Source organism: Nicotiana tabacum, chromosome 20, assembly GCF_000715075.1.
Source record: "Nicotiana tabacum cultivar K326 chromosome 20, ASM71507v2, whole genome shotgun sequence".
NCBI classification, from domain to species: Eukaryota; Viridiplantae; Streptophyta; class Magnoliopsida; order Solanales; family Solanaceae; genus Nicotiana; species Nicotiana tabacum.
In genome coordinates, this window is record NC_134099.1 from 54,643,045 (window position 1) to 54,715,133 (window position 72,089).

Here is a 72,089-nt window from a genome sequence, read left to right on the forward strand (position 1 = left end):
TATTACTATGTTCTTGAGTGTTTTTACTATTTTCCTTCTACTGAGCTCTGTTTAAGTTTCTTCTAAAAGATCTTCTTAAGCACGCTTCTTCTACTGTTCTTATCAGTCTTTTCTCATTATACTTCGAATTAGTTTCTTCACTCTGTTTTCTTTGAACCCTTCTACTGTGTTTGCATGTTACTCATGAGTTCTGTTGCTGAAAGAAGCATGTTGGAAGTTTCAGTTCTTTTCTGAAACCTCTAAACATGTTTCGATTCAATTGCTTGCCCTCTCATCTCTGCTTTGTGGTTTGCTTGAACTAGGGTTTTATTTCAAAAAAGCCCCTAATTCTTTCAGACTAACTTCGAGTCTCTGAACTGAGTTTGGACATCTTTGTTTTCATACAATTCTGGCTTTTTACTAAACTCTTCTACACTGGATCTTCTACTGATTTTACAATGACACCACAGTCTTTTTCATGCTTAACATGTTTGTATGCTCCTTATATATGATGAATTTTCCTCTAAAATGGTTTTCAAATTTGCAACTAGTTCAAACTTCCTTCTGAATATGGCTTAATTGATTTCTTTCCATTGTTTGCTGATTTTCTTTGTGATTCGACCTAAGTTAAAACCCTTCTTCATCTTTCTGACTCGGTTCATTCATGCAAAATCTCAGACCCTTTTGATTTACTGGTTGTTAATTGACTTTCTTACCTTATTTGCACAAATCGTGTACTTTAAAACCCTGTCCTGAAATAACTTTTATGTACTTGCCCCTAACTGCATGCTTTGCACAAAGTGTTTATTCAATTTCTTTCCTTAAATGGCTTTTACCCGTTTGAATCAGAATCCCTTAATTAAAGGAAATCTTGTGTAATTGATTGACAATCAGTTCCTCAACTATTTTCTTACCTTATTTCTGCCTGATTTTACACTATAAAAGGCACGACCCTCTTCACAAACTAGACAATTCACAATCTCTTCTGAATTCTTACTTACACATAATAGTACTCTCTCTTCTTATCTGCACCGTGGCTCCATACCCCCTTATATGTCTTGTGTTACAGTTTAAAATATGGCAATATATTAGTTATTGTCTGTGGATTGAACTTGATCCCTTAGGGGATCCTAACCTCTAAACAATGTGTTCCAGTAGGCTTATGGGTGTGCCAGCATCTCCCATTGTTGGGTTATGCCCACTAACTTGCCTTTTACCTCTTGCAACTTCCCATTCCCTATATCCCTATGTGTACTGTTTCTCTTCCCCTTTCCCCCTTTCAGAATTCTGCACTTGCACACTCTCTTAGTTCCTAAGTTCTACCCCCTCTTGTGAGCCTTGCCTTGGGACCTTGAGTTCCCTCTGAACTTGGACACTTGAGGGATGGCCCTTCCACATTGCACTATGTCTTCATCTATAATGCATTTTGGGTGTAAGCACTGCCCGGAACTTTGACAAACCCCAAATGGGAGAAAGGCTTTCAAATGTGATCTCTTGGAGTTGGTTTACTTCATACTTAAGAGAGGAAGTCTGAATCAGGCTCTCCTTGGTTGTATTTTTAATTTCTGATGTATTTTTCTTTACTTCACTCTTTCTGGGCTGTAATAACTTTGTAATAAAACTCTCGGGGATGTCTAGTTAAAAGGGAGGGGTAACTATGTATGCAAAAGGGGTAGATAACCTGCCTATAGGAATTTCTGAATTTCAGCATTCTCATATGTAGATAACCTGCCTATAGGAATTTTCTTAATTCCTGCATTCTCATATGTAGATAACCTGCCTATAGGAATTTTCTGAATTTCTGCATTCTCACATGTAGATAACCTGACTATAGGAATTTTTTTAATTTTTTTGATTCTCATATAGCTACCATGTCTATAGGAATTTCTGCACTTCCATATAGATACTATGTCTATAATCATTCGAAATCTGATTTCTGCATATGCATGTAGAAAACATGCCTATAGGATTTCTGCATTTTTTACTATGTATATAAAGGTGTTCTAAAGTGAACAAACGCATAGAAAGCATGCCTATATGAGCTTTAATTTGAATCGCCTCACTCGCTTATAAGTCTAAAACCAGTAACAATGACGCATGCTCTTATGCTAAAACTTGCCTTTCCTTCTTCAGTATGTAATCAATTCACTTCATTGTTTCTGAAATCAGTAGACATCATGCCTATAGGTCTTCGTCCAACACTTGGGCAACCCGTAGGATAACTTATAAACTAAATCAGATTTTATATGCTATAACCAGCAGGCAGGCTTGATTCGGGCTTCTTATCTAAACTATGTAATAAGTTAGTCTGCCTCGATCCTTTAAGTTTAATTAGACCCTAAACAATATGTGTAAGTCATGCTAACTACTTGTTTTTTACTGCTTAAAGGATGTCTGTTTAAGCCTTTTCATTTGTTTATATGCTTTCCCATACTTGCCATATATGTTTTGTTTGTCGCCCTAGTATTTTTACCTTTTGAAACCACCAATAAGCCCAATTTCTCCACCCTTTAGGATTAGTAGTCCCAAGCACCTCCGAGGCTGATAGGACTGGGGTGGGTAATAACATGCAATAAGTAAACGAGACCATTCTATGCTTTAATACCTTAACGGGTTGGAAGGGTAGATATGGATATGATGATCACGCGATAATATCACGCGTAACCCCTCGTCGAGGAGCGATTATCGGGCATTATGTGGGGTGATCCATATTATTAATAAACCTAGGATCCCCCTCCTCCCCTTTTGTTTATTTCTCTTTTAAACTGTTTCGTTAAAGAAAAAATCAACTTCTTTTTTTTTACTTTGCTTATTTATACCCCTTATGTGAAAAATCCCCTATTATATGAAGTCTTACTTGCCTACGTGTTATTTGTACCTAAAGTCACAACAATGGTCTGGCCGGAAACCACACTAGTGGATCCTGAGGGTTGCCTAACACCTTCCCCTTGGGATAATTTCAAGTCCTTACCCAATCTCTGGTTGTTCAAATCAAACCCCTTTTAGTGTCCTAATGCACTTAAATCATTAGTTGGTGACTCTTCAATCTAAAACCCAAATTCCCAAAAGGGAACGAGTTGTCCTCCCAAATGTCATAAATCCGTTTTTAAGTTCAATTAGATCTTGGATTAGCCTAAGTTCTTATATGTTTGATACTTTAGGTTCAATTGCATTATTTCGTTCTCTGTTTGTTTGTTTGTTTTTGATTTGATTTTGAATATTTGCTAGCCTTGTTAATGTTTGCCATGGTTTGTATGTCTTTAGACATTTGTAGGGGGTTAATTGAACTAACAAAAAACTTAAGGGGGGTCATTAGAAAGGTATGAAATACGAATTGCAGATAAGGCCAATAAAAGAAGGGTCTAGAATAGGGGCAGCTGGCCTCATTTGGTTAACAAAAATGATGAAGCTAATGAGGGGCAGTCAGCTGTCCAAGTTTGTTGAAAAGATTCCTTTATGGTTGAAGGGAATAATTCCCTGATTCGGTTTTTAGCACATGGAATATTAGATGCTTATAAATAGAGCCCTTCCCGCACTCCTTAGATAGACTTTCAGACCTTAAAAAAGAGACTGAAAAAGGTTCAGCATTATTTTTATTGATAGCTGGTTCCGTTTCCTCGAATTTTCCTGAGCAAAACTTAAAAAGAAAAAAAACTGTCCCTAGACTTCTGGCTTCTGATTCGGAATATGGAGTAAATTTGAGGTTGTTGTTCATTAATATTGCTGCTACTGGCCTTCTGTTCTTGTTCATTTCTGCTGACTCAGGGTTTCTTTTCTTATGTTTTCTGTATCCATGTATCTTCATGAGCCTTGAAATGCAAAAGTGAGCTATAATATGTTTGCTTGGAATAGAAAACTACATATCTTCTTTTTGTTTAATGCCTTCTATTTTTTTTTTGTAGCTTCTTTCCAGTTGTTTAAGCCTGTTTAAAACTGATGATGTACTCTATAATTTAGTCACAATGTTTAGGTGTTTGAAAGAAATGGTTTTAGTTGTTTCATGTGTGGCTGGACAGTTTGCTATGCCTAAAAGTTGTAATATTTGGGACTGTGTTAAAACTGTTGACTGCATGCTGTCCATATGTGTTTGAATGGCTAAATATCCTCAGTTAGGTCATTTTGAGGTTTAATATTATTAGCATGATTGCATATTTATATCTAGGATAATACATGAATGAGTTCATATTAATATGCAGTATGTGTTCATATTGAATCATGTTATGTTTATCTAGAGTCAGAGATTTTATCATACCTCTCGAATTAGTGATTGCATGTGTAAGTTAATGTGGCTTATGAATAAGGAGGGTTTTGAATCTTTTATTATTAACGGTAATGGCATGCTAACAGTTAGACTTAAGATATGCCTCTGATTTTGTTGAAATTCTCAAGCAATCTGGGTTACAGTTGATTTAGAAAAAGTTGAGTCTCAATTAGGCCTGACATTGGCCCAAATGAGATAGCCCAGTCAAGTTTCGAGCTGGGGCATTTCTACCATGACATAGTTTTTCGTTTTGGACTTGATTCAGAGCCCCAATCGATTTTGATAATTTATTTTATTAAGTTTACTTCTAATATAACCAAAACAGGTTTTAAACATTGAAAACTTGTCTTTTAAGAAATGGGCCTGGTATTGGCCGAATTGAAATGGCCAAATTAACTAGGCCATCTGCCCCCCGCCCCCAATTTGTCCTCTTCCTTGGGCTTAATTTTGAGCTCAGTTCTCACCAGCCCCATTTACCTTTCGCGATTTCCCTTAGATAGCGCATTGCGCCTACCACTGGCCCGGCCCTTCCAAATTAATTAAAAGTTTATTATCTAACGCCTATTTGCAATCAGTAGCTGTACATTAAATTCCAAACATAGTTTTAAATATGAATACCTGCAGTTCGCTTTAATTTGAGTACAAACCTTTGAAATAAATTGAGGCATGCCATTCATAAATGAATCCCAATATATGGCCCTCATATTAATGCAATAACTAGAGTAGAAAATACTTTGAACATTCGTAGTTTGCTTTAGGCGCGGTTATAATAAATTATCATAGCTACGGGTATGATTCCCGTGACGTAGTTATGGTATATAATTTCCAAATCCGGGGGTACATTTATGTGACCCGGCCATAACAACTAATAATGTTAATAATTAAATATGTTGTATATCGTGGGTACGGTTCCCGTGGCACGATTCACAATACGTACCAAACAAACAAGTGTGCGACAATAGTAACTTATTCCAGAATAATTCCATAGATAATTAAAAGCGGTCAAAGGTTAAAATGCACAATAAGTATAAAATATGTAATTAATCAGATAATTAGGCCAATAATGATAGTTGAGCGACCGTGCTAAAACCACGATACCCGGGAAGGCCTAACACCTTCTCCCGGGTTAACAGAATTCCATACCCTGATTTCTGTGTTCGCGGACTGTAAAGCAGAGTCAAATTTCATCGATTCGGGATTTTAAACTGGTGACTTGGGATACCATAAATTATTCCAAGTGGCAACTCTGAATTTGAATAAGTAATCCTGTTTTGGTTTTATCACTTTAATTGAAAAAACTCCTCTATACCCCTTCTGGGGTAGAAAAAGGAGGTGTGACAGCTCTGGCGACTCTGCTAGGTAACGAACCTAGAATTTTGGTTCAGGGTTCAAGAATTCGAGTTTAGGATAACTGTTATATTTGGCTTTTATTTGTTATCTTGATTTTTATTACATGTTTGGGCCTACTACGCTAAATGCCGCTTGTTACCGCTTTGATATTATTTGAACTATATATAAACTGTTGTGAAACCCTTCTCTTCTCATATTCTAGGAAGTGCACACTGGCGTGACTTCTTTTCTGTTAGTGTCATACCCTGATTTAGAAAAAGATTCGGACAAGTTACAAATCCGGATGACCTTTTGGTTCCTGGTACGTAGCCCCCTGGCTCGAGTTGTTTGCTCGGGTACACCAAGTCTAGAACAATACACCTAGGTTTTAAACCTAGAATAACTCAGCCTCATGCCGGATCCCTAGTAGGAACGCTTGTTTGCATCATGTGCATTTGACTTTGGGGACTCAACATAGGGGTTGGGTCCATCTTGGACAGGTGTGCCCAAAAATAAAAAGACCACCCTGATGCATTTTTTAAATGCTACCTGTGCATTCATTTGTTTCAGCTTGCATTTTGATCGGCTTCTGGATTAGGTAGATAAAAATAAAAAGAAAAACCAAGTTTAGGGTATGAGACAGAATTTCATCCATTTCCCAAAATATGATATCTAAAATATCTCGAAACTCTGTCGAAATTCTTGAAAAAGAAAGGAGAAAATGATCACGCCCAACTATGCCCTCTAAAAAGGACTCTGCGGACTTTTCAAATATAACCCGAGTATTACACCCAGGGTCGAATCCACAGAGAGTTAACCTATCAATCACAATCTTTAGACCCACTAAACTCTTGAGAACCAATTTCCCAAACTTTTGAATCACAGTTGAAGGTTTCTTTACTAACTAAGATTGCAAGTAAATAACAAGCTGTAAACTAAAATGCTAAGGTTGTAAACAATGATGAGAAAAAGCTAAGGTAAAGATTTCCCCTATTGATGGAATCCCTTCTGTTTATGCTTCATACAAATTTCCCAACACACCTCTATCAATCATGAACACTTTTCTTAACGTAAATCTCTCCCGAGTAATCACAGAAATATACTATTGCACTCTCCCGAGATATACTAGCTAGCTTTAATTAACACAGTTCACTTAAGATTGCACCCAAGGCTTCGTTATCCCTAATTCCGCCTTTAAACCCGCAGTTATAGATTCCTCTTATACTTTAGGAGTGGTGTTATTCAACAATAACCTAAATATGCACTCTCTTCCGAGTTATGCACACTAAATAGGCACAACTAATTGAGGATCCTGTCAATTAACTACAACAAGAACATAGTTGAATAAATAAAGATTGAAACTAGCAATTTGTATTCGCATAAACAAGAAGTTCATCCCCCAATAGGTTCCATCAAAACCTTAGACAAGGGATTTATCTACTCATGGCTATGGGTAAACAAACTAAGATAAGATTCATCATAAACTAGCAATCAAAATCAAAGAAAAGAAGAAAGATGTTTTGGGTGATCTCTCACAATTGTTTTTCTTGCCAAGATACTCTAAAATTCAATACATGCCTCTCTTGGGCGGATCCTAGTGTTTAATATAGGGTTTTGGGCTACAAGATCCCATGTTTTGCACTTTAGTCCTTGAAGTTCTCTGCCTCCGCCGCGGTTCTGCTGCGGTCGCGGTCAAACCACGGCCAAACTTGCTCTCTGATTCTCACTTTGTCTGCAGCCCTCTTCTACCGCGGTTCTGTCGCGGTCACGGTGGAACCGCGGCAGTACTCTTTCAGTTCTGACTTGAGCTGTTTCGCGTGGTTTACTTGACGGATTTTTACGATCAGCCTCTTTTTTACCATATTTGATCCCAAAAGTACTCCATAGCCTTCTCTGGTCATATATAATCTGCAAAGCATGAAAACTACTAATAAGAGCATTTTGTTATCACTTTTATCATCCAAACTATACAAGAAGGTGGTTGTTTAGGGCCTAATTATAGTTAAATTCATCTATTATCAACACCCCACACTTAAACCTTTGCTCGTCCTCGAGAAAGTTACACCACACTTCCAGGCCTAATCGTTCGATGCATTACCTAATTTTTATGCCACACCCGCCACTATGAAGGAACAACCTAAGCAGTGCAACAGTCATGCCTCAGATGAAGACTCTAACACCATGACACCCTCATGCTTACTCTAGTTACTCTAATAGAGGTGACAACTCACTTTTTCTTCCTAAGTCACATGCCCTCACATCATAATTCTGAGAGAAGTTCCACACACATAAAATTCAAGCAACAAGGATCTAAAGATAGGCAGAATTCACTCACTCTCAACAAAGAACATTCACATGCCACACAGACACACCATAAGCTTGCCCCTAGTGTAGTACTCTACTACTCGAACTATTCAGTCAAATATCAAGAGGTATTTATTTGGTTGTAATGTAGGCTAAGGGACGGGTAGGATATATTTGGATATAGTGACTAGCCTCCCTAAGCACTTTTAATACACACTTCCTTTTATTTCAATTTCCATGCTCAGCCCACTCGTTCTTCCACATTTCAGTTCATAGGTGATCCCCACTTTTCTTTAGGTGCAACTTTTTTTTTTACTTTGACAAATCCATTGCACCATTCAAGTATTTCTTTCCTGATTCCCTTTTTTTCTACTTCATTACCACCGCACACTTTGACTTTTGTATGTTCTTTAGCAATTCAAGTGCTTCTAGGAGGTACAGGGTCAAACAATCAAACTATTCAACCACAGGGATATAGGTCATTATAGGGTTATCAAAGAACAGACTTCAGGCTCAAAGGGGTTAACTTTGACAATATATACAGGTGGATTCACAAATATACAGGCTACACAAAGAAATTCCTCAATCATCTCTATAACTAAACAACTTCTATTTCGCTTTGCAAACACACAGGGCAAGTTCTAGGTATCACATGCAAGCATAGAATACAGGTAATAGCTCACACACACTTGGCATGTAACTCATTCCGAATCAGTTTATCAACACACTCATACGAGCTTCAAGTAAGACAGGATGTGCAAAATTAAGGCATAGATTTACGAGTCTACAAATGAGCCTAGACGTCACACCCTCATGTTCATTTTTGTTATTCTCAAGTGTGTACATCTAGGGTTGCATTCTAGCCTTCACCCATTTTGGTCCTAAAACTACAAAAGAAAAATCTACCTAACCCGGTTCAATAAAATCCCTGGAAAAGAACCGTAGTCAAAAGAAAAACTAAGGGAAAATTACTACACTACCTAGTTTTATTTTTTAAAACTATATGGACTACTTCCCTCAAGAGTACTGTCCAAGTGGTCCGTCCTCAGGAAGAGTCCTCTAAATTGTTTTTATTTTTTATTTTTTTTTAAATCCGACTTTGACCCTCAAGAGACCCGTCGACAATCGCCGTCGTTGGGCCAAGTCGGTTACTTCTATTATGAGTACAGTCAATTATACACCACAACACCAATCAAATATTACAACATACACCATGTCTATATACACTACAATACATTACCCGAGCAAGTCTCCCACCCCACACTTAAAAATTATGGCATGTCCCTATGTCATATCAAAAATAACGAGCAGAAGGGTAAGAAGACTTCCCTGAGCCTCAATCAGAGTCGAAGACGGTGCTGGGGTCCACATGGCAAGCACTCCCCAAAGCACGGAACCAAGACATGAACCGGCTCTCAGACCTGGCTTGCCGCTGAGACATGGCATCCATACGTGTGTGTAGGCCCTCCACAGAGGTGCAAAGATCCGCGACCTTGTCCTCCATAGTACGCAACATATGCTGGGTGGACTGTGATCTGGATAAGCCTGCCCCAGCATGGGGGCGCCGAGAGGGTCCGGCACTATCATAGGATCTCTTGGATGGTTCCACGGGAATCGGGTCATCCTCCTCTTCATAGATCTGAATGGTGGTGCTGGTACTCCTGCCCACTATGATGCTTGAAGCTTTGAAAGCTACTTTAGGGGGCAACTCTCCATTCAGTAGGATGGGTGGGGATATTCTTCAGTAGGCACAATGTAGTCACCAGGGAGGGGAAGTAGAATCCCTTTGACCTCAGCGGGGATCGTATGATCATTTCATCACCAATAAGTCTTGCCGAATCAAATTCTTTCTTTGTGACGAAGCACCACGTTAAGAGGGCTCTTTGGAAGTTCATGTCAGTCGTGTTGCCGGAGGGCAAGAACCGGCTACAAATGACAGTGAGCCAACACTTAACCAAATGGGTGAATGAATTGGAGTTCAGGGTGATATGGTCATGTATCCAGATTGGTTGCCCCCCTGTGCAGAGTGCATCAGTCATAATATCCCAAGTGACTCCTGGTGCGTCCTGGTAATAGTCAACGTCACCAGTAAACCGGGGCAGCCGCAACACCTGTTGAATAGTGTCAACTGAGGCATCTACCAATTTGCCCCGCACAGTCACCTCCCGCAACGTATGTGATGGGCAGTTCGCGTAGAACTCCCTTACAAGCATCCTGCTCATCGTTTTAGGTTCATCAAATAAGAACTCCATTTCCCTCCACCGGATTTACTCATACATCTCCTCCTTTTTTGCACGGAGGGCCGCCCTGTCAATCGGAATTTCAGGGATGAAGCTCTTTGAAGCCTTGGCATGAAAGTCGTCCACTGCCAATTCTGATTCAAACCTTGAGGCATCATATGTATGTTGTTGGGACGTGCCTGCTGATCTCTTTTGCTTATTACGAGCCATATGACCTACAAAGAATACAAGAGAACCATCAAAGATATCCTACATGGGCCAGCCGGATAGTTACTCAGCCTTCACTACCCGATGACATCAACTAATAACCCCCATTTATTCCATTCATACACTATGCCAAACCTCCAACTAATGAGGTGTTCCAAGTTACAACCTCCACAATGGCCCCACAACTTTCTTACAAATCCCGGCAAACAACACCCCACACTTACTCCCTCAAGTGATTCACGTTAAATATAACACCACCAGTCACCAAATACAACACCACCACAACCTAGGATAGACACAATATGCCTCAAAATAGCACCACCAGCCCCAAATTTTCGGCCAAAAAGGGCCCTCCACCAAACTACACCGCAAAAATTATTTCTAGGCCTCCAAATCATCTAACCAACCCCCACAATCGAAGTATAAGAAAAACCCAACCATTTAAGCACCAAACAAACCACAAGAAGCAAATACAATAATAAAAACAGAGAAGAAACAAAAGTTGAAAGAAAATCTATACTACTCCCACATAGGGTTTAACTAAGCTAGTTTAGACTAGATTACACTAACTAGAAGAGTACATAGAATAAAAAAAAGTAGAGAACACTTACTTGATAAAGGTTGGAAGGTGTGGGTGGTGGTGAGAGGAGGTGTGGAGAAGATGACAATGGCTGTTTTTTTTGTGTGTGTTGGGGGTGAGGGAGGGATTTGAGTGAGAAAGAGAAGAGAGGATTTGGGTTTTCTTTTGGGGGAGTCATTTTTGATTCTGAATGGGGAGGAGAAATAATTTTTTTGGGTGGGTGAAGGATTAGGTGAATTAGAAAAGGGGGGGGGGGGTGGGGGTGAATAAATAATAATAAAAAAATTCGCATACCTGGGCCCGACGGGATCTACCGCGTTCGCAGTAGAATCACGGTCACGGAGTTCAGAGAGGGGTTCCCACCGCGGTTTGACCGCGGTCGCGGTAGACGAAGTTCAGAGAGGGTCTCTGACCGCGGTTTGACCGCGGTCGCGGTGGAACTGTGGTCTAATTATTATTTATTTATTTATTTATTTATATAATGTGTTACACTTACAACAATTTCGTGGGTTGCCTCCCACGCAACGCCTGATTTAACGTTGCGGCACGATGCAGGATGAGCGCATTTAAGGATCGCTCGAGCTCTGTGGGTCAGTCAGGTGCAGCTCAGACACTTTCTTTTTCTCACTCATGCCCACATATGGCTTCAATCTCTGACCATTGACTCTGAATGTATGAGAGTCATTCTCTGTGGCAATCTCAACAGCTCCTGAAGGGAAAACATCAACTACTCGAAATGGTCCAGACCATCGTGACTTAAGTTTACCTGGGAACCGACGTAGTCTTGAGTTGTATAGCAGTACCATGTCCCTGGGTTTGAAATTTCTCTCAACAATGTTCTGGTCGTGCAACCTCTTCATTCTCTCCTTGTACAATTTTGTGCTCTCAAAAGCAAGATATCTGAACTCCTCGAGCTGATGCAATTCAGTGACTCTTGACGTGCCCGTAGCTTCCATGTCTAAGTTCAGCTGTTTCAATGCCCACCACGCTTTATGTTCAAGTTCCACTGGCAGGTGGCAGACCTTCCCAAACACCAACTTGTATGGTGACATACCAATTGGAGTTTTGAAGGCAGTTCTGTAAGCCTAGAGAGCATCATCTAGCTTCCTCGCCCAATCAGTTCTTGTGGCTTTTACAGTTTTGGTTAACACACTCTTGATTTCTCTGTTGGAAACTTCAACCTGTCCACTAGTCTGCGTGTTGTAAGGAGTAGCCACCTTGTGGCACACATCGTACTTAGCAAGCAACTTTTCAGAGGCCCTGTTGCAGAAATGAGTGCCTCCATCACTGATAATTGCTCGTGGTGTCCCAAAACGGGTGAATATGTTTTTCTTTAGAAATCCCACCACCACTTTTGCATCATTGGTGGGTAATTAGGCAGCTTCCACCCATTTGGACACATAGTCTACAACAACAATAATGTACTTATTGCCATAAGAGCTGACGAAGGGACCCGTGAAGTCAATCCCCCAGACGTCAAACAGTTCCACCTCTTGAATTGGGTGCATGGGCATCTCGTGGCATCGGGAAATGTTCCCGGTCCGCTGACATTCATTGCAGCCCTTCTCCCATAGTTGCGCATCTTTAAACACTGTCGGCCAGAAGAATCCAGCCTCTAGCACCTTTGCCGCTATCCTAACCCCTCCAAAGTGTCCATCATACTCCGATGCGTGACAAGCCTGCAAAACAGAAAATTGCTCTATCTCGGGGACGCATCTCCGGATCATATTATCAAGGCGTATTCTAAACAGATAAGGTTTATCCCAGTAATACTGGCGACTTTCACGAAAAAATCATTTTCTTTGGACCGATGAAAGGTCGTGAGGCACTATACCACTGGCCAGGTAATTAGCAAAGTCTGCATACCATGGCGCTTCCTGATGAGTGGTGGCGAGAAGCTGCTTGTCTGGAAAAGTTTCCAGTATTTCGTCAATCTCAACCACATTTTCATCTCCCTCAAGTCGTGAAAGATGATCAACGACTTGATTCTCAGTGCCCTTACGGTCACGAATCTCAAGATCGAACTCTTGCAATAGTAACACCCAATGAATCAGGCGTGGCTTAGATTTTTTCTTTTCTATTAAGTACCTGAGAGATGCATGGTCAGTATATACAATAACCTTGGACCCTATCAGGTAGGATCGGAAGTTGTCAAACGCGAACACTACAACCAACATCTCCTTTTCAGTCACAGTGTAGTTCAACTGGGCTCCGCTCAGCGTTCTACTAGCATAGTAGATTGGGTACATCAGTTTGTCTTTCCGCTGGCCCAGCTCTGCTCCCAATCCATAGTCACTGGCATCACATATTAGTTCGAACGGTTGCTCCCAGTTGGGGGCAACAATGATGGGTGCTGTGACCAGTCTCTTTTTTAACTCCTCAAATGCTACCCTGCAATCATCAGAAAACAAAAACGGGTGATCTTTTTCTAACAACTTACAGATGGGGTTGGCAATTTTGGAGAAGTTTTTTATGAACCTCCGGTAAAAACCGGCATGTCCAAGGAAGCTTCTGATGGTTTTGACTGAAGTTGGTGGAGGCAGCTTTGCTATTACATCAACTTTCGCGCGATCCACCTCTATTCCCTTACTTGACACTCGGTGCCCCAAGACTATGCTTTCTTGTACCATGAAATGGCACTTCTCCCAGTTCAGAACCAAGTTAGTCTCGATGCACCGTTTCAGCACACGCGTCAGATTTATCAGGAACTCATCAAATGAATTCCCCACCACTGAGAAGTCATCCATGAACACCTCCATTATGTCCTTAACCATGTCAGTGAATATGGCCATCATGCACCGTTGGAATGTGGTAGGTGCATTGCATAGGCCAAATGGCATCCGTCTAAAGGCATAAATGCCATACGGGCAGGTGAAAGAGGTATTCTCTCTGTCCTCCGGTGCAATAGAGATCTGATTGTACCCTGAGTACCCATCCAGAAAATAGAAGTGTGACCTCCCTACCAATCTGTCCAACATCTGATCAATGAAGGGAAGTGGAAAGTGGTCTTTCCGGGTGGCTAGATTCAACTTTCGATAGTCCATACACATTCTCCAACCTGTGACGGTTCTTGTTGAGATTAATTCATTGTTGTCATTTGTCACAACCGTCATGCCACCCTTTTTAGGAACACATTGCACTGGGCTCAGCCAGCTGCTGTTAGAGATTGGGAAAATAATTCCCGCATCCAACCACTTTATCACCTCCTTCTTCACCACTTCCTTCATGTTGGGGTTCATCCTTCTCTGATGTTCCCTGGAAGGTTTGTGCCCCTCTTCCTTTAGAATCTTATGTATGCAGTGGCGGGGCTGATCCCCCTGATGTCTGCCATGGTCCACCCTATGACAGTTTTGTACTCCTTTAGTACCTGTAAATGTTTTTGAACCTACACATCTAACAAACTAGATGAGATAATAACAGGTAATGTGGAGTCAGGTCCCAAAAATTTTATACCTGAGGTGGGCTGGCAATGGCTTTAACTCCAGCTTTGGTGGTTCTTCAATGGATGACTTGGTTGGAGGAGTTTCTCTCTTTTCTAAGTGCAAGGGCTCCCACTCTATATTTCTCTCCCGGAACTCTCTTCCTTCCATTGCCAACACCCATTCCGCCAAATCCTCACCATTCACTTCATCTAAGTTCATCAAACATGCAGCAAGGGGGTCCTCAATTGTCAACACCTCATCATCAGACTCTACAATAACATCCACGGCATCAATAAGAGAGCAATTGGCAAACTCGCTTGGTCGCCTCATAGACTTCTGCACATTGAACGTTATTTCCTCATCATTAAGTCTCATTTTGAGCTCCCCAGTCTCACAGTCAATCAGAGCTCTCCCCGTGGCCAAGAATGTTCTTCCTAAGATTATAGGAATCTCTTTATCCACTTTGCAATCCAATATCACAAAATCTGCAGGGAACACAAATTTCCCCACCTGAATCAGCACATCATCAAGGATACCGAATGGACGCTTCACAGTCCTGTCGGCCAGCTGCAGCAACATGGAGGTGGGTCTAGCTCTTCCAATGCCCAACATCTTATAGATAGCCAGGGTCATGAGATTAATGCTGGCCCCTAAATCACAGAGTGCCTTAGGAAAGGCGAAATTCCCAATAGTGCATGGAATTGTAAAGCTACCTGGGTCAGACAGCTTTTCAGCAATAGGTCTCGTCACCACTGCACTACAGGTCTAAGTAAGTGTAACCGTAGCCAAGTCTTGAAAATCAAATTTCCGGGACATCAAGTCCTTCATCATTTTTGCGTACCCAGGAATCTTTTTTAAAGCTTCAATAAGTGGAATATTTACCTGGATTTATTTGAGCATTTCAAAGAACTTTTTATACTGCTCCTCCTTTTGATGCTTGGCCAGCCTCTGTGGAAAGGGTGCAGTAGGTCTCTTCTTCCCAATCACTTGGGACTTCTCTTTATCAGATTCTATTTCAACTACTGGCTCTTCAACTGGCTCAACTACTTTCTCGGTCTCCTGCTGAATGTTCTTTTCTTCCTGAGCAGGCTGGCCTGTCACATCTGTCAGTATCGTAGACTCATCCAGCCCAATGGGCACTGGAATGAATGTCTCAGCCTGTATATTTTATCGAGCTCTCTCTTGTTCTACATCTAGATCCCTGCCATTGCGGAGACTCACCGACATCAACTGCTTTGGGCCCTGATCTTTTGGATTAATCTGGGTGTCTGTAGGTAATGTCCCCTAAGGACGATTGTTCAGAGACATTGAAATTTGTCCCAATTGCACTTCAATATTTTTGATTGCTGCGTCATGTGCATCTACTCTTTCATTTATTTTTGCATTGGACCCAATAACATGCTGCATCATTGCTTCAAGTCTTGTGAACCCATCTTTTTGCCTTCCAGCATGGTGTTGCTGAGGTGGGAGATACCCTTGTTGCTCATTGTTGTACCCTTGTGGTCTTGGATAAGGTGCCATATTGTTGGAAGGTCTCATACCTGCCATGTTTCCAGCGCTGTACTGTGGCTGAGGTGGTCTATATGGCTGCTGAGTTTGCTAACCCCAGTTCTGATTGCCCTATCTCTGGCCTCCATAGTTTGACACATAGTTCATGTCCTCAGGGTGCTGCTGATGATGATAATCATGTTCTGCATTCCACGGATTACCAATTGGATGACTAATGCAAGATGTGCACAAGCCCCCATTGGTAGTATCTACAATGTGCACTTGCTGTTTCTGCCCCGATTCCTCCACCTTTTTGATGAGTATGCCCATCTGTGTCAAAAGGGTCGCCACATTTTCAGCCATGGAATTTGATGGGTCAAAAGGCACTGAGTGTACCACTGGAGTGATAGATGCATTCCTCGTAGTCCACCCCGAATTCTGAGCCATTTTGTCAAGCAGACTCTGACCTTCTCTCCAAGTTTTGCTCAAAAATGCCCCACCAGCTGAGGCATCTACAATGTTCTTCATGCTATCTAACAGTCCCATGTAAAATCGTTGTCCCAACATCTGATCTGGAATACCATGGTGTGGACATATAACAAACATTCCTTTAAACCGGCTCCATGCCTCATGCAGTGTCTCCATTGGTTTCTGTTTAAAGCTCACGATCTCATCAATTTGTTGAGCTGTTTTGTTGGGTGGGTGGAACTTGATGTGAAATTGCTTGACTAACTCATCCCAAGTTTCTATAGAGTTTATGGGGAGTGAGTTTAGCCAGACTTGAGCAGCTCTTGTCACCGAGAATGGAAATAGTAACAGTCTGATTGCTTCCGGAGTTATGTTGGGTTGCCTTTGAGTTTTGCAAATCGACAGGAAGTTCTTCAAGTGCTGCTGAGGATCATCGGCTGGTGTCCCAGAAAATAGTCCCTTGTTTTGCAGCAAGTGCAGCATGTTGTTCGTGATCTGGAACGATTCAGCTTGTATCGCGGGCACAACAATGGCAGTGGCCAGATTGTTAGTTGTGGGTTGTGCCCAGTCATATAGTGCAGCCTCAGGCACCGGAGGTGCCCTATCTCTGACGTTTCCATTGACGTTGTCTACGTCACCCATGTCAATTTCGAGGTTGTGTGTTTGATGAGGTTGTTGAAGTCTTTTGTTGGCACGGTTTAATATCCGGAATGTTTTCTCGGGGTCTGAGAGTCCTTCAAGTAATTCTCCAGTCCTCGTAGAGTTTCTAGGCATACACCTGTGCAACCACGTCAACAACCGTCAAAATTTTCAATCAAAACTTGGTGTAGAGAAGACTGACTATACTAAGAATTTTTATATTTCTATCAATGGTTATTGATAATTCCGTTAAATCCCCGACAACGGCGCCAAAATTTTATCACGCCTAACTATGCCCTCTAAAAAGGACTCTGCGGACGTTGCAAATATAACCCTAGTATTACGCCCAAGGTCGAATCCATAGAGAGTTAACCTATCAATCACAATCTTTAGACCCACTAAACTCTTGAGAACCAATTTCCCAAACTTTTGAATCACAGTTGAAGGTTTCTTTACTAACTAAGATTGCAAGTAAATAACAAGCTGTAAACTAAAATGCTAAGGTTGTAAACAATGATGAGAAAAAGCTAAGGTAAAGATTTCCCCTATTGATGAAATCCCTTCTGTTTATGCTTCATACAAAGTTTCCAACACACCTCTATCAATCATGAACACTATTCTTACCGTAAATCTCTCCCGAGTAATCACAGAAATATACTATTGCACTCTCCCGAGATACACTAGCTAGCTTTAATTAACACAGTTCACTTAAGATTGCACCCAAGGCTTCGTTATCCCTAATTCCGCCTTTAAACCCGCAGTTATAGATTCCTCTTATACTTTAGGAGTGATGTTATTCAATAATAACCTAAATATGCACTCTCTTCTGAGTTATGCACACTAAATAGGCACAGCTAATTGTGGATCCTGTCAATTAACTACAACAAGAACATAGTTGGATAAATAAAGATTGAAACTAGCTATTTGTATTCGCATAAACAAGAAGTTCATCCCCCAATAGGTTCCATCAAAACTATAGACAAGGGATTTAGCTACTCATGGCTATGGGTAAACAAACTAAGATAAGATTCATCATAAACAAGCCATCAAAATCAAAGAAAAGAAGAAAGATGTTTTAGGTGATCTCTCACAATTGTTTTTCTTGCCAAGATACTCTAAAATTCAATACATGCCTCTTTTGGGTGGATCCTAGTGTTTAATATAGGGTTTTGGGCTACAAATCCCGTGTTTTACACTTTAGTCCCTGAAGTTCTCTGCCTCCGCCGCGGTTCTGCCGCGGTCGCGGTCAAACTGCGGCCAAACTTGCTCTCTGATTCTCACTTTGTCTGTAGCCCTCTTCTACCGCGGTTCTGCCGCGGTCGCGGTATTGGTACTCTTTAAGTTCTGACTTGAGCTGTTTCGCGTGGTTTTCTTCACGGATTTTTACGATCAACCTCTTTTTCTCCATATTTGATCCTAAAAGTACTCCATAGCCTTCTCTGATCATATATAACCTGCAAATCATGAAAAACACTAATAAGAGCATTTTGTTATCACTTTTATCATCCAAACTATACAAGAAGGTTGTTGTTTAGGGCCTAATTATAGTTAAATTCACCTCTTATCAGAAAACTTATTTCAAAGTGTTTGTATTTATCCATTACGTCAAAACTGGACGAACTACATGGGTTTGATTCTCACCGGATGTGGGATATATAGGCAACCCTCATCGAGTACAACCCCGCTTTTGAAAAATTTTGAAAAAAATATGAAGTGTCAGCATTCTTGTCCTAAATAAAGTGGGTGATGCCATTTTTGTTCTAAATAGCTGAATGTCCCAACGGGACGTCGAAAGGCTATTTTTGCAAGAATAGCCACCGACGGTTTATTTGTCAATTTTGGCCATTTAGTGAACACAACCTTAAAAACTTCCATTTCGAAGTGCTGAAGGGCCGTATTCGCAAAAGTAGCCCTGATTTATTTGTTTTTTTTTCCAAAATAAACCCTTTTTAGCAATTTTTCAAATAAGGTTCACTTTATCTTTAAACCAATGACCTTAATCTAAATGTGCAGAATGAGCATGAGTCAAAAATTACCAATGAAGGTTATGCCCAAGATTCTGTTGGAACTACATATGTGGTGGGAAGATTTGGGTATGCAAGGATGAGACATGGTCAACCATTATTTGGGGGCGCTCACCGGATTACTAAAGATCAGGCCTAGGGGATGAGACATGGTCAACGTTCTACAGTTCTCGGACTTCGAACTCACACCTACTTTGGAGGAGATAGCGGGATATGCTGGGAGTACCGAGGGGCTAAGACATAAATACCTGGTTGCTCCAAGGGCCGTCACCCCACACAAGTTTGTAGATTTGCTAAAAATAAGTAGGCAGGTCCAGTATGCAGATTTGGCAGGTGGGTTTTCCACTCTATACTTCATATACCAGCGGCATAGACATATATGGGGATTTGAAAACCCGGAAAGTAGAATCTGTAGTAAAGGGAACCGACCAAAATGGGAAGAGCATAGATGTTTCTCTTTCATGGTGGCATTCTTGGGTCTTCTAATGTTTCCTAAAAAGGATGGGAATATTGATCTATGGGTAGCCGGAGTCGTCAATACTTTGATTGTCAATTCCAAGAGCACCCTTGCACCTATGATAGTGTCTGAAATATTCCGAGCTCTCATAGCTTGCAAAGTCGGAGTAGATTTTTTTGAAGGGTGCAATTTGTTGCTAAAATGTGGATGATTGAGCATCTATGTCACCATCCTCGGTACATGAATTATGGTACTACAGGGAAAAGTTGCATGGAGGAATTCGGTACAAGGGTTAGTGGATTCGAGATGCCAGAAGGGGTCGGGGATTGGATATCCCGTCTTCGTTCCGTAACTGCGGACCAAATAGAATGGATGTTGGGATGGCTTCATGTTAATGATTTAATATACATGCCCGCCACCGGTCCTTACTTCCTCCTGATGGGCCTCAGAAGTATTCAACCTTATGCCCCATACTGGGTTTTGAGACAGCTAGGAAGATGCCAAATAATCCCCAAGGACGAAGACCTCAGCATTCATGAAGTCGAGTTATGCTCCGATGGCCAATTTCATGAAGCAGTGGTTTGCCAGATATGGAGTGAGTGCCAATACTTGATGGCGAACACCCGAGTGCGTGATTTATCCAAGGGTGAAGTCTCTCCCAGTTACCCTTCTTGGTATAGAAGGAGTGTTGAGTTTGGAAGACCAGCTAAAAGACCCCATCTCCAAGAATTTGTTGAAGCATCACAAGACCAATGGGATTGTCTAGCTAAAGAAAATGAGTATACGACCACTATAAGCAAGTTGGAAAAGCAAGTCAGAGATCTTCAATTTGAGAGTGGTTTGCAAGCCGCTGCGGATAAGGGTAAAAAGAAAACATTGGCACAAGAAAATGAAGCCCTCTGAGCCCAAATCTAGAAGATGAAAATAGCAGGTGAGAACCCTGCCAGAAGTGAAAAGGATGAGAAACGTATAGACAGCCTTAGGCAAAAAGTATGTGACTATGGGTTTGATTTGGAAAATACCGAGGGCGAACTAGCAAAGGCCCGAGCAAAGTTGGTCAGGAATGCGGAGGAACAAGTATATTTTGTTCAATAGTTGAAGGAAAAATACGACAAAGGAATCATGGGGTTGGAGAAAAAGATCAATACCCTTGAAAGCGAAATGACCAAGCAAGCAAAGAATTTCAAAGCGGAAAGAGAACACTGCTATGCCTTGATGTCACAACTAGAAGAGGACCTGCAACAATTACAAGAGCAAAATCATATGGCCACAAAGGTTTTGGAGGCCAGATCTCAACAAATTGGACGTCTATTACAAGAGAAGGGCGTCATCAGGGAAAGGGTTAGAAGGATTGCTGACTATATTGTGATGAAGTGCAACGAATGTGAGGACATGACCAGGTCCATATTCTTTGTTGCAGTTATGATTTTTGTCTGTTAGATAATGGATGACCTATATCGCCTCCAAGAAGATATGGCACATAGGCCCGCGTCAAGACCGACTGATGTCCCGTGAGCCCCTGGAACAGTAGTTGAGGCACTTATGTATTTCTAATTTTATTTTTTTCATCTGCATTTTGAGTTTCTTTTGGAGTCTGTTAGTTTTTATGTTTAAGTCTGTAGGACGGAGTCGTTGTAATAGACTAAAAAGCAGAATGTTTTATTTTATGAAAATTTGAAAAAAACCAAAAACGTGTCTTTCTTTTATTTCACATTTTTCTCCTGAACTATGTAATGATCTGATTCATGCAGCGTCATGATACGCAGGCAATACCCATCTGATTCGATCATAACCATAAAATGAAAAAGAGAAAAAACGAGAGAAAATAAAAGGAAAAGAAATTGAGTGGAAAGAAAGAATGGCAAAACAAGAGAATAAAAGCGAGAGCAAAAAGGGAGCGACAAGAACCGAGTGGGAAAATCAACAGTGACTAAAAGTGGCAGTAGTGGAAAAAGAAAAAAAAGTGAAGAGAGAATAAAAAGTGTTGGTTAAGGCCAAGATGAAACATGCAACCATTCAAATACATAGTAGAAACCTTTAATTGTTTAGGTGCATTGCATCCCAATATGTGATTGCCTATCTGTTAAAATCTTAAACAATAACAAGTTTGTTGTTGTCATTGAGAAAACGAAAGTGGTTAGTTTGTTTGGCATTCTAGCAACCCACCCATACAATACCAAGTCTATACACAAGTTGATCATGGCTGGCAAAGAACTGGACGCGAGTGTTATTGACCCGCCGAGAGAGGAGGAGGAATCTGAGCCTGGTCTGAAAGAGGAGTTACATTAGTTGAAGCACCAAATGGACGAAAAGTACCAGATATGGATCAAAGGGCATCCTCCACCATCATACCCTGCCAACCCTGCTTTCATCCCACCACTGGCTCAATCTCAAGAGCCCCCCACTGTTGATTTATCCCCACAACACGCACCAAGCTTCACCCCTTTCCACCACTATCATGGAATCACTTTCCAAACCATCCAAGCTCCATTAGCCAAAGCAACCCCATACCCCACTTTGTCAGCTACCCCTATCTTCGTATCACCCCTACCAGCTACACTCCATTAATTTTCCAATGAGCCGGTATTCCAAGCCCAAAATAACCAATACTATGCACCAGAGCCCACCTTCAAAGTCCCAGATCATTACTCCTACACTCCCCACTTCGAACTTCCTGTCGAAACTAAGAAGCCACCCTAAAACACGGAGCAAGAAGAGATATTTAGGAAAGTAAAGAGCCTGGAGCAGTCACTAAGAAATATGCAAGGGTTAGGGGGCCAAGTGAGCGTGGCTATAAGGATCTATGCTTGTTTCCGGATATCCAGCTTCCTGTCGGATTCAAAATGCCCAAGTTTGAATTGTTTGACGAGCACAGAGACCCCATAGCCCACTTGAGAGGATTTTGCAGCAAAATGAGGGGAGCCGGTGGGAAAGATGAATTGTTGATGGAATATTTTAGCCAAAGTCTGAGTGGTGCAGCGTTGGAGTGGTACACCCACCAAGACAACAACAGGTGGTACACTTGGGATGATCTGGCCCAGGCTTTCGCTTGACATTTCTAGTACAATTTAGAGATTGTCCCAGATCCTTGTCTTTGACTAAGATAGAGAAAAAGCCCAGTGAGAGTTTCATGGATTATGGTTTTCGATTGAGAGAACAGGCCGCACGAGTCAACCCTCCAATGGAGGAAGATGAAATGGTAGAGTACTTTCTTCAGGCCTTGGAACCTACTTACTTTGGTCATTTGATCTCGTCCATAGGTAAGTCTTTTAATGAAGTGGTAAAAATGGGAGGCATGGTAGAGGAAGGACTCAAATCAAGAAAGATCATGAGTTACTCTGCCATCAAAGCAACTACACAAGCGATCCAGAATGGCACCAGGGGCGTGTTAGGGAAAAAGAAGAAAGAAGATGTTGCAATGGTTGTCTCAGGATCGTGGCATGGCCCAAGGGGCTCCGTTCACCATTACACCTATCCTCGACTGCAAACTTAAACCTACACCCAAACTCTATGTAATACACCCCAACACTACTTCCCCCACCAGAGCCTCAGTATTCAGTCAGGCCACCCCAATAGCATGTCCATCATGCACAGTCATATGCTCAACCCCCTCCTTAACCGCAATGGTGTGCCCCAGCTCCACAAAACCCTTACCCCCTCCACAAGTATACCGAAATCCTACTAGTCCATGTTTTCGATCTAGGCTAGAGTATAGAAATGAAAGGCTACAGCAGAAGAAAACTTTCACCCCGCTGGGGAGTTTTATACCAGCTTATTTCAGAGGTTAAGGTAGTTGGATATTCTGAGGCCAATTGAGTCAAAATTACCAAACCCCCCTCCAAAGAACCTGGGTTATTCCCTCAGATGTGCATATTGTTCTGATGCTCCGGGGCACGATACAAAAAAATGTTGGCATTTGTAGAACGACATCTAGGAGCTCATCGATATAAACCAAATTATGGTCCAGAGTCTGGAAACTCGGAACATAAATCAAAATCTATTTCCAGCCCATGCCGAAACGCACATGATTGAGATATGCATAAGGATGGGGAGCCCAAGAATCCCTCAAAGTCTTTTATGATGATCCGTGCCAGTAAAAGTAAGTCAGTCAAAACTCCAAATGTTATAAAGACAACATCTTCGATAGCTAAAGGGCTGACAGAAAAGCTGAGTACACCCAATGATAAGCCACCTATGGTAATCGTGAAGGGGTTCCCAGATGATGTTGAAACAAATGAAGGAAAGCCAAAAGTGGTCGTGCCGGGGGTAGCAAGTAAGCCTATCATTATTGTGGAAGTGGATCGTATTGCCCCTGTTATTATTAAACCTGTGACCTAGTTGCCGATAGATGACACCAAGGATATTCCATGGAATTACAAGTGAGTGATAGTAACTTATAAAGGGAAAGAAGTGGAAGAGGAAGTTAATGAAACCCAGGGTTTGACTCGTTCGGGGAGATGCTTTGCCCTAGAGGAATTAAGGAAAGTTAAACCGCTGAAAGATAGTCCAATTCTAGTGAAGAAACTAGTCAATGAGGAGGAGGAGGAAGAATTTTTGAGAAAAATGAAGGTGCAAGATTACTCCATAGTAGAATAATTGAGAAAGACCCCCGCTTAGATTTCGCTTCTATCATTGTTGATACATTCAGACGAGCACCACCAGGCCCTCATGAAGATTCTGAATGAAGCTCATGTCCCTGAAAAGATCACAATGAACCATTTGGAGAAGATTGCCAATAAGATATTTGAGTCAAACATGATCACTTTCTCGGATGATGAATTGCCTCTAGAGGGTGCGGAACACAATCGGGCTCTCTATATCACAATGAAATGCGAAGATTCTATGGTCACAAGGGTGTTAGTTGATAATTGTTCCAGTGTAAACATTTGCCCTCTCTCTACTCTGTACAAGTTAAAAATTGATGCTGCGAGGATCCACAAGAATAGTATATGTGTCCGAGGTTTTGACAGAGGGGGCAAAGATTTTGTTGGCGATATCGTGCTCGAACTAACAATAGGAACAGTTGAATTCACCATGGAGTTCTAGGTACTGGATGTGGCCATCTCTTACAATTTGCTGTTGGGTAGGCCCTGGATACATGTTGCCAAAGCAGTACCGTCTTCTTTGCACCAGATGGTAAAGTTCGAGTGGTACAAACAGGAAATCGTTGTGCATGGTGATGACAACTTGTGTGCTTACAATGATACATCCGTCCCGTTTATTGAGGTTGAAGATGATAAGGGGCCTTGGGTGTACCAGGTTTCCGAAACAGTGTCAGTTGAGAAGGTTCCGGAAGGGCAATACATTCCAGGTCCAAAGCTAGCTTCTGCGACAGTCATGGTCGCAAATGAAATGTTAAAGAATGGTTTTGTGCTGGGCAAGGGTCTGGGCATATCTTTGCAAGGTATTGTACAGCCAGTGTCTCTACGTGAAAATTTAGGTACATTTGGTCTGGGGTTTAAGCCCACGAGGGATGACATAAAGAAGGCTAAAAAGTTGAAAAAAAGATATGGTCGCTCCCTAAGCCTATCCCATGCCTCTCCAGGTCTTTCGTCAAGTTAGGGGTCGTGAAGCGTCCGGTGTCAGCAGTTCCAAAGCCTGTGGTTGAATTTGATGAGGAGTTGATTGAAAGGTTCCAAAGTCTATTTGATGAGGTGAACATGGTAGAAATTGGGAAAGGCTCCAGCAAAGTGGACGTGCAGTTTTATTGGGCCGAAAGTGAAGCTTAACAATTGGAATGCTACTCCTCTCCCTACTCAGAAGGAGTCTTGGTAGTTTACTTTGTTTTCCTTTATGTTATCTGAATTATTCCAGGGTTGTAATCCAAATTTTTATTTTTCGCTTGTTTTGATGTACAAACCCTCCTATCCTTTATTTTTAATAAAATGCAATTTCACTTTTTCCATTACTTCTGATAGTGTCATTTTTGTCTTTCTTTGTACAATTCTTTTTATGCTGGTTATAATGACATGACATGCATGAGGAATCTTCGGCCAAGTCTTAAAAGCCAATCTAACTCTGAAATAATAATCCAAGAAATAGAGCGTGATGATGAAACAGATTATAATGAAGAGGAGGCATTTGAGGAAATTAGTAAAGAACTAAATCATTTTAAAGAGAAACCCAAGCCTAATTTGAATGAAACCGAAGTAATCAATTTAGGGGATCCATCTAATATCAGGGAAACCAAGATAAGTGTACACTTGGAACCACAAATCAAGGAAGAAATAATCAAAGCATTGTTTGAATATAAAGATATTTTTGCATGGTCATATGATGACATGCCGGGTTTGAGAACTGACTTGGTAGTTCACAAATTGCCAACTGATCTGGCATTCCCTCCCGTTAAGCAGAAGTTAAGGAAGTTTAAGACTGACATGAGTGTGAAGATCAAGGAAGAAATCATAAAAACAGTTGAATGCAAAAGTATTTTGAGTCACGCGATAACCCACTTGGTTAGCTAATGTTGTGCCAGTACCAAAGATGGATGGTAAGACCAGGGTGTGTGTTGATTACCGCGATCTCGATAAAGCAATTCCAAAGGATAATTTTCCATTGCCAAATATCCACATTTTGATTGATAACTGTGCTAAGCATGAAATCGGGTCTTTTATGGATTTCTATACAGGATACCACCAGATCTTGATGGATAAGGACGATGCAGAAAAGACAGCGTTCATCACACCATAGGGAACTTATTGCTACTGGGTAATGCCATTTGGTTTGAAAAATGATGGGGAAACTTACATGAGGGCAAGGACTACTATGTTTCATGACATGATACACAAGGAGATTGAGGTTTATGTAGATGATGTAATCATAAAATCAAAGAAATAGTCCGATCATGTCGGGGACTTGAGGAAGTTTTTCTAGAGGCTCCGCAGGCACAATCATAAGCTCAACCCTGCAAAGTGTGCATTTGGTGTTTCATCTGGGAAACTGTTGGGGTTCATAGTCAGCCGGCGAGGCATTGAGTTGGATCCGTCAAAGATCAAAGCTATCCAAGAGTTTCCACCCTCAAGGAATAAGACTGAGGTGATGAGTTTGCTTGGGCATTTAAACTACATCATCAAGTTTATTGCTCAATGCACGACAACTTGTGAGCCCATCTTTAAGTTTCTGATGTTGCGGTTAAATGGACTGATGAGTGCCAAGAGGAATTTTATAAGATCAAGGGGTACTTGTCAAACCCACCTATGTTGGTCCCGCCGGAACCCGGGAGACCTTTAATTCTCTATTTGATAATCCTGGATAATTTATTCGGTTCTGTGTTGGGTCAACATGACATCACTGGCAGGAAGGATCAAGCCATCTATTATCTCAGCAAGAAGTTCACATCATATGTGGTTTAGTATACTCCCCTTGAAAGGACATGTTGCGCCCTGACTTGGGTGGTACAAAGGTTGAAGCATTATCTGTCGTCCCACACTACTTACCTTATTTCTCGCCTGGATCCTCTAAAGTATATCTTTTAAAAGCCTATACCCATAGGAAGACTTGCAAAGTGGCAGATTTTTCTCATAGAGTTTGACATCATCTATGTGACTCGAACCACGATGGATGCCCAAGCATTGGCCGATCACTTAGCCGAGAACTCGGTGGATGAAGAGTATGAGCCATTGAGGACTTATTTTCCGGATGAAGAGGTGATGCATATTGACGAGGTAGAATTGGCTGAAAAGCCAGGTTGGAAACTTATCTTTGATGGAGCCGCTAACTTGAAAGGTGTCGGAATAGGGGCTGTGCTCATTTTTGAAACAGGGCATCACTACCCTGTTATGGCCCAACTTCATTTCTACTGTACTAACAACATATCTAAGAACGAGGCATGCATTATGGGTTTATGGTTAGCTGTAGATATGGGATTCCAGGAATTCTTGGTCTTGGGAGATTCAGATATATTGGTGCACCAGATTCAGGGAGAATAGGAGACTCGGGATTTAAAGCTCATACTGTATCAACAATGTTTGCACGATCTTTGTCAACGGTTTGGATCAATAGAATTCAGGAACATTGCAAGGATCTATAATGAGGTTGTCGATGCTTTGGCTACCTTGGCGTCAATATTGCACCATCCGAACAAAGCTTATGTTGACCCTCTACATATTCAAGTTCGTGATCAGCATGCCTACTATAATGTGGTTGAGGAGGAACTTGATGGTGAACCGTGGTTCCATGACATCCGAGAATACATCAAGATGGGGGTGTATCTGGTACAGGCCACAGGTGATCAAAAAAGAACAATTCGACGCTTGGCTAGTGGATTTTTCTTGAGCGGGGGAATTTTGTACAAAAGAACTCCAGATCTTGGACTGCTGAGATGCATATATGCTAAATAAGCCACAACTATCATGATCGAAGTGCATGCCAGAGTTTGCGCTCCGCACATGAGTGGGTATGTTCTGGCCAAAAAATTCTTCGAGCATGGTATTATTGGCTCACCATGGAATGAGATTCCATTAGCTTTATGCGTAAGTGCCATCAATGCTAGGTACACGGTGATTTGATTCATTCTCTACCGTCTGAGTTGCATACAATGTCCGTACCTTGGCCTTTTGTTTCTTGGGGCATCGATGTCATTGGACTAATTGAGCCAGCGATATCAAATGGGCACAAGTTTATTCTGGTGGCCATCGATTATTTCACCAAGTGGGTTGAAGCTATGACTTTCAAATCTGTGACCAAGAAGGTAGTGGTCGATTTTGTTCATTCAAACCTCATTTGCCAGTTTGGAATCCCCAAGGTAATCATCAAGGACAATGGTGCTAATCTTAACAGCCATTTGATGAAAGAAGTATGACAATAGTTCAAGGTTATGCATCGACATTCCATTCCGTATCGCCCCAAGGCAAGTGGAGCTATTGAGGCGGCTAACAAGAACATAAAGAAGATACTTCGAAAGATGGTGCAAGGTTCTAGGCAATGTCATGAAAAGTTGCCTTTTGCTTTGCTTGGTTATCGCACTACTGTTCACACTTCAGTAGGTACAACTCCTTAGTTATTGCTATATGGTACTAAAGCAGTTATACCCATAGAGGTTTAAATTCCATCTCTTCGAATTGTTGTTGAAGCTAAAATTGATGATAATGAATTGGTCAAAACCCGATTGGAGCAATTAAGTCCGATTGACGAGAAAAGACTGGTGGCAGTGTGTCATGGCCAATTGTATCACAAAAGAATGGCAAGAGCATACAACAAGAAGGTGCATCCCCAAAAATTTGAAGTGGGTCGACAAGTATTGAAACACATCCTTCCACATCAGGCTCAAGCTAAATGCAAGTTCGCCCCAAATTGGCAGTGGCAGTTCGTCGTAACAAGAGTGTTGTCCAATGGTGCTTTGTATTTAACAAATATATAAGGCAAATGTATAGATATGGCTATCAATTCTGATGCAGTCAAAAGATATTGTGTATAATTTCTTTGGTTTGTTTAAATGTGTTATTTGTACTTGGCATGCTTTGAAGATTGGAATGATGAAGCCATTTTATTATGCTATCTAAACATTTTATCCTTTGTTAGTCCTTTTGAGCCTTACTTATTTTCTTTCATACCCCTTTTTTGGAATCAGAAGCAGAGATCAGAAATACAGATATAGAAAATATAAATAAAGAAGAGAAAAGAGTAAAAAAAGAAAGAGAAAATCAAAAAAGAAAAGAAAAAGAAAGAAAAGAAATAAAAAGAATCAAAAAGAAATAAAAAGAAAAAAGAAAAGAGAAAAGTAACGAAAATAAAGCTGTTCCTATGTCATGAACTACGTTCGACCTGATTCCTTTTAAGGATACGTAGGCAGCCTCCCAATTCGGTCCCATCAAAATAAAATTTAAAATTCCCCAGGCAAAGAAACTGGGACAGAACTTGTGGTTTTATAAAAGATGTGATTTCAAAAGTTGTAATTCTGAGCCCTTTTAAGCTATTTTGAGCCTTTATGATATCATTTCTTTCTAACCCAATCCAAAAGCCTACATTACAGTCCAAAAAAAGACCTTCTGATCAATATTTGAGAATTCCAAGTCAAGCAAGATAGAGATATGATTCACATCAGGGGCAACACTATGTTCTACACAAGGAAAAATTAATAAATGAGAGAGTCTTATTGGTGAAAACCCTCACGGGCACCGTAAGGCGATGTGAAGCTGAGAGAAAACTAAAATGAGAGAGTTTTATTGGTGAAAACACTCCGTAGGCACCGTAAGGCAACAATGAGTTGAGAGATGAACAAATGAGAGAGGTTTCTTGGTGAAAACCCATCAGGTCACTGCAAGCCGAATGGGGCTTGTGACTTCATAGAGATATTAGATTATGGAAAATCCTGGTTTTAAAGTATGAAGATGGGGCACAAAGTGAAACATGATCAGGTGACCGGTCCAGGCTGCTTAATCCGAAATACATGCCATGATCATTGGTGTCAGCTGCTTCGCTCAGATAAGTCTCTTTTCCCTTTCTTCTTCAAACAGTCATCCTGTTTCAAATTTTCTTCTTTATCCCTAACTCTCAAAGTCACTTCATTTCATTTTCGTTTGGGTCTACTTCTCTAAGCCTTTTCCAATTTTAGCCTTGTTAAGAAAGCAAGAAAGGATTTCAAAGCTTATTACCAACTTTCAAATTGCACGAAGCAAAGTGCAGCCAAAACATACCAGAAATAGCATGATATAAATGGAAGATAAGGTGTTAGTGGAAGTTCAAGTGGTCAAGTGGTTTTGTGAAGTTTGGGGAAATACAGAGGTTCAAATTGTAAGGACAGAAATGTAAAACAACAGGATGAGTGTGGGGCACTTGGGTCATTCAGGGTCGTGTGGTTGAAGTTCAATCAGAAGGTCAAACAATTCTTTGCCAGTCCAAAGCAGCTAATCGAAACAAAGCATGACAGTGGAAAGGCCACCTTCAGCAAGAATGCCGCAAACTAACCACCACATTTTCAATCTGAGAAGATTTTCTTTGATTGAAACAGGGGCAAGAAATTTTGTTTGTTCTGGAGGAACCCTCCATGAGGAAAGCATGTGCCAGACAGGATAGGCCGTAAATTTTCAGGACCCTCCTGGATAATGGGATTTTGTTATGTTTTTAAGACCTTCATAGATAATAATATTTAGCGTAAGTCTTACCTTTAGGAAATAGAATTTAGCTTTGAAGTTTTCACTCTTAAGATGAGATTAAATTTTAAATTTTCAGGGCCCTTCTAGATAATGAGATTTAGCTTTTTAATTCTTAGAGCTCTTTTGGGTAACGTGATTCGATAACACTCACAGATGTTCCCAATACAAAACTGGGGCAGAAAAATTTCTTTTGTTTTGTCTGTTTTGTTGTAATGGTAGGCGCCCACCTGGAAAACAAGGGAATACATTTCAAGTTTTGGCATCAGGCGCCCACCTGGATAACAAGGGAATACATTTCAAGTTTTGGAATTAGGCGCCCGCCTGGAAAACAAGGGAATACATTTTGAGTTTTGACATCAGGCGCCCACCTGGAAAACAAGGGAATACATTCAAGTTTTGGCATCAGGCGCCCACCTGGAAAACAAGGGAATATATTCATGTTTTGGCATTAGGCGGCCACCGGAACAATAAGGGAATACATTTAAAGTTTGGCATCAGGCGCCCACCTGAAAAACAAGAGAATACATTCAAGTTTTGGCATCAGGCGTCCACTTAGAAAATAAAGCAATACATTCATGTTTTGGCATTAGGCGCCAACTAACAAGGGAATACATTTCAAGTTTTGGCATCAGACGCCCACCTGAAAAAAAAGGGAATACATTTCAAGTTTTGCCAATAGGCGCCCACCTGAAAAATAAGGGAACACATTTCAAGATTTGGCATCAGGCGCCCAACTGGAAAACAAGGGAATACATTTCAAGTTTTGGCATATGGAGCCCGCCAGGAATAAAAGGGAATACATTTCATATTTTGGCATCGGGTGACCACCTGGAAAACAACGGAATACGTTTCATGTTTAAGCATCAGGCGCCCACCTGGAAAACAAGGTAATACATTTCAAGCTTTGGCATCAGGCGCCCACCTGGAAAACAAAGGAATACATTTTGAGTTTAAGCATCAGGCGCCCACTTGGAAAAAAAAGGGAATACATTTCAAGTTTTGCCAATAGGTGCCCACCTGGAAAATAAGGGAACACATTTCAAGATTTGGCATCAGGCGCCCAACTGGAAAACAAGGGAATACATTTCAAGTTTTGGCATATGGAGCCCGCCAGGAATAAAAGGGAATACATTTCATATTTTGGCATCAGGTGACCACCTAGAAAACAACGGAATACGTTTCATGTTTAAGCATCAGGCGCCCACCTGGAAAATAAGGTAATACATTTCAAGTTTTGGCATCAGGCGCCCACCTGGAAAACAAAGGAATACATTTTGAGTTTAAACATCAGGCGCCCACCTGGAAAACAAGAGAATACATTTCGAGTTTTGGCATCAGGCGCCCACCTGGAAAAAAAGGGAATACATTTGGAGTTTTGGCATCAGGCACAGAACTGGAAAACAAGGGAATACATTTCATATTTTGGCATCAGGCACCCACCTAGAAAAGAAGGGAATACATTAAGGTTTTGGCATCAGGGGCCCACCTAGAAAACAAGGGAATACAATTAAGTTTGGGCATCAGGAGCCCACCTAGAAAACAAAGGAATACATTCAAGTTTTGGAATCAGGCGCCCACCTGGAAAACAAGGGAATACATTTCAAGTTTGGCATCAAGCGCCCACCTGGAAAGCAAGAGAATCCATTCAAGTTCTGGCATCAGGCGCCAACCTAGAAAACAAGGGAATACATTCAAGTTTTGGCATCAAGCACCCATCTGGATAACAAGGGAATACATTTCAAGTTTTGGCATCAGATGCCTACCTAGAAAACAACGGAATACATTTAAAATTTTAGCATTAGGCGCCCACTTGGAAAATAAGTGAATACATTTCAAGATTTGGTATATCGCACCCACCTGGAATAAGAGAATACATTTCAAGTTATGCCATCAGGCGCCCACCTGGAAAATAAGGGAATACGTTTTGAGTTTTGGCATCAGGCGCAGACATGGAAAACAAGGGAATACATTTCATATTTTGGCATCAGGCGCCTACCTGGAAAATAAGGAAATACATTTAAGTTTTGGCATCGGGCGCCCACCTGGAAAACAAGGGAATACATTCAAGTTTTGGAATTAGGCGTTCACCTGGAAAACAAGGGAATACATTTCAAGTTTGGCATCAGGAGCCCACCTAGAAAACAAGAGAATCCATTCAAGTTTTGGCATCTGGCACCCACATGGAAAATAAGGGAATACATTTATGTTTTGGCATCAGGCGCCCACCTAGATAACAAGGGAATACATTTGATGTTTTGGCATCAAACACCCACTTGTAAAACAAGGGAATACATTGCAAGTTTTGGCATTAGGCACCTACCAGGAAAACAAGGGAATACATTTTAAGTTTTGGCATCAGGTGCTCACCTGGAAAACATGGGAATACATTTCATGTTTTGGGATCAGGTGCCCACCTGGAAAATAAGGGAATAGGTTTCAAGTATAAGCATCAGGCGCCCACCTGGAAAACAAGGAAATACATTTTGAGTTTTGGCATCAGGCGCCCACCTAGAAAACAAGGGAATACATTTCAAGTTTTGGCATCAGGCGACCACCTGGAAAACAAGGGAATACATTAATGTTTTGGGATCAGGTGCCCACCTGGAAAATAAGGGAATAGGTTTCAAGTATAAGCATCAGGCGCCCACCTGGAAAACAAGGAAATACATTTTGAGTGTTGGCATCAGGCGCCCACCTAGAAAACAAGGGAATACATTTCAAGTATTGGCATCAGGCGACCACCTGGAAAACAAGGGAATACATTCATGTTTTGGCATCAGGCACCCACTTGAAAACAAAGGAATATATTCAAGCTTTGGCAACAGGCGCCCACTAGGAAATAAGGGAATACATTTCAAGTTTTGGCATAGGCGCCCACCTAGAAAACAAGGGAATACATATCAAAATTTGGCATAGGCGCCCACCTAGAAAACAAGAGAATACATTCAAGTTTTGGCATCAGGCATCCACCTGGAACACCAGGGAATACATTTCAAATTATGGCATTAGGTGCCCACTTGGAAAACAAGGGAATATGTTTCAAGTTTAAGCATCAGGCGCCCTCTTAGAAAACAAGGGAATGCATTTCATATTTTGGCATCAGGCACCCACCTGGAAAATGAGAGAATACATTTCGAGTTTAAGCATCAGGCGCTCACCTAGAAAACAAGGGAATACATTCAAGTTTGGGCATCAGGCGCCCACCTAGAAAACAAAAGAATGCATTCAAGTTTTGGAATTAGGCACCCACCTGGAAAATAAGGGAATACATTTCAAGTTTGTCGTCAGGTGCCCACCTGGAAAACAAGGGAATACATTTCATGTTTTGGGATCAGGCGCCCACCTAGAAAACAAGGGAATACATTCAAGTTTGGGCGTCAGGCGCCCACCTAGAAAACAAAGGAATACATTCAAGTTTTGGAATTAGGCGCCCACTTGGAAAACAAAGGAATACATTTCAAGTTTGTCATCAGGCGCCCACCTGGAAAACAAGAGAATCCATTCAAGTTTAGGCATCAGGCGTCCACCTGGAAAACCAGGGAATACATTTCAAGTTTTGGCATATGGATCCCGCCTGAAATAAAAGGGAATACATTTCATATTTTGGCATCGGGTGACCACCTGGAAAACAAGGGAATACGTTTCAAGTTTAAGCATCAGGCGCCCACCTGGAAAACAAGGTAATACATTTCAAGTTTTGGCATCGGGCGCCCACCTGGAAAACAAAGGAATACATTTTGAGTTTAAGCATCAGGAACCCACTTGGAAATCAAGGGTATATATTTCGAGTTTTGGCATCAGGCGCCCACCTGGAAAATAAGGGAATACATTTCGAGTTTTTGCATCAGCGTCCACCTGGAAAACAAGGGAATACATTTGGAGTTTTGGCATCAGGCACAGAACTGGAAAACAAGGGAATACATTTCATATTTTGGCATCAGGCGCCCACCTAGAAAATAAGGGAATACATTAAAGTTTTGGCATCAGGCGCCCACCTAGAAAACAAGGGAATACAATTAAGTTTGGGCATCAGGAGCCCACCAAGAAAACAAAGGAATACATTCAAGTTTTGGAATCAGGCGCCCACTTGGAAAACAAGGGAATACATTTCAAATTTGGCATCAAGCGCCCACCTGGAAAACAATAGAATCCATTCTGGTTTTGGCATCAGGCGCCAACCTAGAAAACAAGGGAATACATTCAAGTTTTGGCATCAAGCGCCCATCTGGATAACAAGGGAATGCATTTCATGTTTTGGCATCAGACGCCTACCTAGAAAACAACAGAATACATTTCAAGTTTTGGCATCAGGCGCCCACCTGGAAAATAAGGGAATACATTTCAAGATTTGGTATCAGGCACCCACCTGGAATAAGAGAATACATTTCAAGTTATGCCATCAGGTGCCCACCTGAAAAACAAGGGAATACATTTTGAGTTTTGGCATCAGGTGCAGACTTGGAAAACAAGGGAATACATTTCATATTTTGGCATCAGGCGCCCACCTGGAACATAAGGAAATACATTTAAGTTTTGGCATCAGGCCCCACCTAGAAAACAAGGGAATGCATTCAAGTTTTGGAATTAGGTGTTCACCTGGAAAACAAAGGAATACATTTCAATTTTGGCATCAGGAGTCCACCTAGAAAACAAGAGAATCCATTCAAGTTTTGGCATCGGCGCCCACATGGAAAATAAAGGAATACATTTAAGTTTTGGCATCAGGTGCCCACCTAGATAACAAGGGAATACATTTGATGTTTTTGCATTAGACACCCACTTGGAAAACAAGGGAATGCATTGCAAGTTTTGGAATTAGGCACGCACCGGGAAAACAAGGGAATACATTTCAAGTTTTGGCATCAGGTGCCCTCCTAGAAAACAAGGGAATACATTTCATGTTTTTGGATCAGGTGCCCACCTAGAAAATAAGGGAATAGGTTTCAAGTATAAGCATAAGGCGCCCACGAGGAAAACAAGGAAATACATTTTGAGTTTTCGCATCAGGCGCCCACCTGGAAAACAAGGGAATGCATTTCGAGTTTTGGCATCTGGCGCCCACCTGGAAAATAAGGGAATACATTTCGAGTTTTTGCATCATGAGCCTGCCTGGAAAACCAGGGAATACATTTCAAGTATTGGCATTAGGCGCCCACCTGGAAAACAAGGGAATACATTCAAGTTTTGGCATCAGGCACCCACCTGGAAAACAAGGGAATACATTCAAGCTTTGGCAACAGGCGCCCACCAAGAAAATAGAGGAATGCATTTCAAGTTTGGCATCAGGCGCCCACCTAGAAAATGAGGGAATACATTCAGGTTTTGGCATCATGCGCCCACCTTGAAATCAAGGGAATACATTCAAGTTTTGGAATCAAGCACCCACTTGGAAAACAAGGGAATATATATTAAATTTTGGCATCAGGTGCCCACCTGGAAAACAAAGGAATACATTTCATGTTTTGGGATCAGGTGCCCACCTGGAAAATAAGGGAATACGTTTCAAGTATAAGCATCAGGTGCCCATCTGGAAAACAAGGGAATACATTTCAAATTTTGGCATCAGGCGCCCATCAGGAAACAAGGGAATACATTTCAAGTTTTGGCATAAGGCGCCCACCTAGAAAACAAGGGAATACATTTCAAAATTTGGCATCAGGCGCCCACCTGGAAAACAAGAGAAAACATTCAAGTTTTGGCATCAAGCGTCCACCTGGAAAACAACAGAATACATTCAAGTTTTGGCATTAGGCGCCAGCTTGGATAACAAGGGAATACATTTCAACTTTTGGCATAAGACGCTCGCCTGGAAAACAAGGGAATACATTTAACGTTTTGCCAATAGGCGCCCACCTGAAAAATAAGGGAACACATTTCAAGATTTGGCATCAGGCGCCCAACTGGAAAACAAGGGAATACATTTCAAGTTTTGGCATATGGAGCCCGCCTGGAATAAAAGGGAATACATTTCATATTTTGGCATCTGGTGACCACCTGGAAAACAACGGAATACGTTTCATGTTTAAGCATCAGGCGCCCACCTGGAAAACAAGGTAATACATTTCAAGTTTTGGCATCAGGCGCCCACCTGGAAAACAAAGGAATACATTTTGAGTTTAAGCATCAGGCGTCCATTTGAAAAAAAAAAGGAATACATTTCAAGTTTTGCCAATAGGCACCCTCTTGGAAAATAAGGGAACACATTTCAAGATTTTGCATCAGGCGCCCAACTGGAAAAATAGGGAATACATTTCAAGTTTTGGCATATGGAGCCCGCCAGGAATAAAAGGGAATACATTTCATATTTTGGCATCGGGTGACCACCTAGAAAACAACGGAATACGTTTCATGTTTAAGCATCAGGCGCCCATCTGGAAAACAAGGTAATACATTTCAAGTTTTGGCATCAGGTGCCCACCAGGAAAACAAGGGAATACATTACAGTTTTTGGCATCAGGCGCCAACTTAGAAAACAAGGGAATACATTCAAGTTTGGGCATCAGGCGCCCACCTGGAAACAAAGGAATACATTCAGGTTTTGGAATCAGGCACCCACCTGGAAAATAAGGGAATACATTTCAAGTCTGGCATCAGGCGCCCACCTGCAAAACAAGAGAATACATATAAGTTTTGGCATCAGGCTCCCACCTGAAAAATAAGGGAATACATTCAAGTTTTGTCATCAGGCGCCCACCTGGATAACAAGGGAATACATTTCAAGTTTTGGCATCAGACGCCCACCTGGAAAACAAGGGAATACATTTCATGTTTTGGCATCAGGCCCACCAGGAAAATAAGGGAATACATTTCATGATTTGGCATCAAGCGCCCACCTGGAAAACAAGGGAATACATTTCAAGTTATGGCATCGGGTGCCCACCTGGAAAACAAGGGAATACATATCATGTTTTGGCATCAGGTGCCCACCTGGAAAACAAGGGAATACATTTCAAGTTTAAGCATCAGGCGCCCACTTAGAAAATAAGGGAATACATTTTAAATTTTGGCATCAGGCGCCCACCTGGAAAATAATGGAATACATTTCGAGTTTAAGCATTAGGCGCCCACCTGGAAAACAAGGGAATACATTTCGAGTTTTGGCATCAGGCGTCACCTACAAAATAAGGGAATACATTTCGAGTTTTACATTAGGCGCCCACCTGGAAAACAAGGGAATACATTTCATGTTTTTGCATCAGGCACCCACCTGGAAAACAAGGGAATACATTCAAATGTTGGCATTAGGCACCCACCTGGAAAACAAGGGAATACATTCAAGTTTTGGCATCAGGCGCCCGCCTGGAAAACAAGGGAATACATTTCAAGTTTGGCATCAGGCGCCCACCTGGAAATCAAGGGAATACATTCATGTTTTGGAATTAGGAACCCACCTGGAAATCAATGGAGTACATTTCAATTTGGGGATTAGGCGCCCACCTAGAAAATAAGGGAATACATTCATGTTTTTGCATTAGGCGCCCACCGGGAAATCAAGGGAATACGTTCAAGTTTTGGCATCAGGTGCCCCCCTGGAAAATAAGGGAATACATTCAAGTTTTGGCATCAGGCGTCCACCTAGAAAACAAGGGAATACATTCAAGTTTTGGAATCAGGCACCCACCTGGAAAACAAGGGAATACATTTCATGTTTGGCATCAGGCGCCCACCTAGAAAACAAGGGAATACATTCAAGTTTTGGAATAAGGAACCCACCTGGAAATCAATGGAATACATTTCAAGTAGGGGATTAGGCGCCCACCTGGAAAATAAGGGAATACATTCATATTTTTGCATCAGGCGCCCACCTGGAAAACAAGGGAATACATTCAAGTTTTGGCATTAGGTGCCCACCTGGAAAACAAGGGAATACATTCAAGTTTTGGCATCAGGTGCCCACCTAGAAAACAAGGGAATACATTCAAGTTTTGGAATCAGGCACCCACCTGGAAAATAAGGTAATACATTTAAGTTTTGGCATCAAGCGCCCACCTGGAAAACTAGGGAATACATTCAAATTTTGGAATCAGGCACCCACCTGGAAAATAAGGGAATACATTTCATGTTTTGGCATCAGGTGCCCACCTAGAAAACAAGGGAATACATTTCATGTTTTGGGATCAGGTGCCCACCTGGAAAATAAGTTAATACGTTTCGAGTGTAAGCATCAGGCACCCACCTGGAAAACAAGGGAATGCATTTCGAGTTTTGGCATCAGGCGTCACCTGCAAAATAAGGGAATACATTTCGAGTTTTTACATTAGATGCCCACCTGAAAAACAAGGGAATACATTTCAAGTTTAAGCATCAGGAGCCCACTTAGAAAATAAGGGAATACATTTTAAATTTTGGCATCAGGCGCCCACCTGGAAAATAATGGAATACATTTTGAGTTTAAGCATCAGGCGCCCACCTGGAAAACAAGGGAATACACTTCGATTTTTGGCATCAGGCGTCACCTGCAAAATAAGGGAATACATTTCGAGTTTTTACATTAGGCGCCCACCTGGAAAACAAGAGAATACATTTCATGTTTGGCATCAGGCGCCCACCTGGAAATCAATGGAATACATTCAAGTTTTGTCATCAGGCACCCACCTGGAAAACAAGAGAATACATTCAAGTTTTGGCATCAGTCGCCAACCTAGAAAACATGGGAATAAATTAATTTTTTGCATCAGGTGCCCACGCGGAAAACAAGGGAATACATTTAAGTTTTGGTATTAGGCACCCACCTGGAAAACAAGGGAATACATTCAAGTTTTGGCATTAGGCGCCCGCCTGGAAAACAAGGGAATACATTTCATGTTTGGCATCAGGCGCCCACCTGGAAAACAAGGGAATATATTCAAGTTTTGGAATTTGGAACCCACCTGGAAATCAATGGAATACATTTCAAGTAGGGGATTAGGCGCCCACCTGGAAAATAAGGGAATACATTCATGTTTTTGCATCAGGCGCCCACCTGGAAAACAAGGGAATACATTCAAGTTTTGGCATCAGGTGCCCACCTGGAAAACAAGGGAATACATTCAAGTTTTGGCATCAGGTGCCCACCTAGAAAACTAGGGAATACATTCAAGTTTTGGAATCAGGCACCCACCTGGAAAATAAGGGAAAACATTCAAGTTTTGGCATCGGACGCCCACCTGGAAAACTAGGGAATACATTCAAATTTTGGAATTAGGCACCCACCTGGAAAATAAGGGAATAAATTTCAAGTTTTGGCATCAGGTGCCCACCTGAAAAATAAGGGAATACATTTCATGTTTTGGGTTCAGGTGCTCACCTGGAAAATAAGGGAATACGTTTCGAGTTTATGCATCAGGCGCCCACCTTGAAAAAACAAGGGAATACAATTCGAGTTTTGGCATCATGCGTCACCTGCAAAATAAGGGAATACATTTCGAGTTTTTACATTAGGTGCCCACCTGGAAAACAAGGGAATACATTTCAAGTTTAAGCATCAGGCGCCCACTTAGAAAATAAGGGAATACATTTTAAATTTTGGCATCAGGCGCCCACCTGGAAAATAATAGAATACATTTCGAGTTTAAGCATCAGGCGCCCACCTGGAAAATAAGGGAATATATTTTGAGTTTTGGCATCAGGCGTCACCTGCAAAATAAGGGAATACATTTCGAGTTTTTTAAATTAGGCGCCCACCTGGAAAATAAGGGAATACATTTCATGTTTGGCATCATGCGCCCACCTGGAAATCAATGGAATACATTCAAGTTCTGTCATCTGGCGCCCACCTGGAAAACAAGAGAATACATTCAAGTTTTGGCATCAGTCGCCCACCTAGAAAACATGGGAATACATTTAATTTTTGGCATCAGGTGCCCACCTGGAAAACAAGGGAATACATTCAAGTTTTGGCATTAGGCACCCACCTATAAAACAAGGGAATACATTCAAGTTTTGTCATCAATCGCCCGCCTGGAAAACAAGGGAATACATTTCAAGTTTGGCATTAGGCGCCCACCTGGAAAACAAGGGAATACATTCATGTTTTGGAATAAGGAACCCACCAAGAAATCAATGGAATACATTTCAAGTAGGGGATTAGGCGCCCACCTGGAAAATAAGGGAATACATTCATGTTTTTGCATCAGGCGCCCACCTGGAAAACAAGGGAATACATTCAAGTTTTGGCATCAGGTGCCCACCTGGAAAACAAGGGAATACATTCAAGTTTTGGAATCAGGCACCCACCTACAAAATAAGGGAATACATTCAAGTTTTGGAATCAGGCGCCCACCTGGAAAACTAGGGAATACATTCAAATTTTGGAATCAGGAACCCACCTGGAAAATAAGGGAATACATTTCAGGTTTTGGCATCACGTGCCCACCTGGAAAACAAGGGAATACATTTCATGTTTTGGGATCATGTGCCTACCTGGAAAATAAGGGAATACATTTCAAGTATAAGCATCAGGCGCCCACCTGGAAAACAAGGGAATGCATTTCAAATTTTGGCATCAGGCGCCCACCAGGAAACAAGGGAATACATTTCAAGTTTGGCATCAGGCGTCCACCTGGAAAACAATGGAATACATTCAAGTTTTGTCATCAGGCGCCCACCTGTAAAACAAGAGAATACATTCAAGTTTTGGCATCAGGCGCCCTCCTGGAAAACTAGGGAATACATTCAAATTTTGGAATCAGGCACCCACCTGGAAAACAATGGAATGCATTTCAAATTTTGGCATCAGGCGCCCACCAGGAAATAAGGGAATACATTTCAAGTTTGGCATCAAACGTCCACCTGGAAAACAATGGAATACATTAAACTTTTGTCATCAGGCGCCCACCTGGAAAACAAGAGAATACATTCAAGTTTTGGCATCAGGCGTCCACCTGGAAAACAAGGGAATCTATTCAAGTTTTGGCATCAGGCACCCACCTGGAAAACAAGGGAATACATTCAAGCTTTGGCAACAGGCGCCCACCTGGAAAATAGAGGAATGCATTCCAAGTTTGGCATCAGGCGCCCACCTGGAAAATAAGGGAATACATTCAAGTTTTGGAATCTGGCGCCCACCAGGAAAACTAGGGAATACATTCAAGTTTTGGAATCAGGCACCCACCTGGAAAATAAGGGAATACATTTCAAGTTTTGGCATCAGGTGCTTACCTGGAAAACAAGGGAATACATTTCAAGTTTTGGGATCAGGTGCCCACCTTGAAAATAAGGGAATACGTTTCAAGTATAAGCATCAGGCGCTCACCTGGAAAACAAGGGAATATATTTCAAATTTTGGCACCAGGCCCACCAGGAAACAAGGGAATACATTTCAAGTTTGGCATCAGGCGTCCACCTGGAAAACAATCGAATACATTCAAGTTTTGTCATCAGGCGCCCACTTGGAAAACAAGAGAATACATTCAAGTTTTGGCATCAGGAGTCCACCTGGAAAACAAGGGAATACATTCAAGTTTTGGCATCAGGAACCCACCTGGAAATCAAGGGAATACATTCAAGCTTTGGCAACAGGCGCCCACCTAGAAAATAGAGGAATGCATTTCATGTTTGGCAACAGGCGCCCACCTGGAAAATAAGGGAATACATTCAAGTTTTGGCATCAAGCGTCCACCTGGAAAACTAGGGAATACATTCAAGTTTTGGAATCAAGTACCCACTTGGAAAACAAGGGAATACATTTCATGTTTTGGCATCAGGTGCCCACCTGGAAAACAAGGGAATACATTCAAGTTTTGGAATCAGGCACCTACCTAGAAAATAAGGGAATACATTCAAGTTTTGGCATCAGGCGCCCTCCTGGAAAACTAGGGAATACATTCAAATTTTGGAATCAGGCACCCACCTGGAAAACAAGGGAATATATTTCAAATTTTGGCACCAGGCGCCCACCAGGAAACAAGGGAATACATTTCAAGTTTGGCATCAGGCGTCCACCTGGAAAACAATGGAATACATTCAAGTTTTGTCATCAGGCGCCCACCTGTAAAACAAGAGAATACATTCAAGTTTTGGCATCAGGCGCCCTCCTGGAAAACTAGGGAATACATTCAAATTTTGGAATCAGGCACCCACCTGGAAAACAATGGAATGCATTTCAAATTTTGGCATCAGGCGCCCACCAGGAAATAAGGGAATACATTTCAAGTTTGGCATCAAACGTCCACCTGGAAAACAATGGAATACATTAAACTTTTGTCATCAGGCGCCCACCTGGAAAACAAGAGAATACATTCAAGTTTTGGCATCAGGCGTCCACCTGGAAAACAAGGGAATCTATTCAAGTTTTGGCATCAGGCACCCACCTGGAAAACAAGGGAATACATTCAAGCTTTGGCAACAGGCGCCCACCTGGAAAATAGAGGAATGCATTCCAAGTTTGGCATCAGGCGCCCACCTGGAAAATAAGGGAATACATTCAAGTTTTGGAATCTGGCGCCCACCAGGAAAACTAGGGAATACATTCAAGTTTTGGAATCAGGCACCCACCTGGAAAATAAGGGAATACATTTCAAGTTTTGGCATCAGGTGCTTACCTGGAAAACAAGGGAATACATTTCAAGTTTTGGGATCAGGTGCCCACCTTGAAAATAAGGGAATACGTTTCAAGTATAAGCATCAGGCGCTCACCTGGAAAACAAGGGAATATATTTCAAATTTTGGCACCAGGCCCACCAGGAAACAAGGGAATACATTTCAAGTTTGGCATCAGGCGTCCACCTGGAAAACAATGGAATACATTCAAGTTTTGTCATCAGGCGCCCACTTGGAAAACAAGAGAATACATTCAAGTTTTGGCATCAGGAGTCCACCTGGAAAACAAGGGAATACATTCAAGTTTTGGCATCAGGCACCCACCTGGAAATCAAGGGAATACATTCAAGCTTTGGCAACAGGCGCCCACCTAGAAAATAGAGGAATGCATTTCATGTTTGGCAACAGGCGCCCACCTGGAAAATAAGGGAATACATTCAAGTTTTGGCATCAAGCGTCCACCTGGAAAACTAGGGAATACATTCAAGTTTTGGAATCAAGTAGCCACTTGGAAAACAAGGGAATACATTTCATGTTTTGGCATCAGGTGCCCACCTGGAAAACAAGGGAATACATTCAAGTTTTGGAATCAGGCACCTACCTAGAAAATAAGGGAATACATTCAAGTTTTGGCATCAGGCGCCCTCCTGGAAAACTAGGGAATACATTCAAATTTTGGAATCAGGCACCCACCTGGAAAACAAGGGAATATATTTCAAATTTTGGCACCAGGCGCCCACCAGGAAACAAGGGAATACATTTCAAGTTTGGCATCAGGCGTCCACCTGGAAAACAATGGAATACATTCAAGTTTTGTCATCAGGCGCCCACCTGTAAAACAAGAGAATACATTCAAGTTTTGGCATCAGGCGCCCTCCTGGAAAACTAGGGAATACATTCAAATTTTGGAATCAGGCACCCACCTGGAAAACAATGGAATGCATTTCAAATTTTGGCATCAGGCGCCCACCAGGAAATAAGGGAATACATTTCAAGTTTGGCATCAAACGTCCACCTGGAAAACAATGGAATACATTAAACTTTTGTCATCAGGCGCCCACCTGGAAAACAAGAGAATACATTCAAGTTTTGGCATCAGGCGTCCACCTGGAAAACAAGGGAATCTATTCAAGTTTTGGCATCAGGCACCCACCTGGAAAACAAGGGAATACATTCAAGCTTTGGCAACAGGCGCCCACCTGGAAAATAGAGGAATGCATTCCAAGTTTGGCATCAGGCGCCCACCTGGAAAATAAGGGAAAACATTCAAGTTTTGGAATCTGGCGCCCACCAGGAAAACTAGGGAATACATTCAAGTTTTGGAATCAGGCACCCACCTGGAAAATAAGGGAATACATTTCAAGTTTTGGCATCAGGTGCTTACCTGGAAAACAAGGGAATACATTTCAAGTTTTGGGATCAGGTGCCCACCTTGAAAATAAGGGAATACGTTTCAAGTATAAGCATCAGGCGCTCACCTGGAAAACAAGGGAATATATTTCAAATTTTGGCACCAGGCCCACCAGGAAACAAGGGAATACATTTCAAGTTTGGCATCAGGCGTCCACCTGGAAAACAATCGAATACATTCAAGTTTTGTCATCAGGCGCCCACTTGGAAAACAAGAGAATACATTCAAGTTTTGGCATCAGGAGTCCACCTGGAAAACAAGGGAATACATTCAAGTTTTGGCATCAGGCACCCACCTGGAAATCAAGGGAATACATTCAAGCTTTGGAAACAGGCGCCCACCTAGAAAATAGAGGAATGCATTTCATGTTTGGCAACAGGCGCCCACCTGGAAAATAAGGGAATACATTCAAGTTTTGGCATCAAGCGTCCACCTGGAAAACTAGGGAATACATTCAAGTTTTGGAATCAAGTACCCACTTGGAAAACAAGGGAATACATTTCATGTTTTGGCATCAGGTGCCCACCTGGAAAACAAGGGAATACATTCAAGTTTTGGAATCAGGCACCTACCTAGAAAATAAGGGAATACATTCAAGTTTTGGCATCAGGCGCCCTCCTGGAAAACTAGGGAATACATTCAAATTTTGGAATCAGGCACCCACCTGGAAAACAAGGGAATATATTTCAAATTTTGGCACCAGGCGCCCACCAGGAAACAAGGGAATACATTTCAAGTTTGGCATCAGGCGTCCACCTGGAAAACAATGGAATACATTCAAGTTTTGTCATCAGGCGCCCACCTGTAAAACAAGAGAATACATTCAAGTTTTGGCATCAGGCGCCCTCCTGGAAAACTAGGGAATACATTCAAATTTTGGAATCAGGCACCCACCTGGAAAACAATGGAATGCATTTCAAATTTTGGCATCAGGCGCCCACCAGGAAATAAGGGAATACATTTCAAGTTTGGCATCAAACGTCCACCTGGAAAACAATGGAATACATTAAACTTTTGTCATCAGGCGCCCACCTGGAAAACAAGAGAATACATTCAAGTTTTGGCATCAGGCGCCCACCAGGAAATAAGGGAATACATTTCAAGTTTGGCATCAAACGTCCACCTGGAAAACAATGGAATACATTAAACTTTTGTCATCAGGCGCCCACCTGGAAAACAAGAGAATACATTCAAGTTTTGGCATCAGGCGTCCACCTGGAAAACAAGGGAATCTATTCAAGTTTTGGCATCAGGCACCCACCTGGAAAACAAGGGAATACATTCAAGCTTTGGCAACAGGCGCCCACCTGGAAAATAGAGGAATGCATTCCAAGTTTGGCATCAGGCGCCCACCTGGAAAATAAGGGAATACATTCAAGTTTTTGAATCTGGCGCCCACCTGGAAAACTATGGAATACATTCAAGTTTTGTAATCAGGCACCCACTTGGAAAACAAGGGAATACATTTCATGTTTTGGCATCAGGTGCCCACCTGGAAAACAAGGGAATACATTCAAGTTTTGGAATCAGGCACCCACCTGGAAAATAAGGGAATATATTTCAGGTTTTGGCATCACGTGCCCACCTGGAAAACAAGGGAATACATTTCATGTTTTGGGATCATGTGCCTACCTGGAAAATAAGGGAATACATTTCAAGTATAAGCATCAGGCACCCACCTGGAAAACAAGGGAATGCATTTCAAATTTTGGCATCAGGCGCCCACCAGGAAACAAGGGAATACATTTCAAGTTTGGCATCAGGCGTCCACCTGGAAAACAATGGAATACATTCAAGTTTTGTCATCAGGCGCCCACCTGTAAAACAAGAGAATACATTCAAGTTTTGGCATCAGGCGCCCTCCTGGAAAACTAGGGAATACATTCAAATTTTGGAATCAGGCACCCACCTGGAAAACAATGGAATGCATTTTAAATTTTGGCCTCAGGCGCCCACCAGGAAATAAGGGAATACATTTCAAGTTTGGCATCAGGCGTCCACCTGGAAAACAATGGAATACATTCAACTTTTGTCATCAGGCGCCCACCTGGAAAACAAGAGAATACATTCAAGTTTTGGCATCAGGCGTCCACCTGGAAAACAAGGGAATCTATTCAAGTTTTGGCATCAGGCACCCACCTGGAAAACAAGGGAATACATTGAAGCTTTGGCAACAGGCGCCCACCTGGAAAATAGAGGAATGCATTCCATGTTTGGCATCAGGCGCCCACCTGGAAAATAAGGGAATACATTCAAGTTTTGGAATCTGGCGCCCACCAGGAAAACTAGGGAATACATTCAAGTTTTGGAATCAGGCACCCACCTGGAAAATAAGGGAATACATTTCAAGTTTTGGCATCAGGTGCCCACCTGGAAAACAAGGGAATACATTTCAAGTTTTGGGATCAGGTGCCCACCTGGAAAATAAGGGAATACGTTTCAAGTATAAGCATCAGGCGCTCACCTAGAAAACAAGGGAATATATTTCAAATTTTGGCACCAGGCGCCCACCAGGAAACAAGGGAATACATTTCAAGTTTGGCATCAGGCGTCCACCTGGAAAACAATGGAATACATTCAAGTTTTGTCATCAGGCGCCCACTTGGAAAACAAGAGAATACATTCAAGTTTTGGCATCAGGAGTCCACCTGGAAAACAAGGGAATACATTCAAGTTTTGGCATCAGGCACCCACCTGGAAATCAAGGGAATACATTCAAGCTTTGGAAACAGGCGCCCACCTAGAAAATAGAGGAATGCATTTCATGTTTGGCAACAGGCGCCCACCTGGAAAATAAGGGAATTACATTCAAGTTTTGGCATCAAGCGTCCACCTGGAAAACTAGGGAATACATTCAAGTTTTGGAATCAAGTACCCACTTGGAAAACAAGGGAATACATTTCATGTTTTGGCATCAGGTGCCCACCTGGAAAACAAGGGAATACATTCAAGTTTTGGAATCAGGCACCTACCTAGAAAATAAGGGAATACATTCAAGTTTTGGCATCAGGCGCCCTCCTGGAAAACTAGGGAATACATTCAAATTTTGGAATCAGGCACCCACCTGGAAAACAAGGGAATATATTTCAAATTTTGGCACCAGGCGCCCACCAGGAAACAAGGGAATACATTTCAAGTTTGGCATCAGGCGTCCACCTGGAAAACAATGGAATACATTCAAGTTTTGTCATCAGGCGCCCACTTGTAAAACAAGAGAATACATTAAAGTTTTGGCATCAGGAGTCCACCTGGAAAACAAGGGAATACATTCAAGTTTTGGCATCAGACACCCACCTGGAAAACAAGGGAATACATTCAAGCTTTGGCAACAGGCGCCCACCTGGAAAATAGAGGAATGCATTCCAAGTTTGGCATCAGGCGCCCACCTGGAAAATAAGGGAATACATTCAAGTTTTGGAATCTGGCGCCCACCTGGAAAACTAGGGAATACATTCAAGTTTTGGAATCAGGCACCCACCTGGAAAATAAGGGAATACATTTCAAGTTTTGGCATCAGGTGCCCACCTGGAAGACAAGGGAATACATTTCAAGTTTTGGGATCAGGTGCCCACCTGGAAAATAAGGGAATACGTTTCAAGTATAAGCATCATGCGCTCACCTGGAAAACAAGGGAATATATTTCAAATTTTGGCACCAGACGCCCACCAGGAAACAAGGGAATACATTTCAAGTTTGGCATCAGGCGTCCACCTGGAAAACAATGGAATACATTCAAGTTTTGTCACCAGGCGCCCACCAGGAAACAAGGGAATACATTTCAAGTTTGGCATCAGGCGTCCACCTGGAAAACAATGGAATACATTCAAGTTTTGTCATCAGGCGCCCACTTGGAAAACAAGAGAATACATTCAAGTTTTGGCATCAGGAGTCCACCTGGAAAACAAGGGAATACATTCAAGTTTTGGCATCAGGCATCCACCTGGAAATCAAGGGAATACATTCAAGCTTTGGCAACAGGAGCCCACCTAGAAAATAGAGGAATGCATTTCATGTTTGGCAACAGGCGCCCACCTGGAAAATAAGGAAATACATTTCATGTTTTGGGATCAGGTGCTCACCTGGAAAATAAGGGAATACGTTTCGAGTTTACGCATCAGGCGCCCACCTTGAAAAAACAAGGGAATACATTTCATGTTTTGGCATCAGGTGCCCACCTGGAAAACAAGGGAATACATTCAAGTTTTGGAATCAGGCACCTACCTAGAAAATAAGGGAATACATTCAAGTTTTGGCATCAGGCGCCCTCTTGAAAAACTAGGGAATACATTCAAATTTTGGAATCAGGCACCCACCTGGAAAACAAGGGAATATATTTCAAATTTTGGCACCAGACGCCCACCAGGAAACAAGGGAATACATTTCAAGTTTGGCATCAGGCGTCCACCTGGAAAACAATGGAATACATTCAAGTTTTGTCATCAGGTGCCCACTTGTTAAACAAGAGAATACATTCAAGTTTTGGCATCAGGAGTCCGACTGGAAAACAAGGGAATACATTCAAGTTTTGGCATCAGACACCCACCTGGAAAACAAGGGAATACATTCAAGCTTTGGCAACAGGCGCCCACCTGGAAAATAGAGGAATGCATTTCATGTTTGGCAACAGGAACCCACCTGGAAAATAAGGGAATACATTCAAGTTTTGGCATCAAGCATCCACCTGGAAAACTAGGGAATACATTCAAGTTTTGGAATCAGGCACACACTTGGAAAACAAGGGAATACATTTCATGTTTTGGCATCAGGTGCCCACCTGGAAAACAAGGGAATACATTCAAGTTTTGGAATCAGGCACCTACCTGGAAAATAAGGGAATACATTCAAGTTTTGGCATCAGGTGCCCACCTAGAAAACAAGTGAATACATTCAAGTTTTGGAATCAGGAACCTACCTGGAAAATAAGGGAAAACATTCAAGTTTTGGCATCGGACGGCCACTTGGAAAACTAGGGAATACATTCAAATTTTGGAATTAGGCACCCACCTGGAAAATAAGGGAATAAATTTCAAGTTTTGGCATCAGGTTCCCACCTGAAAAACAAGGGAATACATTTCATGTTTTGGGATCAGGTGCTCACCTGGAAAATAAGGGAATACGTTTCGAGTTTAAGCATCAGGCGCCCACCTTGAAAAAACAAGGGAATACATTTCGAGTTTTGGCATCATGCGTCACCTGCAAAATAAGGGAATACATTTCAAATTTTGGCATCAGGCGCCCACCAGGAAACAAGGGAATACATTTCAAGTTTGGCATCAGGCGTCCACCTGGAAAACAATGGAATACATTCAAGTTTTGTCATCAGGCGCCCACCTGTAAAACAAGAGAATACATTCAAGTTTTGGCATCAGGCGCCCTCCTGGAAAACTAGGGAATACATTCAAATTTTGGAATCAGGCACCCACCTGGAAAACAAGGGAATGCATTTCAAATTTTTGCATCAGGCGCCCACCAGGAAACAAGGGAATACATTTCAAGTTTGGCATCAGGAGTCCACCTGGAAAACAATAGAATACATTCAAGTTTTGTCATCAGGCGCCCACCTGTAAAATAAGAGAATACATTTAAGTTTTGGCATCAGGCAACCTCCTGGAAAACTAGGGAATACATTCAAATTTTGGAATCATGCACCCACCTGGAAAACAATGGAATGCATTTCAAATTTTGGCATCAGGCGCCCACCAGGAAATAAGGGAATACATTTCAAGTTTGGCATCAGGCGTCCACCTGGAAAACAATGGAATACATTCAAGTTTTATCATCAGGCGCCCACCTGGAAAACAAGAGAATACATTCAAGTTTTGGCATCAGCCGTCCACCTGGAAAACAAGGGAATCTATTCAAGTTTTGGCATCAGGCACCCACCTGGAAAACAAGGAAATACATTCAAGCTTTGGCAACAGGCGCCCACCTGGAAAAATAGAGGAATGCATTCCATGTTTGGCATCAGGCGCCCACCTGGAAAATAAGGGAATACATTCAAGTTTTGGAATCTGGCGCCCACCTGGAAAACTAGGGAATACATTCAAGTTTTGGAATCAGGCACCCACCTGGAAAATAAGGGAATACATTTCAAGTTTTGGCATCAGGTGCCCACCTGGAAAACAAGGGAATACATTTCAAGTTTTGGGATCAGGTGCCCACCTGGAAAATAAGGGAATATGTTTCAAGTATAAGCATCAAGCGCTCACCTGGAAAACAAGGGAATATATTTCAAATTTTGGCACCAGGCGCCCACCAGGAAACAAGGGAATACATTTCAAGTTTGGCATCAGGCGTCCACCTGGAAAACAATGGAATACATTCAAGTTTTGTCATCAGGCGCCCACTTGGAAAACAAGAGAATACATTCAAGTTTTGGCATCAGGAGTCCACCTGGAAAACAAGGGAATACATTCAAGTTTTGGCATCAGGCACCCACCTGGAAAACAAGGGAATACATTCAAGCTTTGGCAACAGGCGCCCACCTGGAAAATAGAGGAATGCATTTCATGTTTGGCAACAGGCGCCCACCTGTAAAATAAGGGAATACATTCAAGTTTTGGCATCAAGCGTCCACCTGGAAAACTAGGGAATACATTCAAGTTTTGGAATCAATCACCCACTTGGAAAACAAGGGAATACATTTCATGTTTTGGCATCAGGTGCCCACCTGGAAAACAAGGGAATACATTCAAGTTTTTGAATCAAGCACCTACCTGGAAAATAAGGGAATACATTCAAGTTTTGGCATCAGGCGCCCTCCTGGAAAACTAGGGAATACATTCAAATTTTGGAATCGCCACCTACCTGGAAAACAAGGGAATATATTTCAAATTTTGGCACCAGGCGCCCACCAGGAAACAAGGGAATACATTTCAAATTTGGCATCAGGCGTCCACCTGGAAAACAATGGAATACATTCAAGTTTTGTCATCAGGCACCCACTTGGAAAACAAGAGAATACATTCAAGTTTTGGCATCAGGAGTCCACCTGGAAAACAAGGGAATACATTCAAGTTTTGGCATCAGGCACCCACCTGGAAAACAAGGGAATACATTCAAGCTTTGGCAACAGGCGCCCACTTGGAAAATAGAGGAATGCATTCCAAGTTTGGCATCAGGCGCCCACCTGGAAAATAAGGGAATACATTCAAGTTTTGGAATCTGGCGCCCACCTGGAAAACTAGGGAATACATTCAAGTTTTGGAATCAGGCACCCACCTGGAAAATAAGGGAATACATTTCAAGTTTTGGCATCAGGTGCCCACCTGGAAAACAAGGGAATACATTTCAAGTTTTGGGATCAGGCACCTACCTGGAAAATAAGGGAATACATTCAAGTTTTGGCATCAGGTGCCCACCTAGAAAACAAGGGAATACATTCAAGTTTTGGAATCAGGCACCCACCTGGAAAATAAGGGAAAACATTCAAGTTTTGGCATCGGACGCCCACCTGGAAAACTAGGGAATACATTCAAATTTTGGAATTAGGCACCCACCTGGAAAATAAGGGAATAAATTTCAAGTTTTGGCATCAGGTGCCCACCTGAAAAACAAGGGAATACATTTCATGTTTTGGGATCAGGTGCTCACCTGGAAAATAAGGGAATACGTTTCGAGTTTAAGCATCAGGCGCCCACCTTGAAAAAACTAGGGAATACATTCAAATTTTGGAATCAGGCACACACTTGGAAAACAAGGGAATACATTTCATGTTTTGGCATCAGGTGCCCACCTGGAAAACAAGGGAATACATTCAAGTTTTTGAATCAGGCACCTACCTGGAAAATAAGGGAATACATTCAAGTTTTGGCATCAGGTGCCCACCTAGAAAACAAGGGAATACATTCAAGTTTTAGAATCAGGAACCCACATGGAAAATAAGGGAAAACATTCAAGTTTTGGCATCGGACGCCCACCTGGAAAACTAGGGAATACATTCAAATTTTGGAATTAGGCACCCACCTGGAAAATAAGGGAATAAATTTCAAGTTTTGGCATCAGGTGCCCACCTAAAAAACAAGGGAATACATTTCATGTTTTGGGATCAGGTGCTCACCTGGAAAATAAGGGAATACGTTTCGAGTTTAAGCATCAGGCGCCCACCTTGAAAAAACAAGGGAATACATTACGAGTTTTGGCATCATGCGTCACCTGCAAAATAAGGGAATACATTTCAAATTTTGGCATCAGGCGCCCACCAGGAAACAAGGGAATACATTTCAAGTTTGGCATCAGGCGTCCACCTGGAAAACAATGGAATACATTCAAGTTTTGTCATCAGGCGCCCACCTGTAAAACAAGAGAATACATTCAAGTTTTGGCATCAGGCGCCCTCCTGGAAAACTAGGGAATACATTCAAATTTTGGAATCAGGCACCCACCTGGAAAACAAGGGAATGCATTTCAAATTTTTGCATCAGGCGCCCACCAGGAAACAAGGGAATACATTTCAAGTTTGGCATCAGGAGTCCACCTGGAAAACAATAGAATACATTCAAGTTTTGTCATCAGGCGCCCACCTGTAAAATAAGAGAATACATTTAAGTTTTGGCATCAGGCAACCTCCTGGAAAACTAGGGAATACATTCAAATTTTGGAATCATGCACCCACCTGGAAAACAATGGAATGCATTTCAAATTTTGGCATCAGGCGCCCACCAGGAAATAAGGGAATACATTTCAAGTTTGGCATCAAACGTCCACCTGGAAAACAATGGAATACATTAAACTTTTGTCATCAGGCGCCCACCTGGAAAACAAGAGAATACATTCAAGTTTTGGCATCAGGCGTCCACCTGGAAAACAAGGGAATCTATTCAAGTTTTGGCATCAGGCACCCACCTGGAAAACAAGGGAATACATTCAAGCTTTGGCATCAGGCGCCCACCTGGAAAATAGAGGAATGCATTCCAAGTTTGGCATCAGGCGCCCACATGGAAAATAAGGGAATACATTCAAGTTTTGGAATCTGGCGCCCACCTGGAAAACTAGGGAATACATTCAAGTTATGGAATCAGGCACCCACCTGGAAAATAAGGGAATACATTTCAAGTTTTGGCATGAGGTGCCCACCTGGAAAACAAGGGAATACATTTCAAGTTTTGGGATCAGGTGCCCACCTGGAAAATAAGGGAATACGTTTCAAGTATAAGCATCAGGCGCTCACCTTGAAAACAAGGGAATATATTTCAAATTTTGGCACCAGGCGCCCACCAGGAAACAAGGGAATACATTTCAAGTTTGGCATCAGGCGTCCACCTGGAAAACAATGGAATACATTCAAGTTTTGTCATCAGGCGCCCACTTGGAAAACAAGAGAATACATTCAAGTTTTGGCATCAGGAGTCCACCTGGAAAACAAGGGAATACATTCAAGTTTTGGCATCAGGCACCCACCTGGAAAACAAGGGAATACATTCAAGCTTTGGCAACAGGCGCCCACCTAAAAAATAGAGGAATGCATTTCATGTTTGGCAACAGGCGCCCACCTAGAAAATAAGGGAATACATTCAAGTTTTGGCATCAAGCGTCCACCTGGAAAACTAGGGAATACATTCAAGTTTGGGAATCAAGCACCCACTTGGAAAACAAGGGAATACATTTCATGTTTTGGCATCAGGTGCCCACCTGGAAAACAAGAGAATACATTCAAGTTTTGGAATCAAGCACCTACCTGGAAAATAAGGGAATACATTCAAGTTTTGGCAACAGGCGCCCTCCTGGAAAACTAGGGAATACATTCAAATTTTGGAATCGCCACCTACCTGGAAAACAAGGGAATATATTTCAAATTTTGGCACCAGGCGCCCACCAGGAAACAAGGGAATACATTTCAAATTTGGCATCAGGCGTCCACCTGGAAAACAATGGAATACATTCAAGTTTTGTCATCAGGCACCCACTTGGAAAACAAGAGAATACATTCAAGTTTTGGCATCAGGAGTCCACCTGGAAAACAAGGGAATACATTCAAGTTTTGGCATCAGGCACCCACCTGGAAAACAAGGGAATACATTCAAGCTTTGGCAACAGGCGCCCACCTGGAAAATAGAGGAATGCATTTCATGTTTGGCAACAGGCACCCACCTGGAAAATAAGGGAATACATTCAAGTTTTGGCTTCAAGCGTCCTCCAGGAAAACTAGGGAATACATTCAAGTTTTGGAATCAGGCACCCACTTGGAAAACAAGGGAATACATTTCATGTTTTGGCATCAGGTGCCCACCTGGAAAACAAGGGAATACATTCAAGTTTTGGAATCAGGCACCTACCTCGAAAATAAGGGAATACATTCAAGTTTTGGCTTCAGGTGCCCACCTAGAAAACAAGGGAATACATTCAAGTTTTGGAATCAGGCACCCACCTGGAAAATAAGGGAAAACATTCAAGTTTTGGCATCGTACGCCCACCTGGAAAACTAGGGAATACATTCAAATTTTGGAATTAGGCACCCACCTGGAAAATAAGGGAATAAATTTCAAGTTTTGGCATCAGGTGCCCACCTGAAAAACAAGGGAATACATTTCATGTTTTGGGATCAGGTGCTCACCTGGAAAATAAGGGAATACGATTCGAGTTTAAGCATCAGGCGCCCACCTTGAAAAAATAAGGGAATACATTTCGAGTTTTGGCATCATGCGTCACCTGCAAAATAAGGGAATACATTTCGAGTTTTTACATTAGGTGCCCACCTGGAAAACAAGGCAATACATTTCAAGTTTAAGCATCAGGCGCCCACTTAGAAAATAAGGGAATTCATTTTAAATTTTGGCATCAGGCGCCCACTTGGAAAATAAAAGAATACATTTCGAGTTTAAGCATCAGGCGCCCACCTAGAAAACAAGGGAATATATTTCGAGTTTTGGCATCAGGCGTCACCTGCAAAATAAGGGAATACATTTCAAGTTTTTACATTAGGCGCCCACCTGGAAAATAAGGGAATACATTTCATGTTTGGCATCATGCGCCCACCTGGAAATCAATGGAATACATTCAAGTTCTGTCATCTGACGCCCACCTGGAAAATAAGAGAATACATTCAAGTTTTGGCATCAGTCGCCCACCTAGAAAACATGGGAATACATTTAATTTTTGGCATCAGGTGCCCACCTGGAAAACAAGGGAATACATTCAAGTTTTGGCATTAGGCACCCACCTGTAAAACAAGGGAATACATTCAAGTTTTGTCATCAGGCGCCCGCCTGGAAAACAAGGGAATACATTTCAAGTTTGGCATCCGGCGCCGACCTGGAAAACAAGGGAATACATTCAAGTTTTGGAATTAGGAACTCACCTGGAAATCAATGGAATACATTTCAAGTAGGGGATTAGGCGCCCACCTGGAAAATAAGGGAATACATTCATGTTTTTGCATCAGGCTCCCACCTGAAAAACAAGGGAATACATTCAAGTTTTGGCATCAAGTGCCCACCTGGAAAACAAGGGAATACATTCAAGCTTTGGCAACAGGCGCCCACCTGGAAAATAGAGGAATGCATTTCATGTTTGGCAACAGGCGCCCGCCTGGAAAATAAGGGAATACATTCAAGTTTTGGCATCAAGCGTCCACATGGAAAACTAGGGAATACATTCAAGTTTTGGAATCAAGCACCCACTTGGAAAACAAGGGAATACATTTCATGTTTTGGCATCAGGTGCCCACCTGGAAAACAAGAGAATACATTCAAGTTTTGGAATCAAGCACCTACCTGGAAAATAAGGGAATACATTCAAGTTTTGGCTTCAGGTGCCCACCTAGAAAACAAGGGAATACATTCAAGTTTTGGAATCAGGCACCCACCTGGAAAATAAGGGAAAACATTCAAGTTTTGGCATCGTACGCCCACCTGGAAAACTAGGGAATACATTCAAATTTTGGAATTAGGCACCCACCTGGAAAATAAGGGAATAAATTTCAAGTTTTGGCATCAGGTGCCCACCTGAAAAACAAGGGAATACATTTCATGTTTTGGGATCAGGTGCTCACCTGGAAAATAAGGGAATACATTCAAGTTTTGGCATCAGGCACCCACCTGGAAAACAAGGGAATACATTCAAGCTTTGGCAACAGGCGCCCACCTGGAAAATAGAGGAATGCATTTCATGTTTGGCAACAGGCACCCACCTGGAAAATAAGGGAATACATTCAAGTTTTGGCTTCAAGCGTCCACCTGGAAAACTAGGGAATACATTCAAGTTTTGGAATCAGGCACCCACTTGGAAAACAAGGGAATACATTTCATGTTTTGGCATCAGGTGCCCACCTGGAAAACAAGGGAATACATTCAAGTTTTGGAATCAGGCACCTACCTCGAAAATAAGGGAATACATTCAAGTTTTGGCATCAGGTGCCCACCTAGAAAACAAGGGAATACATTCAAGTTTTGGAATCAGGCACCCACCTTTAAAATAAGGGAAAACATTCAAGTTTTGGCATCGTACGCCCACCTGGAACACTAGGGAATACATTCAAATTTTGGAATTAGGCACCCACCTGGAAAATAAGGGAATAAATTTCAAGTTTTGGCATCAGGTGCCCACCTGAAAAACAAGGGAATACATTTCATGTTTTGGGATCAGGTGCTCACCTGGAAAATAAGGGAATACGATTCGAGTTTAAGCATCAGGCGCCCACCTTGAAAAAATAAGGGAATACATTTCGAGTTTTGGCATCATGCGTCACCTGCAAAATAAGGGAATACATTTCGAGTTTTTACATTAGGTGCCCACCTGGAAAACAAGGCAATACATTTCAAGTTTAAGCATCAGGCGCCCACTTAGAAAATAAGGGAATACATTTTATATTTTGGCATCAGGCGCCCACTTGGAAAATAATAGAATACATTTCGAGTTTAAGCATCAGGCGCCCACCTAGAAAACAAGGGAATATATTTCGAGTTTTGGCATCAGGCGTCACCTGCAAAATAAGGGAATACATTTCAAGTTTTTACATTAGGCGCCCACCTGGAAAATAAGGGAATACATTTCATGTTTGGCATCATGCGCCCACCTGGAAATTAATGGAATACATTCATGTTCTGTCATCTGACGCCCACCTGGAAAACAAGAGAATACATTCAAGTTTTGGCATCAGTCGCCCACCTAGAAAACATGGGAATACATTTAATTTTTGGCATCAGGTGCCCACCTGGGAAACAAGGGAATACATTCAAGTTTTGGCATTAGGCACCCACCTGTAAAACAAGGGAATACATTCAAGTTTTGTCATCAGGCGCCCGCCTGGAAAACAAGGGAATACATTTCAAGTTTGGCATCCGGCGCCGACCTGGAAAACAAGGGAATACATTCAAGTTTTGGAATTAGGAACTCACCTGGAAATCAATGGAATACATTTCAAGTAGGGGATTAGGCGCCCACCTGGAAAATAAGGGAATACATTCATGTTTTTGCATCAGGCTCCCACCTGAAAAACAAGGGAATACATTCAAGTTTTGGCATCAAGTGCCCACCTGGAAAACAAGGGAATACATTCAAGCTTTGGCAACAGGCGCCCACCTGGAAAATAGAGGAATGCATTTCATGTTTGGCAACAGGCGCCCGCCTGGAAAATAAGGGAATACATTCAAGTTTTGGCATCAAGCGTCCACATGGAAAACTAGGGAATACATTCAAGTTTTGGAATCAAGCACCCACTTGGAAAACAAGGGAATACATTTCATGTTTTGGCATCAGGTGCCCACCTGGAAAACAAGAGAATACATTCAAGTTTTGGAATCAAGCACCTACCTGGAAAATAAGGGAATACATTCAAGTTTTGGCTTCAGGTGCCCACCTAGAAAACAAGGGAATACATTCAAGTTTTGGAATCAGGCACCCACCTGGAAAATAAGGGAAAACATTCAAGTTTTGGCATCGTACGCCCACCTGGAAAACTAGGGAATACATTCAAATTTTGGAATTAGGCACCCACCTGGAAAATAAGGGAATAAATTTCAAGTTTTGGCATCAGGTGCCCACCTGAAAAACAAGGGAATACATTTCATGTTTTGGGATCAGGTGCTCACCTGGAAAATAAGGGAATACATTCAAGTTTTGGCATCAGGCACCCACCTGGAAAACAAGGGAATACATTCAAGCTTTGGCAACAGGCGCCCACCTGGAAAATAGAGGAATGCATTTCATGTTTGGCAACAGGCACCCACCTGGAAAATAAGGGAATACATTCAAGTTTTGGCTTCAAGCGTCCACCTGGAAAACTAGGGAATACATTCAAGTTTTGGAATCAGGCACCCACTTGGAAAACAAGGGAATACATTTCATGTTTTGGCATCAGGTGCCCACCTGGAAAACAAGGGAATACATTCAAGTTTTGGAATCAGGCACCTACCTCGAAAATAAGGGAATACATTCAAGTTTTGGCATCAGGTGCCCACCTAGAAAACAAGGGAATACATTCAAGTTTTGGAATCAGGCACCCACCTTTAAAATAAGGGAAAACATTCAAGTTTTGGCATCGTACGCCCACCTGGAACACTAGGGAATACATTCAAATTTTGGAATTAGGCACCCACCTGGAAAATAAGGGAATAAATTTCAAGTTTTGGCATCAGGTGCCCACCTGAAAAACAAGGGAATACATTTCATGTTTTGGGATCAGGTGCTCACCTGGAAAATAAGGGAATACGATTCGAGTTTAAGCATCAGGCGCCCACCTTGAAAAAATAAGGGAATACATTTCGAGTTTTGGCATCATGCGTCACCTGCAAAATAAGGGAATACATTTCGAGTTTTTACATTAGGTGCCCACCTGGAAAACAAGGCAATACATTTCAAGTTTAAGCATCAGGCGCCCACTTAGAAAATAAGGGAATACATTTTATATTTTGGCATCAGGCGCCCACTTGGAAAATAATAGAATACATTTCGAGTTTAAGCATCAGGCGCCCACCTAGAAAACAAGGGAATATATTTCGAGTTTTGGCATCAGGCGTCACCTGCAAAATAAGGGAATACATTTCAAGTTTTTACATTAGGCGCCCACCTGGAAAATAAGGGAATACATTTCATGTTTGGCATCATGCGCCCACCTGGAAATTAATGGAATACATTCATGTTCTGTCATCTGACGCCCACCTGGAAAACAAGAGAATACATTCAAGTTTTGGCATCAGTCGCCCACCTAGAAAACATGGGAATACATTTAATTTTTGGCATCAGGTGCCCACCTGGGAAACAAGGGAATACATTCAAGTTTTGGCATTAGGCACCCACCTGTAAAACAAGGGAATACATTCAAGTTTTGTCATCAGGCGCCCGTCTGGAAAACAAGGGAATACATTTCAAGTTTGGCATCCGGCGCCGACCTGGAAAACAAGGGAATACATTCAAGTTTTGGAATTAGGAACTCACCTGGAAATCAATGGAATAATTTTCAAGTAGGGGATTAGGCGCCCACCTGGAAAATAAGGGAATACATTCATGTTTTTGCATCAGGCTCCCACCTGAAAAACAAGGGAATACATTCATGTTTTGGCATCAAGTGCCCACCTGGAAAACAAGGGAATACATTCAAGTTTTGGAATCAGGCACCCACCTTGAAAATAAGGGAATACATTCAAGTTTTGGAATCAGGCACCCACCTGGAAAATAAGGGAATACATTCAAAATTTGGAATCAGGCACCCACCTGGAAAATAAGGGAATACATTTCAGGTTTTGGCATAAGGTGCCCACCTGAAAACAAGGGAATACATTTCATGTTTTAGGATCATGTGCCTACCTGGAAAATAAGGGAATACATTTCAAGTATAAGCATCAGGCGCCCACCTGGAAAACAAGTGAATGCATTTCAAATGTTGGCATCAGGCGCCCACCAGGAAACAAGGGAATACATTTCAAGTTTGGCATCAGGCGTCCACCTGAAAAACAATGGAATATATTCAAGTTTTGTCATCAGGCGCCCACCTGTAAAACAAGAGAATACATTCAAGTTTTGGCATCAGGCGCCCTCCTGGAAAACTAGGGAATACATTCAAATTTTGGAATCAGGCACCCACCTGGAAAATAAAAGAATGCATTTCATATTTTGGCATCAGGCGCCCACTAGGAAATAAGGGAATACATTTCAAGTTTGGCATCAGGCGTCCACCTTGAAAACAATGGAATACATTCAAGTTTTGTCATCAGGCGCCCACCTGGAAAACAAGAGAATACATTCAAGTTTTGGCATCAGGCGTCCACCTGGAAAACAAGGGAATATATTCAAGTTTTGGCATCAGGAACCCACCTGGAAAACAAGGGAATACATTCAAGCTTTGGAAACAGGCGCCCACCTGGAAAATAGAGGAATGCATTCCAAGTTTGGCATCAGGCGCCCACCTGGAAAATAAGGGAATACATTCAAGTTTTGGAATCTGGCGCCCACCTGGAAAACTAGGGAATACATTCAAGTTTTGGAATCAGGCACCCACCTGGAAAATAAGGGAATACATTTCAAGTTTTGGCATCAGGTGCCCACTTGGAAAACAAGGGAATACATTTCAAGTTTTGAGATCAGGTGCCAACCTGGAAAATAAGGGAATACGTTTCACGTATAAGCATCAGGCGCTCACCTGGAAAACAAGGGAATATATTTCAAATTTTGGCACCAGGCGCCCACCAGGAAACAAGGGAATACATTTCAAGTTTGGCATCAGGCGTCCACCTGGAAAACAATGAAATACATTCAAGTTTTGTCATCAGGCGCCCACTTGAAAACAAGAGAATACATTCAAGTTTTGGCATCAGGAGTCCACCTATAAAACAAGGGAATACATTCAAGTTTTGGCATCAGGCACCCACCTGGAAAACAAGGGAATACATTCAAGCTTTGGCAACAGGCGCCCACCTGGAAAATAGAGGAATGCATTTCATGTTTGGCAACAGGCGCCCACCTGGAAAATAAGGGAATACATTCAAGTTTTGGCATCAAGCGTCCACTTGGAAAACTAGGGAATGCATTCAAGTTTTGGAATCAGGCACCCACTTGGAAAACAAGGGAATACATTTCATGTTTTGGCATCAGGTGCCCACCTGGTAAACAAGGGAATACATTCAAGTTTTGGAATCAGGCACCTACCTGGAAAATAAGGGAATACATTCAAGTTTTGGCATCAGGCGCCCTCCTGGAAAACTAGGGAATACATTCAAATTTTGGAATCAGGCACCCACCTGGAAAACAAGGGAATGCATTTTAAAGTTTGGCATCATGCGTCCACCTGGAAATCAATGGAATACATTCAAGTTTTGTCATCAGGCGCCCACCTGGAAAACAAGAGAATACATTCAAGTTTTTGCATCAGGCGTCCACCTGGAAAACAAGGGAATACATTCAAGTTTTGGCATCAGGCACCCACCTGGAAAACAAGGGAATACATTCAAGCTTTGGCAATAGGCACCCACCTGGAAAATAGAGGAATGCATTACAAGTTTGGCATCAGGCGCCCACCTAGAAAATAAGGGAATACATTCAAGTTTTGGAATCAGGCGCCCACCTGGAAAACTAAGGAATACATTCAAGTTTTGGAATCAGGCACCCACCTGGAAAATAATGGAATACATTTCAAGTTTTGGCATCAGGTGCCCACCTGGAAAACAAGGGAATACATTTCAAGTTTTGGGATCAGGTGCCAACCTGGAAAATAAGGGAATACGTTTCAAGTATAAGCATCAGGCGCTCACCTGGAAAACAAGGGAATATATTTCAAATTTTGGCACCAGGCGCCCACCAGGAAACAAGGGAATACATTTCAAGTTTGGCATCAGGCGTCCACCTGGAAAACAATGGAATATATTCAAGTTTTGTCATCAGGCGCCCACTTGGAAAACAAGAGAATACATTCAAGTTTTGGCATCAGGAGTCCACCTGGAAAACAAGGGAATACATTCAAGTTTTGGCATCAGGCACCCACCTGGAAAACAAGGGAATACATTCAAGCTTTGGCAACAGGCACCTACCTGGAAAATAGAGGAATGCATTTCTTGTTTGGCAACAGGCGCCCACCTAGAAAATAAGGGAATACATTCAAGTTTTGGCATCAAGTGTCCACCTGGAAAACTAGGGAATACATTCAAGTTTTGGAATCAAGCACCCACTTGGAAAACAAGGGAATATATTTCATGTTTTGGCATCAGGTGCCCACCTGGAAAACAAGGGAATACATTCAAGTTTTGGAATCAGGCACCTACCTGGAAAATAAGGGAATACATTCAAGTTTTGGCATCAGGCGCCCTCCTGGAAAACTAGGGAATACATTCAAATTTTGGAATCAGGCACCCACCTGGAAAACAAGGGAATGCATTTTAAATTTTGGCATCAGGCGCCCACCAGGAAACAAGGGAATATATTTCAAGTTTGGCATCAGGCGTCCACCTGGAAATCAATGGAATACATTCAAGTTTTGTCATCAGGCGCCCACCTGGAAAACAAGAGAATACATTCAAGTTTTTGCATCAGGCGTCCACCTGGAAAACAAGGGAATACATTCAAGTTTTGGCATCAGGCACCCACCTGGAAAACAAGGGAATACATTCAAGCTTTGGCAACAGGCACCCACCTGGAAAATAGAGGAATGCATTCCAAGTTTGGCATCAGGCGCCCACCTAGAAAATAAGGGAATACATTCAAGTTTTGGAATCAGGCGCCCACCTGGAAAACTAAGGAATATATTCAAGTTTTGGAATCAGGCACCCACCTGGAAAATAATGGAATACATTTCAAGTTTTGGCATCAGGTGCCCACCTGGAAAACAAGGGAATACATTTCAAGTTTTGGCATCAAGTGTCCACCTGGAAAACTAGGGAATACATTCAAGTTTTGGAATCAAGCACCCACTTGGAAAACAAGGGAATACATTTCATGTTTTGGCATCAGGTGCCCACCTGGAAAACAAGGGAATACATTCAAGTTTTGGAATCAGGCACCTACCTGGAAAATAAGGGAATACATTCAAGTTTTGGCATCAGGCGCCCTCCTGGAAAACTAGGGAATACATTCAAATTTTGGAATCAGGCACCCACCTGGAAAACAAGGGAATGCATTTTAAATTTTGGCATCAGGCGCCCACCAGGAAACAAGGGAATATATTTCAAGTTTGGCATCAGGCGTCCACCTGGAAATCAATGGAATACATTCAAGTTTTGTCATCAGGCGCCCACCTGGAAAACAAGAGAATACATTCAAGTTTTTGCATCAGGCGTCCACCTGGAAAACAAGGGAATACATTCAAGTTTTGGCATCAGGCACCCACCTGGAAAACAAGGGAATACATTCAAGCTTTGGCAACAGGCACCCACCTGGAAAATAGAGGAATGCATTCCAAGTTTGGCATCAGGCGCCCACCTAGAAAATAAGGGAATACATTCAAGTTTTGGAATCAGGCGCCCACCTGGAAAACTAAGGAATATATTCAAGTTTTGGAATCAGGCACCCACCTGGAAAATAATGGAATACATTTCAAGTTTTGGCATCAGGTGCCCACCTGGAAAACAAGGGAATACATTTCAAGTTTTGGGATCAGGTGCCAACCTGGAAAATAAGGGAATACGTTTCAAGTATAAGCATCAGGCGCTCACCTGGAAAACAAGGGAATATATTTCAAATTTTGGCACCAGGCGCCCACCAGGAAACAAGGGAATACATTTCAAGTTTGGCATCAGGCGTCCACCTGGAAAACAATGGAATACATTCAAGTTTTGTCATCAGGCGCCCACTTGGAAAACAAGAGAATACATTCAAGTTTTGGCATCTGGAGTCCACTTGGAAAACAAGGGAATACATTCAAGTTTTGGCATCAGGCACCCACCTGGAAAACAAGGGAATACATTCAAGCTTTGGCAACAGGCACCTACCTGGAAAATAGAGGAATGCATTTCTTGTTTGGCAACAGGCGCCCACCTGGAAAATAAGGGAATACATTCAAGTTTTGGCATCAAGTGTCCACCTGGAAAACTAGGGAATACATTCAAGTTTTGGAATCAAGCACCCACTTGGAAAACAAGGGAATACATTTCATGTTTTGGCATCAGGTGCCCACCTGGAAAACAAGGGAATACATTCAAGTTTTGGAATCAGGCACCTACCTGGAAAATAAGGGAATACATTCAAGTTTTGGCATCAGGCGCCCTCCTGGAAAACTAGGGAATACATTAAAATTTTGGAATCAGGCACCCACCTGGAAAACAAGGGAATATATTTCAAATTTTGGCACCAGACGCCCACCAGGAAACAAGGGAATACATTTCAAGTTTGGCATCAGGCGTCCACCTGGAAAACAATGGAATACATTCAAGTTTTGTCATCAGGCGCCCACTTGGAAAACAAGAGAATACATTCATGTTTTGGCATCAGGAGTCCACCTGGAAAACAAGGGAATACATTCAAGTTTTGGCATCAGGCACCCACCTGGAAAACAAGGGAATACATTCAAGCTTTGGCAACAGGCGCCCACCTGGAAAATAGAGGAATGCATTTCATGTTTGGCAACAGGCACCCACCTGGAAAATAAGGGAATACATTCAAGTTTTGGCATCAAGCGTCCACCTGGAAAACTAGGGAATACATTCAAGTTTTGGAATCAGGCACCCACTTGGAAAACAAGGGAATACATTTCATGTTTTGGCATCAGGTGCCCACCTGGAAAACAAGGGAATACATTCAAGTTTTGGAATCAGGCACCTACCTGGAAAATAAGGGAATAAATTTTATGTTTTGGCATCAGGTGCCCACCTGAAAAATAAGGGAATACATTTCATGTTTTGGGATCAGGTGCTCACCTGGAAAATAAGGGAATACGTTTCGAGTTTAAGCATCAGGCGCCCACCTTGAAAAAACAAGGGAATACATTTCGAGTTTTGGCATCATGCGTCACCTGCAAAATAAGGGAATACATTTCGAGTTTTTACATTAGGTGCCCACCTGGAAATCAAGGGAATACATTTCAAGTTTAAGCATCAAGCGCCCACTTAGAAAATAAGGGAATACATTTTAAATTTTGGCATCAGGCGCCCACCTGGAAAATAATAGAATACATTTCGAGTTTAAGCATCAGGCGCCCACCTGGAAAACAAGGGAATATATTTCAAGTTTTGGCATCAGGCGTCACCTGCAAAATAAGGGAATACATTTCGAGTTTTTACATTAGGCACCCACCTGGAAAATAAGGGAATACATTTCATGTTTGGCATCATGCGCCCACCTGGAAATCAATGGAATACATTCAAGTTCTATCATCTGACGCCCACCTGGAAAACAAGAGAATATATTCAAGTTTTGGCATCAGTCGCCCACTTAGAAAACATGGGAATACATTTAATTTTTGGCATCAGGTGCCCACCTGGAAAACAAGGGAATACATTCAAGTTTTGGCATTAGGCACCCACCTGTAAAACAAGGGAATACATTCAAGTTTGGCATCCGGCGCCCACCTGGAAAACAAGGGAATACATTCAAGTTTTGGAATTAGGAACCCACCTGGAAATCAATGGAATACATTTCAAGTAAGGGATTAGGTGCCCACGTGGAAAATAAGGGAATACATTTCAAGTTTAAGCATCAGGCGCCCACTTAGAAAATAAGGGAATACATTTTAAATTTTGGCATCAGGCGCCCACCTGGAAAACAAGGGAATACATTCAAGTTTTGGAATCAGGCACCCACCTAGAAAATAAGGGAATACATTCAAGTTTTGGCATCAGGCGCCCACATGGAAAACTAGGGAATACATTCAAATTTTGGAATCAGGCACCCACCTGGAAAATAAGGGAATACATTTCAGGTTTTGGCATCAGGTGCCCACCTGGAAAACAAGGGAATACATTTCATGTTTTGGGATCATGTGCCTACCTGGAAAATAAGGGAATACATTTCAAGTATAAGCATCAGGCACCCACCTGGAAAACAAGTGAATGCATTTCAAATTTTGGCATCAGGCGCCCACCAGGAAACAAGGGAATACATTTCAAGTTTGGCATCAAGCGTCCACCTGGAAAACAATGGAATACATTCAAGTTTTGTCATCAGGCGCCCACCTGTAAAACAAGAGAATACATTCAAGTTTTGGCATCAGGCGCCCTCCTGGAAAACTAGGGAATACATTCAAATTTTGGAATCAGGCACCCACCTGGAAAACAATGGAATGCATTTCAAATTTTGGCATCAGGCGCCCACCAGGAAATAAGGTAATACATTTCAAGTTTGGCATCAGGCGTCCACTTGGAAAACAATGGAATACATTCAAGTTTTGTCATCAGGCGCCCACCTGGAAAACAAGAGAATACATTCAAGTTTTGGCATCAGGCGTCCACCTGGAAAACAAGGGAATATATTCAAGTTTTGGCATCAGGCACCCACCTGAAAAACAAGGGAATACATTCAAGCTTTGGCAACAGGCGCCCACCTGGAAAATAGAGGAATGCATTCCAAGTTTGGCATCAGGCGCCCACCTGGAAAACTAGGGAATACATTCAAGTTTTGGAATCAGGCACCCACCTGGAAAATAAGGGAATACATTTCAAGTTTTGGCATCAGGTGCCCACCTGGAAAACAAGGGAATACATTTCAAGTTTTGAGATCAGGAGCCCACCTGGAAAATAAGGGAATACGTTTTAAGTATAAGCATCAGGCGCTCAACTGGAAAACAAGGGAATATATTTCAAATTTTGGCACCAGGCGCCCACCAGGAAACAAGGGAATACATTTCAAGTTTGGCATCAGGCGTCCACCTGGAAAACAATGGAATACATTCAAGTTTTGTCATCAGGCGCCCACTTGGAAAACAAGAGAATACATTCAAGTTTTGGCATCAGGAGTCCACCTGGAAAACAAGGGAATACATTCAAGTTTTGGCATCAGGCACCCACCTGGAAAACAAGGGAATACATTCAAGCTTTGGCAACAGGCACCCACCTGGAAAATAGAGGAATGCATTTCATGTTAGGCAACAGGCGCCCACCTGGAAAATAAGGGAATACATTCAAGTTTTGGCATCAAGCGTCCACCTGGAAAACTAGGGAATACATTCAAGTTTTGGAATCAGGCACCCACTTGGAAAACAAGGGAATACATTTCATGTTTTGGCATCAGGTGCCCACCTGGAAAACAAGGGAATACATTCAAGTTTTGGAATCAGGCACCTACCTGGAAAATAAGGGAATAAATTTCAAGTTTTGGCATCAGGTGCCCACCTGAAAAACAAGGGAATACATTTCATGTTTTGGGATCAGGTGCTCACCTGGAAAATAAGGGAATACGTTTCGAGTTTAAGCATCAGGCGCCCACCTTGAAAAAACAAGGGAATACATTTCGAGTTTTGGCATCATGCGTCACCTGCAAAATAAGGGAATACATTTCGAGTTTTTACATTAGGTGCCCACCTGGAAATCAAGGGAATACATTTCAAGTTTAAGCATCAGGCGCCCACTTAGAAAATAAGGGAATACATTTTAAATTTTGGCATCAGGCGCCCACCTGGAAAACAAGGGAATACATTCAAGTTTTGGAATCAGGCACCCACCTAGAAAATAAGGGAATACATTCAAGTTTTGGCATCAGGCGCCCACATGGAAAACTAGGGAATACATTCAAATTTTGGAATCAGGCACCCACCTGGAAAATAAGGGAATACATTTCAGGTTTTGGCATCAGGTGCCCACCTGGAAAACAAGGGAATACATTTCATGTTTTGGGATCATGTGCCTACCTGGAAAATAAGGGAATACATTTCAAGTATAAGCATCAGGCACCCACCTGGAAAACAAGTGAATGCATTTCAAATTTTGGCATCAGGCGCCCACCAGGAAACAAGGGAATACATTTCAAGTTTGGCATCAGGCGTCCACCTGGAAAACAATGGAATACATTCAAGTTTTGTCATCAGGCGCCCACCTGTAAAACAAGAGAATACATTCAAGTTTTGGCATCAGGCGCCCTCCTGGAAAACTAGGGAATACATTCAAATTTTGGAATCAGGCACCCACCTGGAAAACAATGGAATGCATTTCAAATTTTGGCATCAGGCGCCCACCAGGAAATAAGGGAATACATTTCAAGTTTGGCATCAAACGTCCACCTGGAAAACAATGGAATACATTAAACTTTTGTCATCAGGCGCCCACCTGGAAAACAAGAGAATACATTCAAGTTTTGGCATCAGGCGTCCACCTAGAAAACAAGGGAATATATTCAAGTTTTGGCATCAGGCACCCACCTGAAAAACAAAGGAATACATTCAAGCTTTGGCAACAGGCGCCCACCTGGAAAATAGAGGAATGCATTCTAAGTTTGGCATCAGGCGCCCACCTGGAAAACTAGGGAATACATTCAAGTTTTGGAATCAGGCACCCACCTGGAAAATAAGGGAATACATTTCAAGTTTTGGCATCAGGTGCCCACCTGGAAAACAAGGGAATACATTTCAAGTTTTGAGATCAGGAGCCCACCTGGAAAATAAGGGAATACGTTTCAAGTATAAGCATCAGGCGCTCACCTGGAAAACAAGGGAATATATTTCAAATTTTGGCACCAGGCGCCCACCAGGAAACAAGGGAATACATTTCAAGTTTGGCATCAGGCGTCCACCTGGAAAACAATGGAATACATTCAAGTTTTGTCATCAGGCGCCCACTTGGAAAACAAGAGAATACATTCAAGTTTTGGCATCAGGAGTCCACCTGGAAAACAAGGGAATACATTTCAGGTTTTGGCATCAGGTGCCCACCTGGAAAACAAGGGAATACATTTCATGTTTTGGGATCATGTGCCTACCTGGAAAATAAGGGAATACATTTCAAGTATAAGCATCAGGCACCCACCTGGAAAACAAGTGAATGCATTTCAAATTTTGGCATCAGGCGCCCACCAGGAAACAAGGGAATACATTTCAAGTTTGGCATCAGGCGTCCACCTGGAAAACAATGGAATACATTCAAGTTTTGTCATCAGGCGCCCACCTGTAAAACAAGAGAATACATTCAAGTTTTGGCATCAGGCGCCCTCCTGGAAAACTAGGGAATACATTCAAATTTTGGAATCAGGCACCCACCTGGAAAACAATGGAATGCATTTCAAATTTTGGCATCAGGCGCCCACCAGGAAATAAGGTAATACATTTCAAGTTTGGCATCAGGCGTCCACCTGGAAAACAATGGAATACATTCAAGTTTTGGCATCAGGCACCCACCTGAAAAACAAGGGAATACATTCAAGCATTGGCAACAGGCGCCCACCTGGAAAATAGAGGAATGCATTCCAAGTTTGGCATCAGGCGCCCACCTGGAAAACTAGGGAATACATTCAAGTTTTGGAATCAGGCACCCACCTGGAAAATAAGGGAATACATTTCAAGTTTTGGCATCAGGTGCCCACCTGGAAAACAAGGGAATACATTTCAAGTTTTGAGATCAGGAGCTCACCTAGAAAATAAGGGAATACGTTTCAAGTATAAGCATCAGGCGCTCACCTGGAAAACAAGGGAATATATTTCAAATTTTGGCACCAGGCGCCCACCAGGAAACAAGGGAATACATTTCAAGTTTGGCATCAGGCGTCCACCTGGAAAACAATGGAATACATTCAAGTTTTGTCATCAGGTGCCCACTTGGAAAACAAGAGAATACATTCAAGTTATGGCATCAGGAGTCCACCTGGAAAACAAGGGAATACATTCAAGTTTTGGCATCAGGTACCCACCTGAAAAACAAGGGAATACATTCAAGCTTTGGCAACAGGCACCCACCTGGAAAATAGAGGAATGCATTTCATGTTAGGCAACAGGCGCCCACCTGGAAAATAAGGGAATACATTCAAGTTTTGGCATCAAGCGTCCACCTGGAAAACTAGGGAATACATTCAAGTTTTGGAATCAGGCACCCACTTGGAAAACAAGGGAATACATTTCATGTTTTGGCATTAGGTGCCCTCCTGGAAAACAAGGGAATACATTCAAGTTTTGGAATCAGGCACCTACCTGGAAAATAAGGGAATACGTTCAAGTTTTGGCATCAGGCGCCCTCCTGGAAAACTAGGGAATACATTCAAATTTTGGAATCGGGCACCCACCTGGAAAACAAGGGAATGCATTTTAAATTTTGGCATCAGGCGCCCACCAGGAAACAATCGAATACATTTCAAGTTTGGCATCAGGGGTCCACCTGGAAAACAATGGAATACATTCAAGTTTTGTCATTAGGCGCCCACCTGGAAAACAAGAGAATACATTCAAGTTTTTGCATCAGGCGTCCACCTAGAAAACAAGGGAATACATTCAAGTTTTGGCATCAGGCACCCACCTGGAAAATAAGGGAATACATTCAAGCTTTGGCAACAGGCACCCACCTGGAAAATAAGGGAATACATTTCAAGTTTTGGCATCAGGTGCCCACCTGGAAAACAAGGGAATACATTTCAAGTTTTGGGATCAGGTGCCCACCTGGAAAATAAGGGAATACGTTTCAAGTATATGCATCAGGCGCTCACCAGGAAAACAAGGGAATATATTTCAAATTTTGGCACCAGGCGCCCACCAGGAAACAAGGGAATACATTTCAAGTTTGGCATCAGGCGTCCACTTGGAAAACAATGGAATACATTCAAGTTTTGTCATCAAGCGCCCACCTGGAAAACAAAAGAATACATTCAAGTTTTGGCATCACGCGTCCACCTGAAAAACAAGGGAATACATTCAAGTTTTGGCATCAGGTACCCACCTGGAAAACAAGGGAATACATTCAAGCTTTGGCAACAGGCGCCCACCTGGAAAATAGAGGAATGCATTTCAAGTTTGGCATCAGGCGCCCTCCTAGAAAATAAGGGAATACATTCAAGTTTTGGCATCAGGCGCCCTCCTGGAAAACTACGGAATACATTCAAGTTTTAGAATCAGGCACCCACCTGGAAAATAAGGGAATACATTTCAAGTTTTGGCATCAGGTGCCCACCTGGAAAATAAGGGAATACATTTCATGTTTTGGGATCAGGTGCCCACCTGAAAAATAAGGGAATACATTTCAAGTATAAGCATTAAGGGCCCACCTGGAATACAAGGAAATGCATTTCAAATTGTGGCATCAGGCGTATACCAGGAAACAAGGGAATACATTTTAAGTTTGGCATCAGGCGTCCACCTGGAAAACAATGGAATACATTCAAATTTTGTCATCAGGCGCCCACCTGGAAAACAAGAGAATACATTCAAGTTTTGGCATCAGGAGTCCCCTGGAAAACAAGGGAATACATTCAAGTTTTGGCATCAGGCACCCACCTGGAAAACAAGGGAATACATTCAAGCTTTGGCAACAGGCGCCCACCTGGAAAATAGAGGAATACATTTCAAGTTTGGCAACAGGCGCCCACCTGGAAAATAAGGGAATACATTCAAGTTTTGGCATCAAGCGTCCACCTGGAAACCTAGGGAATACATTTAAGTTTTGGAATCAGTCACCCACTTGGAAAACAAGGGAATACATTTCATGTTTTGGCATCAGGTGCCCACCTGGAAAACAAGGGAATACATTTCACGTTTTGGGATCATGTGCCTACCTGGAAAACAAGGGAATATATTCAAGTTTTGGAATCAGGCGCCCACCTGGAAAACAAGTGAATGCATTTCAAATTTTGGCATCAGGCGCCCACCAGGAAACAAGGGAATACATTTCAAGTTTGGCATCAGGCGT